At 36.2% G+C, this 72,089-nt stretch overlaps 1 long non-coding RNA gene across 3 annotated transcripts; it reads left to right on the top strand.

Annotated features, from left to right (window-relative positions):
• The first annotated feature begins 17,539 nt into the window (after positions 1 to 17,539).
• On the top strand, positions 17,540 to 29,591 carry LOC121316988. Of its 3 annotated transcripts, XR_005950470.1 has the most exons (7): positions 17,540 to 17,670; positions 20,492 to 20,613; positions 23,515 to 24,059; positions 25,889 to 26,067; positions 26,349 to 26,509; positions 27,049 to 27,181; positions 28,606 to 29,591. It is a non-coding gene; the product is annotated as an uncharacterized LOC121316988 (long non-coding RNA). The 3 variants fall into 3 exon arrangements; XR_005950471.1 differs by lacking the exon at positions 28,606 to 29,591 and having other exon boundaries at positions 17,541 to 17,670; positions 26,360 to 26,509; positions 27,049 to 27,396; XR_005950469.1 differs by lacking the exon at positions 28,606 to 29,591 and having other exon boundaries at positions 17,541 to 17,670; positions 27,049 to 27,395.
• Positions 29,592 to 72,089: the final 42,498 nt, after the last annotated feature.

Below are 72,089 nucleotides of genomic sequence, written 5' to 3'. Positions count from 1 at the left end.
AGGTAGACACAGGTGCACTAAGAGGGCGAAGTGTGCTTTTCTTGTGGCCATGTCAAGAGAGATTAAAACACATGTTCTAGTTTGAGGAATATAAGGTGTGTGACAGGAAATGGCTAAGCGGTGACATCAGGCCAGATGGAGGAAAAAAACAAAGTCAAGGTAACTGCAGTTCAGAAGGCGCAGCCTGCGCTGTTTATTAAACAACAAAAATAAATAAAATATTTAAACAAATAACACTTGCTCACAGAGCACAAATAAAAGAAATAAACAAAAAACAAATCTTGAACACAAATAGGTCAGGCTGAGCAATCGCCTTCACTGTTCCTATATGTTTTGTTTTTCGTTTTAAATTAATCCCTCGCTCCTTGTTCGCTCTCGTTCCTCCTCTGAACACACCATCTGGAGTGCAGAGAGCTGCAGGTTTATATGCAGGTAACCATCTCCCGACTAGCAACAAATTAATCACTTTGGGAGATGGCCACCTTCTGCATTAGGTTTTCAATCATTCCTGGCAGAGGAAGAGTTTTTCCCTCGCCTCTAAATAAAAACAAAACAATAACAAAACAAAACACGGCTACGCCATCAAAACAAAAACAAAACACACAGCGTTCGCCAACATTTATATATAAACAAACACAAACAAATAAATCACAATACAAACACAAAATAAACTGCACCGGGGCAGAGGGGGAAACCCTGTTCTAAATGTAAATAAACAAATACATGTACAGGGCTCCTCGCCCTTTTACAAGATGAAAGGAACACATCATTTTTCCTTTTAAGATGCATTTGTAATGTTTTTAATGCATTTACAACCTGCAATATAATGTTTTAATAAAAGTTGATATATTGTACTGTTGCAGCATTATATAGGCCAGGCGCTCTAAAAAGCTTGGTTCTGATGAGTTAATTTAGTTGCTGAAAACCTGAGCTGGGAACACACTTGGGGAGGAAACCAGTAAATTAGACTTCCGATTTCTAGTTATTGCTGTTCACTACAATGGCAAACTAGTGGCTGCTGGCATTTATAGCAGGGCATACAGTATGCTAATTAGCACTGTATAATTCATAGTATAATACTATGGCTAGTTTTTATTATTATGTTCTCAATTTTCTGTTCCCATGGAAACAGCAGGTTTTAGAATGTGAGGCGATGCTGGTGTCAGGCCATCAGCATGGGATGATCATTGTGGCATGGTGGCCAGCAGGGTAGCAACTGCAACAATGGGACCGTCACCAGATAGAGTCTGCCGGGGCATCTGTTGTAACAGCAAAGGTTAATTGTCATTGCATTTCAGCGCAAGGTATCCAGAAGGAAACACTAAAAAAGGTCAATGAGCTGTAACTTGGTCTGGTATAACATTATGAGCAGAAATGCCACCTGGGAGTGGAGGGTATTCTTGTCAGTACAACAAAGATAATTTTTATAAAGTGTTACTGCACTTGTGTAGCTGCTGGTGCAGGTAACTTATCCGCGCCTAACGGCCATTAAAAAAAAAAAAAAAAAAAAAGTTCTTGATATCATTTATTTGATTTTCAATATATTATATTTATTTAAGCAAATTGCTATTACACAAGTTGTTCTAAGGATAGGCCAGCTAAGCCGTTGCTTCGAATTTGTAGTTACTGCTCATGGACAGTTCACCTTCAGCTGAGTAAATCACATCATGGGGGCAGGGCATGAATTTCAGTGCAGGATCACGGGAATCGTGGGCATATCTGCAACTTTCAGTTCAGGAGATATTTTAAGACTTTTAAGATAGACTCCGAGCTACTGCATTTTTCACCCAATTTATAATGCCTAATTTAAAACGCTACAACAATCTCTAAGGAAGTGGGTGTCAGTGACGAAAGCACTATGAACCACATTCTGAGTAGTGCTTAATAAAACAATTAAATATATCAAAGTATTGCTGGATATTTTAAATGCCGTGATACTATTCTCTCGTACGTGATTCTCGGCCACCATCTTTAAGGATTATATAAACTCAGTACACTGCAGTAAGTAAACAGTTTTGAAAAAAACAGAAACAAAAAAAACAAAAACAATATTTAATCTATCTAGACCGTCGTTGTTATGCAAGCGGTGACTTTCGCTTTATAAAAAAGACATGGAGCGCTGGTTAAAAAGAAAAACACCTTGCACTGACGATTCTTCTGCTGCATGCACAAAAAGTTTCTGGGGCTGTTAAATGAAAACAGTGCAGAATGTACAAACAATAGCAGTGAAGGGAAAGGCAAAAAAATATACATTTCAGCCAAACTGTCTGAAGATTTACCGATAACTGGAGTTTAATAACGGGGAAATGAGCTGTTCAGTCTGCAGTTTCTATGCAACTGTAAAGTTTACTAGCTGTTGTTACAAAATGTCTGCGTTATAGAGATATTCTAGCGGCAGTATACAAAGCAGCTTAAAAAAAAGAAACTTCACGTCAGGCAATGGAGAGTGCTGTCTCAGTGGTGAACCAACCAGTCTGATTGAGATCAGTTGATTCAATGGAATGTTATCAAGCAAGAATCATCCCATAGGAAGGCCAGTAGGTACCTACTAGCCTACTAACCCATAAAACTAACCTCTACCCCTAAACTTAATGTCTACCACTAATGTAATCTCAAACCCTAAACCTAACTATGTTACTATTAATCATTTTTACTATTATTTCAACACCGCTTTTTAGCACCCTCTAGCGACTACTATATCTGACGTCCATTAAAGCTCTTCATCCAGACATACTCAATCTGTTGGTTGGCTAGTAGGTACCTACTGGCCCATTCCTATGGGATGAATTTTACTTGATAGTGTCCCATTGAATCGACTGATCTCAATCAGATCAGGTAGATGAACAGCTGTTAGGTCTCCTGAAAGCAGCTTATTTTTAAGCAACACCAGTGTTAATGATGATGCAGTAAAATGTATGTGTGTATATACATGTATGTTCATATATATATATATATATATATATATATATATATATATATACACACACTGTGTACAAAACATCAGGAACACCAGGTGAATCCAGGTGAAAGCTATGATGCCTTATTGATGTAACCTGTCAAATTCACTTCAATCAATGTAAATGAAGGGGAGACAGGTTAAAGAAGGATTTTTAAGCCTTGACACAATTGAGACATGGATTGTGTATGTGTGCCATTCATAGGGTAAATGGGCAAGACAAAAGATTTAAGTGCCTTTGAACGGGGTATGGTAGTAGGTGCCAGGCATGCCGGTTTCAGTGTGTCAAGAACTGCAACGCTGCTAGGTTTTTCACGCTCAACAGTTTCCTGTCTGTATCAAGGGTGGTCCACCACCCAAAGGACATCCAGCCAACGGCAGGCCAGTGGTCAAAAATGGCACCTTGATGAAAGAGGCCAAAGGAGGCTGACACAAATTGTGCAGAGCAACAGACAGGATACAGTTAGTCAACTGACAGTTCATACAACATTGGTGCCGAAAGAGCCATAAAAGAATGTACAACTCGTCGTACCTTGACATGAATGGGGTAAGGCAGCCAACGACCTATCAGAGTTCCACTTCTTTCAGCAAAACACAAGAAACTGTGGTTGCAGTTGGCTAAGGAATGAAAACACTGGACACTGGAGGATTGGAAAAACATTGCCTGGTCTGATGAATCCCAGTTCCTGCTGTTTCACGCTGATGGGAGGACTAGGGTATGGAGAAAACCACATGAGTACATGCATCCATCATGCCGTGGGTCAACATTGCAGGCTGGTGGTGGTGGTGTGATGGTGTGGGGCGTGTTTTCATGGCACATATTGGGCCCCTTGATAAAAGTGGAGCAACGTTTGAATACCACAGGATATCTGAACATCATTGCCAGTCAGTTGCATCCCTTCATGGCAGCAGTATATCCATCTGCTAATGGATTTTTTCAACAGGATAATTCCCCATGCCACAAGGTCCAGGAATGGTTCCACGAACTTGACAGTTAATTCAGCTTACTGCAGTGGCCTTCCCAGTCACCAGATCTGAATCCAATTGAGCATCTGTGGGATGAGATGGAACGAGCTATTCGGAGTAGAGATCCACTACCAGCCAACTTGACACAACTGTGGGAAGCATTGGAGTCAACATGGGCCAGCATCCCATGTGGAACACTTTCGACACCTTGTAGAGTCCAAGCCCCGACGAATTGAGGCTGTTCAGAGGGCAAAAGGGGGTGCAACTCAATATTAGGAAGGTGTTCCTAATGTTTTGTACACTCAATGTATATATTATTTTTTTGTATGCAAAAGTGCTGTTTTTTGCCATTCCCTCCAAAAGTTTGAAATCCCCCCCCCCCATTGGCTACAGCATAGGGGGGGAAATCCCTCCAGCACACAAAAATGAAATTCAGAGCCTGGGCGGAGTCAGGCTTTCCCCATTGTCACAGAGTGTGACAGTGACAAATCAGAAATTTGGAAACAGGATCTCTTGGATCCTAAATAGCAGGGGGCCAGTATATCTCAATGATACTTTCCAATTTTATGATGTTTAACTTATATTAATTCAAGCTGCAGCAATCAAGTTAATTTTGTTGGTAAAATATCGTACCTTTTTTATTTTATTTATTTTTTTACAGTTTTATACAGTAGATTTATCACAGGCTCCTTGCTAAAAATCGTGGTATTTTATTCCTCACAGATCTCAAATTTGTCTTTGACTTGAACTTACTTCAGAATACTGAGGGGAGTGTTCTGGGGGCCTATATATATATATATATATATATATATATAATATATATATATTATATATATATATATATATATATATATATATATTATATAATATATATTAATGTCATGTTATTTAAACCTGAACATTTCATGATTTGGCAGGGGGAAGCCACCTTGTAATGGTGGTCCAATTTTATAATCCAGTTTCTGAGCTGTGTATGTAAGCACTACTTGTAGTTGTATAACTTAACACTTATACACATATGTTGAGTAAGTTCAAAGGGAATTGTGCACATGAGACTAAGTTGTTTCTGGTTTTATACAGTTTATCAATTGTTTTAGTCCACTCAGAAAATCCCTTGCTTTTGTATTTGCTTTACAATAGGACCTATAATATCCAACAGACTTTTCATTCACGTGGTTCCTACTGTTTTAACTAGGCTGCAGTGCTAGCCTAGTTCTAGTGCATATGTGTAGTGGTGGTGTGTAAAACCAGGTATAGATAGAATGAAGCAAAATTTGTGACCAAATTATTACCAAAATTCCCAAGGAAACAAAAACATCTAAATTTCTTTCAAATTGTTCCTACTGCCAAAATCTCCTGCTTGTGTTTTATGAGACACGCAGCTGATCTCAGGAAGAGCAGAAGAAAAAAAAGAAGCATTCTGTTGCTTCTTTACATGTTGTGGTTTTTCACATTGAAATAGCTGCAGCAGCAAATGCATAGTTCACATTTACTGTGCATGAACTGTGTAAGCCACTTTTTTATTTTTTAAGCTGGTTTCATGTGGGAACGAAGAATCGGAAAACTTTCCATGTTGCAGAAATAAGATAGTTACATAAGTGATGCAACGAATCACTGAGTCTAAGGTCCTAATCAAGCTAGTGTAGGATCTCAGGACAAGGTCTGTTAGAGTGGGTTGTTCCCGTAATCTAAATGTTGTGATTGTTTATCTCAGTTTGATGGATTTGGACGTGAAACAAAGTCTTACCTCCCCTTGGTCTTTGTCTCACCAGGGTTTATATGGAAACCACAAACCTGACCTCATTTACGCACATCAAAATCACAGAAAAAAATTAATAAATAAATAAAAAAAATCGTGTGAGTCACAAGGCGGAAACAAGAAACAAACAATGTCTGTTGATAGAAAACAGTTGTGAGACGAAAAAGAAAGCTAAATAAGAGGCTGTAAACAAAAACAGTATTTGTATACACTGCGAAAAACTACAGTGTTAAAGGACTGACATCCATCCATTCACGAAACTTGACTGTTTTTTACAACACATTTGATTAATTAAGTAATAATAATAACATTATTATAATTATTATTATTGCGGTGTGCGCAGAAAACCATGTGGGGCCTGGTAACCCTCAGGCTCATTATTCCAGTTGAAATGGTTAATTCTGAGGTCTTCACAATATTAAAATGGAGCTTTCTATATTTTGTTTCTAAATTTCTTAATCTCGGGGGGGGGGGGGGGGGGGGGGATTGCTTTATCTCTAATGTAATGCTGCATCATGGGTATTTCCAATAGCCTAAATAATAACCCAATACTAAAAAATAAATCTTCTACTTACATGGAGCTGTTCTTCAATTTTGGTGCCTCCTACACAAAAGTGAACATGGTTCAAGCACTGTTTGTTTTGTATTTACCTGTTAAAGAAATGTACTGATAACTGTATTTTTTAATTGTGATTTGAGTGCAGTTTTGTGTATTTGTGCATGTTTCAGTATTTAAGTTACCGTTCAGCAACATCTCGTACAGTGGTTGCTTTCAGTTTTTTGAGAACATTGTAATTCCTGACCCTTGACTAACCTTGTCGTCAATCTTGAGTTTCTTCAAGTTGTGGATCAGGTATGCATCCAGTGTGTCTGCAGTTTCACCAAGAAGCTCATTAAATTCCACCAACTTCGTTTGAACCCCATTGTCTGATTGAAGTAGAGCACGACAACTTGCAGTTTTGCGTGACAGTCAATCGCGAGGAATCAATCATGGCAGAGCTCAGATCTGACTTGAGTTCTTTTGTCTTGGGCGCTAACAAGCTGGTTACCAAGAGAGCTTCGTTTCATACATTTTCTTGATTGACTTGGACTTGCAGTCGGTAGACTTGAAGCTCTGTCCATGACTCAGTGTGGTAGGCCCAAGTGTCTTTTTGGAAGGTTACTAGTAAGTTGGCTTCTGAAACTTTCACAGCATACTTTGTTCATTTCATTAGGAAGGAAAATTCCTCTTGCAGCTTATCATTAAACACACACTTTAGACATTACAATTTTCATTGCTTTTACCATGTGTATGTGTCTGCTGCTGTTCCAATCAGCTGGTGTTAAACCATTGAAATATACTTATGCTTGCAGAAGCATGTGGTAAACACAAGGCAGTCCAGAGCAGCGGAGACAGAGCACTGGGGCTGACTTTGTGAAATTGGGACTGTCTCAGCCAAACCAAGATACTTGGTAGCTTTAAGTAAAATGCATAAATTAATCCTGCACGCATTTGCCAACAGACTATTTTGGAAAAAAGATTAAACAATGTAGTTTGAAGTATAACCTTGATAAAATTCCAGGACCTTTACCAGAGATTAGAGACCTCATATGGACCAATCAAGTTAAAAGAAATCTCCAGTTAATTTTCTAATTATAACAGAGCCCTCAGTGGCCCAAAGGTAAAGACTCAGGGCAATTAACACCTGAAAAGGCTGTGTGCCTTGATCATTATTGCTATTACCGTACATGACAAAAGACATGAATATAAATTGTATTTAAATTGTATGAACTGTCTTTCATGAGCTCACAAACTAGTAGTGATGCGGCTTGTTGATCCACAAACAAATGAAAAAAAGTAATAATAATTAATATAAGGAAAAGAATATTCCTTGTCATTTAGGATTACTATGATGAGTAATTGAACTGAACAATGGTATTAAAGTGATTGTAGCAAACAATTCCATTAATATTGCCTGACTTTTTGATACTCTGTGAGGGTGTGTGTGTGTGTGTGTGTATATATACAGTGCCTTGCAAAAGTATTCAGACCCCTGAGCAATTCCCTCATATTACTGAATTGCAAATGGTACATTGAAATTTCGTTCTGTTTGATATTTTATTTTTAAACACTGAAACTCAGAATCAGTCATTGTAAGGTGACATTGGTTTTATGTTGGGAAATATTTTTAAGAAAAATAAAAAAACTGAAATATCTTGCTTGCATAAGTATTCAACCCCTGTGCTGTGGAAGATCCCAGTTTGCACTGTTGAAAGAAATTGCCCTAATGAGGACACAATTACCTTACCATTGGCCACCACCTGTGAACCATTAAAGTTGCTGTCACATTTTCTGGATAAAAACCCCACTGTTGAAGGATCATTGGTAAGACTGTGACTATGAAGGAAAATGAAGACCAAAGAGCATTCTGCAGAAGTTAGAGATAAAGTAATACAAATGCATAGATTAGGGAAAGGGTACAAAGTAATATCCAAGTGTTTGGATATCTCAGTGAGCACAGTTTGGTCAATAATCAGGAAGTGGAAGCTGCATCACTCCACCCAGGCACTGCCAAGAAAAGGCCGTCCATCAAAACTGAACGCTCAAACAAGGAGACTTGTGAGAGAAGCCACAGAGAGGCCAACAATCATTTTGAAGGAGCTACAGAGTTCAGTGGCTGGGAGTGGAGTAATAGTGCACCAGTCAACCATATCAAGAGCTCTGCATAACACTGGCCTGTATGGGAGGGTGGCAAGAAAGAAGCCGTTACTCAAAAAGTACCACCTGAAAGCACGTCTGGAGTTTGCCAGAAAGCATGAGAGTGACCCAGCTGCGATGTGGGAAAAGGTTTTGTGGTCAGATGAGACCAAGATAAAGCTTTCTGGCCAAAACTCAAAGCGCTATGTGTGGCGCAAACCTAACACTGCCCATGCCTCAAGACACACCATCTCTACAGTGAAATATGGTGGTGGCAGCATCATGCTGTGGGGATTCTTCTCATCAGCAGGGACTGGGTATCTTGTTACAATTGAAGGAAGAATGGATGGAGCAAAATACAGGAAAATACTGCAAGAGAATCTGCTTCAGTCCACTAAAAAACTGAAGCTTGGGAGGAAATTCACCTTTCAGCAGGACAATGATCCCAAGCACAAGGCCAAAGCAACATTGGATTGGCTCAAGAACAAAAAGGCGAATGTCCTACAGTGGTCCAGTCAAAGTCCTGATCTCAGTCCCATTGAGAATCTGTGGCACTATTTGAAAATTGCGGTCCACAAGCATCGTCCAACCAACCTGAACAACCTGGAGCAAATCTGCCAAGAAGAATGGGCCAAAATCACTCCGACACTGTGTGCAAAGCTGGTACATACTTACCCCAAAAGACTTAAAGCTGTTATTGCAGCGAAAGGTGGCTCTACCAAATATTAATGTGTGGGGGTTGAATACTTATGCAAGCAAGATATTTCAGTTTTTTATTTTTCTTAAAAATATTTCCCGACATAAAACCAATGTCACCTTACAATAATTGATTTTGAGTTTAAGTGTTTTAAAATAAAATATCGAACAGAACGAAATTTCAATGTACTATTTGTAATTCAGTAATATGAGAGAATTGGTCAGGGGTCTGAATACTTTTGCAAGGCACTATGTGTATATATATATATATATATATATATATATATATATATATATATATATATATATATATATATACCAATCATTTAGAATGCACCATTATGTTCCCTCATTACAGCAATAACCCGCCTTAAGCCAATCCCATGACCAAACAAATTACTACTTTTCTCTGGTGGACAATACCAGCCCTGCAGGTGTCTGCATGAGCTCACCAGACATTTCACTAGTAGGGTCCTCTGTGGCATGACAAAGAGAAACACTCCCTAACACTCCCATACACCAGAAACATTTGTAATTATTTTCAGTCCTGTTAAAAAAATGTTGCTTTTAGAAAGCACAACATGTAGTTCTGGTCACACTGTTGCTATTGAATGTAAACAGTTAATCATACCCGTTTGTTCAGGAAGCAGCTCCCCTTGCTTGTTTGTCACCTTCTTTCATATCAGATAGCATTTGCGTCATTTGGGTTGCATTGTGGTCTGTGTTAAAGAAGGACAACCGGCTGCATGTTACCCGCTTTGCAGCTGCTTTGCAAATTGAGATCAGAGTGTACAGTCCCATCGTTTTAAATTTACTAACACACTTGTGCTTTATCCTGTATCCATTATTTATTGTGTTAGGAATACTCAATGTCTATAATGAAGTATTTACATTCAGAATACCTTCGTGGGAATTCAAAGCATATTTCTTTTTCATATTTCAATGGCAAGCTTATAGAAGCGATGCCACATTAGTAGCTTCACCAAGCTTTAAGCTTTTCACTGCAATGGCCAAGTTTAACCTGTAAAACAAAAGTAAATTAATTTGTGAAAGCTTTGATAATAAGGAAATATTTAACCACAGGCAGGTGGGATAAACAAAAAACACTGGTTCTGCATGGTTAAGTTATAATTAATCAATTTGTAAGTAAAGATATAAACAACTTATTCCATTTTGTACTCTCTCTTTGTGGAACAAATTGCATTTTTTGTAATAGTATGTATTTGAGTTGTGTTCTCCAGGAAAAAGAAGAAAATTGAAAAACTCCTCCCTGAAATGGAAATGATAAAATAGGAGCCCTGATTTTCTAGTTTTAAGTACAACTGAATGCTTGTAAAGATATTTATTGTATACTAATTAGTATATACTGGACAATTCTTACATGACTATACGTCATTCAAGATTCTCTTACTGTATTTCCTTAAGACCTGGTATGGCCAAAAACCTTTTTCCATAAACAATCATTTTTTGGCCGTTTGCCATTTCTCCATTTCCCTATTACATTTCAAAGAGGAAGGAAGCCTTATTTATAAAGCACCCTAATGAATTCCCATGAATGAGATCAAAGAACTACAAACAATCTTGTTATATTGAAATGAAAACGACTTTCTGAAGCAAGTTGCTTTATTGCAAACATTTTTTTCAAGGAGGAAACCAAAGATATTATTGTGAAATACCGGTGACAGACCAGGGCAAATCCATCACCCTTGATTGAAGACAGATTTTTAAATAATAATATCCTTATGTTACATAGTTTATTAACTGTAATGCAAGGATTATTGTACGTGTGCATTTCAGCTAAGAAAGGGAAATTAATAAAAGAGATCCAGTTGTGGATGGTTATTTTAATCAAAACTCAGCAGCATAAATATAATATATAAAATGTAGTCAAAGCATATAGTGCAAACACAACAACATGCAGGAAGGGAATTATCTGAAATCCCAGTCCCCAGAGTGCCTGACAAAAACCTATAGGACTTTCATTTCAAATCAGTTGTTGTTTGCTTTCAATTTACAATTCTGCTGTATTTGCCATTTTATTGACCTGAAATACCGGTAGTTCAAGAGTTACAGTTTGTATTAAAGATGTCTTGCATTTGTCATTTAATAGTTAAAAAAAATAATGTATTAGGATGTTGTTTTTATTAAGTGAAAATGTTATATGCAATATTTAGTTTTAACAAGAATTAAAATGTTATCTGAATTGAAGCAAAAACGTTGGTGTTTCCTTGTGCATGTGTGTGTGGTACAGAAGCAGGTGGAGTCAACAAAGTTGAAAGGTCACAATATAACATAACTTCTTATTTCCAAGAAGCAAAACTCAAACATGAGAAACAAACCATACAGACCTGCAAGCAAGATGGCAGCCAGTTAGAGCAATAGAGGGAAAACATGAAAACCACTCAATATTACAGTGTTTATTTTATTCGGAGCATCAGTATGGTTCCTGGAGGGAGCATTGATTGGGATCATTAGTGTTCATTTTGTTCCCCCATCCCTCCTCTTCTGAAAGTTGCTAAATGTGTATGCTAGTTTAGTATACAGTTCCCATGCTTCTGTTTTATTGTGCAAAACCATGATTTACCTTGATTACCTGTCCTTTATCCAGATCTCGCTATGCTTTACTACATTTTCATGTTTTTTAACATTGTAAGCTAGTTTAATGGCAACTTTTACAAGGGACTTCCTGTGTGGTCGGTTAGTCTAAATGTAATGGTCTGCAACAAAACTGTATTACTTGCAGGAAGTGATTGTGTAGCAGGAAACCACTGTTTAAACTTTGAAAAATCAGCATACAGTCAGCATGCACATATCCGATCCTATAAAATTTTGACTTCAGTGGCGGTGTGATGCATATCATAAAAAAAAAAAAAAACGCGGGCTGTGACGGAGTTGTAAATCACATATGAAGGATGTGCATTAATTTGTTACATATATATAACAGGGGATTGCTTTTATTCTTAATACAAGGGCGGTAAAAAAGACGGACGTGTATCTGGGTAATGGATATCTGAGTGCCGACTGTATTCTAAAATGTTTTAAAAAACAAACAATGGTCTTCACGGCCAGTGTTGCTAATAGTATTAATAGGTAAGAAACTGGTTTTTATCACTCCTTTAAGTCACGGAAAAAAGGAAACACAGTCTTTAACACAGTGGTTTTAAAAAACTGAGCATCAACAGGCTATGATTTGCTCAAGATGCTGCCCTGACCACCACACTGATTCCACACTTTTTATTTGTAAACCAGAACATGGCAAAGTCAGTGGTTGCCAAAGGAATGTTGCTCTGATGGCTTATGATATTGTAAATATGCGGATATAAATATATAGAAGAAAACAATAACATACAATTGTGTCCAATATTCACACTCATAGTGGGGGTTTTGTAAAATGGCTTACACCTGTGGATTTTTTACCATATTTGAACACCCTGGAGTATGTTATTGCCCTTATAAAATGTTACTCCCATCCTACACCACTCCTACCTAATTCAATTGGTTGTCAAGTGAATCAGGCAGAGTGATTCTAAAAGTTCCAAGTTATGCTGGTATGGTGAGATATTTATGTGCTAGACACTGAGATTGCTCGGTTCATGCCATAAATATAAACATTTTTGAACTTCAAAATATAATTTTAAACAGTCAAAACTTTTGAGCTCTCCAGAGAGCCTGTCCATCAGTTTGAAAACTGCTGCTTTCAGAGCACTTTCTGATAGGAAAATATATTTTTATTTACTTATTGTCTTCTTAGGGAAATAGAACTTAGACCAGTCTAACGTCCTATGATTTCCGACTCCTAAATGCAAAAACGCAGCCAAATGTTTAGTCATCTACACTTACACCTCCTGTTCACTGTTTATTACCAACAGCTGTCCGGCTGAATGACTTAATTGCCTTTTCGTCTTGAATAAGCCCCAGTACGTACTTAGCTCCCATATTCTGCATGACTTATGCAGTACTTTAGGTAAAATGCAAATCCAAAAAATGCTCACAAATGTCAATCCGTATCCACATAAAAACAGCACAATAGAGCTACAAAATTTGAAAATAAGTTAAATTACTGTAACTTCTTTTTTCTACAGTTTTGTTCTTGCACAAATTATATATATTTTTTTTTTCTGGATGGTTAATATTCTATATCATTCATAACATGCTCTTCACTGTTTTTTGTTTATGATTGTTATGCATGTGTATAAAGCCATAACCAAATTCACAAGCTCTACTGTATAGTGCATGGCCCCCACAGCCAGACTGGCAGCACAGCATGTACAAACTGTACCAAATATATATATATAATAAAAATGACAGCAGGGACCCTGTTTGTTTTCTTTTCTTTTTTTAAGAACAGACCAGCAATATCTGGAACTCCAAACTCAGATTTTAGTGATAATTTCCCCAAAATATAAAGTTTAAGTCTTCTATCACATTCTTTAAAAAATGTATTCAACCTTCAATAACTCTTTAAATATAAACATCAGTCAGAGCTTAATTTAATTTTAAAACAGGAAGTTATTTGCTACAACAAGGGTCAAGATAATAAGAACCCTTTTATAACAGGATATCATTTTGTCAAAACTTTCAAAGACATGTTGGACAACACAGACAGCTTTCTGTCATGGTAACGCCTATTTATATAAACACTGCTTTTGCCGCAAAAGTGATATAATGCTTTAACCGTTTAAAATAAAGATTACAGACATTGACCCGTAGCAAGCAGAACCTCAGCCCACCAACTGATTCTTCACACCCAAGTGATTTTATTCTTACAGGGCTTCTCACTGTTCTCTTTATTATGGATGAATGCTCAATACCTAGTGGTTACACAGGATAAAGCTTCCTGTGAGTGCTACAGTCATTTGTGCTCCATTATGGCAAGTAGCCCTGTAGTCCAGTGGTTAAAGAACGGGGCTTGTTACCTTAGGAGGTTCTAGGTTCATATCCCGCCTCAGCCACAGACTTGCTGTGTGTGATCCTGAGCAAGGCACTTAACCTCCTTGTACTCCGTCCTTCGGATGAGATGTAAAACTGAGGTCCTATCGTAAGTGACTCTGGAGCAGCAGTTGTTAATGATTCATGGTTTATACCCTGGTTTCTGTAAGTTGCTTTGATTGAAAGTGTACTAAAATAGTAATAATAAAAATCTAAGAGAGGATCTAATATATGGATAATTGGTCGTGTTACCAAATATAAAGCCTCTGTTATATTGGTATAAGCACTACAATTGAGCCATGATCCATATAAAAAAATCATACAGTACTGTATATAAATGACATTATGGAAAAAGCAAAGAAAACTGCCTTTTAATGGCAAAAATCTTGGGAACACATACCCAAAATATATTTATATTTTAACATATAGGGTGGCGTGGTGGTTAGCGCTGCTGTCTCACAGCGCCAGGGTCCTGGGTTTTCTCTGGGTACTCCGGTTTCCTCCCACAGTCCAAGGACATGCTGTTCAGGTTGACTGGTCAGTCTAAATTGCCCTGTGAGTGTGTGTGGTGCCCTGTGATCGACTGGCATCCCATCCAGGGTGTAGTCCCGCCTTGTGCCTTGTGTCTGCCGGGTTAGGCTCCAGCTCACCATGACCCTGTAAAGGATTAACCAGTTAATGATGATGGATGGTTCCCAATTGACGGATTAAATGTAATGTAAACACTGTTTAGTTAGTTACCACTTTTATTTGAAACACCATCATGACTTAAAAATAAAAATCAAAAGTTAATGACCACATTGCATGCAACCTATGAGATACTAAGATGTGACACTAAGTGATATGTTAAATTCAGTGAGTGACCCAGGCAGGAAGGAAGGAGTCGGTCTGCTTCGGTGAACTGACTGTAGCCCCTGATTATAACTAAGCACTGTCCTACTAACGTTCTGGAAAGGGTGTGGATAATTTAGTCTGCTGCCTATTCATAATCCACTGCCAAAGTGTATTTAAAGATACAGTCTTACTTTTCTGACGTGGTTTAGTAATTATAATGAGAAGGTGAAGTGCTAGTTCACTGTGTTATAACTATACTTAAAATGAACTACAGTATAGTGATTTACAAGCTGCACATGATGGGAAGGAACCCGACTTCTACATGAAGCCACAGGAACCTTATCTTAACCATATAGAGAGTATATATGTATATGTATATGCTATGCATGGTATAATATTATACAGTACCAGTTTGTTTTCTATTATCTTTAATCTATGGACATTTTTAACACGCTTGTCTGACAATCCTTACGTATGTCATAAACTTGAAATACAAAGTGTTGAATGCAATCAGACAACATAATGCAAAACTTCAAAGTCAGATATTATGTCCAGCACTTGTCCACGAGACTAAACTCAAATACTGTTGTTTTTATATGAGAAAACACAAATAATGTTATATATTCAAAGCTTTTTATATATATATATATATATATATATATATATATATATATATATATATATATATATATATATATATATATATAAAATCATACTGAAAAGAATCCATTAGGTCATCTATCTACAACATTTTTGGAATGATGGAAAAGGTAGCAACTAGCACAGTGGTACTCAACTCTGGCCCTCAAGGTCTAGTCCAGTCCATGTTTTTATTCCAAGCGTGTTCTAATGTAGTTAATTGAAGCTGTTAAGAGGCAATTAACTAATTTAGGACCTGCTTAGAATAAAGACCAACAGGACTAACTCGACAGCCAGAGCTTAGTACCACTGAACTAGTGCATCAGCCTCATATCAACATATCTAAATAAAAGTACGGCGAGATTTTCATCTTCAACTATGGGCACATTATTACTGTATTGTTGTTTGATTAGTTTAACAGTGTCTCTTTACCACCATCAAGTGGTTACAAGTAAAATTGCATTTATTTTTTGTAAACACTTCTTAAACTCGGGTCGGCTGTGGCAGCAGTGTTTCTCAGTCATTAACTGATTAAACCTGTAATGAAACTGGCCCTACAGAAATTGTCCATGCCTGATTTAACTCATTCATACAATGATTTTTGAAATCAGAACTTATTTTATCAGAGAATTGCCTACAAACGTCTAATTCAAGTTGAAATTTGACACAATTTGTGATTACCAATGTTTATCAATTTATTTTTTCAACTCTTTTCTGTTAGAAATACTTAAAGATACTTCATTATTTTATTCAAATGCATTCCGTTTATTTATTTATCTCTAGATGTAGCACTATAGAATGTTTTATAATTATGGATGAAATACCCTTTTTTTATACTAATCTATTGTATAAAAACTTGGAGCAGGGCTCGGTACGTGAGCAAACCTTCAGGCTGCAAGACAGCCACAGGGCTTTTTAATCCAGAAAGCAGGCAATATGAGCAGCCATAGAACACAATGGCAATGCCCTTGGGCACAGCCAAAGAGCCAAAGCCATGTTTAAAAAAAACTGACTGAGCTGAAAAGAAAAACTAAAAAGAAGATTGCTCAGAACCGGTCAGCAGCAAGACACACAGGAGAGCCATCCGAACAGGTAGAACTGACCAGCCTGGGGTTTAAAAAAAAAAAAAAAAAAATCTGAACATCTCCCCAGAAGAACTCGGTTTGCAGAGCGTCACTGACACCACGAGACTTAAATATGATTCTCAACTAGGTACAAACGACTCCAACCACTTAATTGCTTTTATAAAATGTATTTCATAATTATGCAACAAACAATACAATTGGTTTTTATATAGCACCTTTCATAACAGTTATCACAAAGCACTACAATTAAGAATAAGCCTAACTGAAAAGGAATGTTGTTTTTTATTTTATTTTTATTTATCTTTTAACTACTTTTAAAAGATTAGAAGAAAACATATTAAGGTAAAACTGTAACCTGATTTAAGAATTAAGTGTTTCATTTTACCACTATATTACCAATATTTGTACCAATGTAATGAACTATAAAATAATTATAACATTCACTCAAGCTTAATATAACCTGTTATTTACAGTTAATTTCCACTGCTATATATGAAAACTTTAATGCAAGTAATGCCTCCATGACGCCGGCTCAATATCAGCCCAGACAAATAGGTTTAAACAGTGTGCCTATCAGTGGTTAAAGCCTGGTTTCTAAACAAACTAACTTTCGCTCACTTTAATGCACGCTACGATTATCACCATAAAGTAAATACGATGTGAATAAAGCTCATCTCATTATTCAGAGCAGGGTGCCTCGTTTAAATACATTATCATGTATCGCATCACAATAAAATCAGTCTGCGCCATATATGCCCGCTATTTCACACGACGACGAATACAATTGCAATAGTAAAATAAGAAATCATGAAGGTGCACAATAATGTTTAATGCCCTTTTAAATGAGGTCCTTTCAGTGTTACAAACCACAGCTCGTATGATTTACTTGGTCAAGAATTCCAGTGAACCACCGCAGAGCTTTACTTTGCAGATTTGAAACATGCGTCACTTGTTTGCCAGAGCTGAAAGCCAAATTCTGATTGGGGAATCACAGGCAGTATATAAATGACGTCTTTGGAGGCCTGGTCAGCCCCATGTTGTTTGAGAAACCTCCATTGATGTTACATTTTAATTTATTGTAGATTTAAAAGAATGCTTTCGAAAACATTAGGACATGACCTTCTACCAGGTATGTGCAGATAGAATACAAAAAATGTATTTTTGTTCCAGTTGAACTGCAACTTGCTAGAAACTTTTACTCTGGTGTTTTTCTGATAGCTTTTTTTTTTTTTCTCAAGCATGATAAAGGCTCTGGGAGGAGTATTTCGGGTACTTTTGGTGTTTTTAGCAAATGCTAGAATTTAGAAGTCATTGTCCATCTCACAAATAAACTTCAGAGAGGATACCGAATAGGTGTACGAATATAAAACAATGTAGTCTACGGTGTTGCCAGCAGCAAGACACATTAATCACTGCGTGACAACTATACAAAATAAAAATAAACCATTCCACGCGTTGTATGCCATTAGCAGAGTAAGTGACCAAATGAGAAATGCGTAACCATTTAAAAAATGCCATTGAGTTTGTTTAATGAAACATCCAAGTACTTATTAGCAAGTTAGCAACAATAGCCCACTAACCTATATATTTACATCTGTACTGTTCGCTCTGTTGTTTACTGCATCTTCGCTTGCGGTTGTGAGGAAGCTGCGTATTGGTTCGCTGTGCAGACTGTGCGCATTACTCATCACGCCACACGCTGGCATGTCGGCAATTTGCAATACCAGTGATTTCATTTTTAATTTTAAATATTGTGGAATTACTTACAGATTTTGTCCAGAAACAGTTATGCAGTACAGTTATCCAGAAATCCCAGAACAAGTTAAACATCCTGATTTGAACTCTTTTAGAACTGCTAGTGTAGTAAAGGACAGTAACTGACATATATGAGCAGTTAACCAGGCCCGTTCTTGGGTATGTGCCTGTTTATTTATTTTATTTATTTTTTAAATTCTACCAATAGTACTTTGTGTGGGGTTGTCACTCTGACCCTGTCTTTAGTGCTCAATGTGTGAGCATGGAGTTAGTCCTTATGGAAGGAATATATATTTTGTAAATATATTGACATACAATATATTGCCATTTTAGTTTTAAGGTTTTTAATATTCTTGAATGTGTTTGTGTTTTTTTGCAATTGTGTAACAACTAGCCACTTTAATAGTATTCACGTGTCAAACAAAACTAATATTAGAGTGATTTATTTATTGTACCATATAATGCACATATATTGGTTGATATTGTATAATGCATTTTATAGTCTTCAGTATATTGAAATATATTAATCAATATTACATTGTTTCTTAATAAATTAAAATATATTTTTGTTCCGTAAGACAAGGCACTGTAGCACAATCCTCCTCCTCTTACACATTTTATCTTTTAAACAACTTGCTATGTCACTCTTTTTTTTATTTGCGCATTCTGTTTTACCAATATATAGAAAACATCTGATGCTTGAGCTATTAATACATTCCTTCTAGAACAGTCCACAGAATCGTAGGACCTACACAAAAAACTAAAGGATGCAATTAAAATCTCTGTGCAGTTCTGATGGGAATCAGAAAAATTGATTATTGTTGACTACCATTGGACTTAACAATTGTACCTTCACAGGGCCAGGCTTAGGCTGTGCAGGGTCCTAGGAGTTGATGATTAAGCGCAAGGTCCAGAACATCAAATGAATGCTACAGTAGCAACTTTACCTCAGTTAGTATATAGGTGCATCATGTAATCATATGCACCTACATATACCAAAGTTAAGATATGGTAAATACTATTCATGATATTAAAATGTTAATGAATACTTGTTTCAGTTCGTTTGTTAGACTTTATCATTTTATATAATTCCCGAAGCACTCAGAATTCCAGTCTACTTCAAATATATTTTTATATATCTATATATTTTCTTTTCTAAAATGACCATGCCCTATTGGGCCTATTGAAAAATACTGTAATGCCCGACTATAAGTCTCGGCGTCAAGAATAACCAGGCACAAATAAATAAATAAATAAATAAATAAATAAATAAAAACGGAAAAATCCCTGACACTTGACACTGTGTAATGACACTTTTTTTTTTCTTTTTTTAAAACAAATGAACCCCTGGGCATTATGGAATATTTTTATTTATTTTAATTTTTTTTTTAACGTTCTAAATTATGTAAGAACATAAATTGCAGATGTTTTCATAGCTTTAACAGCAGCAAAGTCATTTGTCAAATCTGAGTATCTTTTTTGAGTAATCATTAAGTGCAAATATGTCTTGATCAGGACAGATGTAAAAAATATATAAATCACTCAGAGCTCTTTGTTCCCACCTCAAAGTAGTTCATTTGGTAAACTAAATATATTAAACAATTAAAACTGTGCTTTAAGATTGACAGGTATAATTCTGCTTCTGGACTTTGGATAACTATAAAACATGCTGTCACACAAGTCAGCTTTTAACCTGTATTCAACGGATGGAAGGATTAGATTATGGAGACAAACGCAGGAAACCCTTCACTTTGACTTTCTTGCTATCCCTATAAACAGTGGCCAACTAAAGATTTGTTGCTGTCTGGGACTGCGCATTGTGGTTGATCACAATGCCTCTTTAATCGTGACAGATGAGGTTTGTTTTTAAGAAGACTATATATTTCATCCATAACTGTAAAACACCCGTTAGTGGTATACCATATAATTATTTTAGAAACAGACTAGAAGACATTGAGAAAGACTTCCAGTCAAAACTTTTGTTAAATTGTATACGTTTTATATTCGTATTACAAGAAAACAAAGTTGTTTGTGAGGAACGTGAACTTGTACTCTTGCCTTGGCCCACAATGCAGTCAAATATGTTGTGTGCACTGAACTGATAGAAGAATTCAATGGCATTGCACAGGACACACATGATTCTTTGATCACAAGCTGCTATTCATTAGGATTAACCAAAAATATTTGTTTTCTAGGGCAGAGTGAAGAAAAAGCAAAGACCAAGGCTCGGTTTGAAGAAGATTAAGAGCTATGCAGTTCATCTACTGATGAAAATAAATCAAAAATGAAAAGCACCCAGCCTCAGGATAGTTTTGCGGTGAGTAAAGAGTTACTAAGTAATGGACAGAGGCTAGGATTATCAGGTACAACACTTCTGATGAATTTGAAGATGGTTTTGCTAAATAGATTTAAAAAAAAAAAAAAAAAGATTCCTTTGGAACATGTAATTTGCCCAGTAGGTGGCACACATGTACACAATTTTAAGGCTGAGGATCGTAATTGCAGTGCCTATAGAAAATCTACACCCCCTTGAGCTTTTTTCACATTTTGTTGTCAGTGCCTCAGAGTTTCATGCATTTAAATGAGGATTGTTTTTCCACTTATACAAAACTGAAAGATCATAATTGGATAAGTCTCCACCCCCCTGAGTTAATACTTGGTGGAAGCACCTTTGGCAGCAATTACAGCTGTGAGTCTGTTGGGATAGGTCACTACCAACTTTGCACACCTAGATTTGGCAATATTTGACCATTCTTCTTTAGAAAAAGCTCTGTCAAGTTCCTTGGGGAGCGTTGATGGACAGCGATCTTCAAGTCGTGCCACAAATTTTCTTTTGGATTTAGGTCAGGGCCCTGACTGGGCCACTCAGTGACATTTACCTTTTTGTTACTTAGCCACTCCAGTGTAGCTTTGGCTGTGTGCTTCGGGTTGTTGTCATGCTGAAAGGTGAACATCCGTTAAAAACAGTGGCAGTGAAAAGGTTAATTTATGTAATGGAACTTTTATTGAGAAAACCAACTTAGTACATTAAATGGTGACCTGATTGTAAATGCATGTTATTTTGGTGATGAGTAACTTATTTTTAGTTTAAAATATTAGTACAGCAGTAAGTATTGTACATTTACCAAAAATATAGCACTGCAAGATTGTAATTACAATAGGAATTAAACAAAGAGGGCAGCCGGTTTTCCTCAAGGAGTTCTCTGTACTTTGCTCCATTCATTTTTCCTTCTATCCTGACAAGTGCCCCAGTTCCTGCCAATGAGAAACATCCCCATAACATGAGGCTGCCACCACCATGCTTCACTGTAGGGATGGTGTTCTTTGTGTGATGCGCTGTGTTGGGTTTGCGCCAAACATATCGTTTTGCATTTAGGCCAAAAAGTTCCATTTTAGTTTTGTCAGACCACAAAACTTTTTGCCACATGGCTACAGAATCTCCTGAATGTTTTTTTGCATACTTCAAACAGGATTCAAGGTGGGCTTTCATGAGTAATGGCTTCCTTCTTGCCATCCTACCATACAGGCTGGATTTGTGGAGTGCTTGGGATATTGTTGTCACATGCACACTTTGACCAGTCTTGGCCATAAAAGCCTGTAGCTCTTGTAAAGTTGCCAATGGCCTCTTTGTAGCCTCTCTGATCAGTCTCCATCTTGCTCAGTCATCCAGTTTGGAGGGACAGCCTGATCTAAGCAGGGTCTTGGTGCCATACACCTTCTTAATAATTGTCTTGACCGTGCTCCAAGGGATATTCAAGGCCTTTGATATTTTTTTATGCCCATTCCCTGATCTGTGCCTTTCAATAACTTTGTCCCAGGGTTCTTTTGAAAGCGCCTTGGTGCTCATGGTTGAGTCTTTGCTTTGAATTGCACTACCCTGCAGAGGGAACCTACAGGAACTGCTGCATTTATCCTGAAATCATGTGAATCACTACAGTTTAACACAGGTGGAGACCACTTAACTTGGTGTGTGATTTTTGAAGGTGATTGGTTACACCAGAGCTAATTTAGGATTGCTATTACAAGGGGGGTGGACACTTATCCAACCAGTTTTTATTTTTAATTAATTTTCTACAAATTTCTAGAATATTTTTTTCAGTTGGAAGTTGCGGGGTACGATGTGTAGATAAATAAAAAAACAAAACAATTTTAATGCATTTTAATTCCAGGCTACAAAGCAACAAAAGGTGAAAAATTTGAAAGCGGGTGCTTTCTATAGGCACTGTAGGTTTAATACTTGCTTGGTTTTGTTAATTTAGTTTTTTTTTTTTTTTTTTTTCTTTCAGAAAACATTGAAATGCTGTTTCTTTCAGAAAACATTGAATTGCTGACTGTGTGATAAGTAAAACTATTTTAAAGTAGGCCTACATATTTAATACAGACATTTCATGATAAATTAGTTCCCTTGTTTCTTTCCGTAAGGTGTCATTTTGTGTTTAATTGAGATTATTTTAATGTATTTTAAATAATTCCAGCCTTGGATTTTTAGTAATATATTGTAATAATAATTACCATTTTTTTCTACACGTAGCTGCATAATGGTAATAATGTTCCGCCTGTATTATCCTTCTCAGGCTCTTTTATTTTAAATATTCAGTGATTAGGTGAGGTATGTTAACTGTTTTTTGTCTGGTTATTACATTTTAAAGTTCAATTTCAGAGTAACGTTTTGTATTCTGCAAACACTTACTTTTTAACTTTCACTGTTATTTGTTTCCAGTAAGTTCTGCATTGTGTGGGCTAAAGTAAATCGTTTCCACTTGTTTTATACATCTAATTTTCATTACGGTGTCCCCTTCCACCCATTACCTTATCTTCACATCTGTGCTTATCTTTTAAAGAAACCACATCCTTTTCGTCTGGAAACCTTTTTACGAAACGGATGTGCTTGGTCTACCCAGACAGGAAAGGGTTAATCACTGATGGTTGACTTTGTCTTTGTTTAATTCCTATTGTAATTACAATCTTGCAGTGCTATATTTTTGGTAAATGTACAATACTTACTGCTGTACTAATATTTTAAACTAAAAATAAGTTACTCATCACCAAAATAACATGCATTTACAATCAGGTCACCATTTAATGTACTAAGTTGGTTTTCTCAATAAAAGTTCCATTACATAAATTAACCTTTTCACTGCCACTGTTTTTAATCTCTGGACATTTCCATAGTAATTCCATGGTTACACACCATTCAAATGCATTACTCTTTTCACAGCTTGAAACCTTGAAAAACAGCCTTGACCTGAAAAAATGTGGATGACAAGACCATCATCAACAACACCTACAAACAAGAAGTGGGGAGCCCTCAGTTCACAAAGAACAAGTTAAGAGAGAAAACCTTAACGACAGCAACAACAATGCCCTGATTGAAGAGGACAGATAACCACCAAAGACCATGAAGAAGGATGTTATTAAGGACCAGGGCTAGTGTGGGAATCCTCAATACATCATCAGCACTTCTTTTGAGAGAGATGGCACAAACTGCTAAGGTTGCAAAATCTGGAGGCTGATGAAACCATTCAGAAGCCTGAAAGAAGAAAGGCAAAAAAAATGCTGCAAGAGTTATCAAAGGACGAAGAGGAGGACGAGCAACTCTTCCAGAAATATCCACATCAAATTGCTGAAGTGTAAGCCAAGGAAATAAAAAAAGAAAAAAAAAAACTAGAAAGAAGATTGCTGAAACAATGTCAGATTCTACTGTGAGGCGGGCAAGAAGAAAAAGCAAAAAAATGTGCTAATTGCAACTGAAGGTGAAACAAGGTATAACGAATCGTATTTTAAAGCACAAGGTTCATCATCTAGTGCACCCCATAATGGCAATCTTGTCTGCTGTAGTGTTACACTTCCTGTACAAGTTTTACAGTCTGTCTCACACAAATAGTCAACGATATTTGTAATGGGAATGAAATAGCACAGTACAAGATATGAGCGAATATTTTGAGTATAGTAAGGATGTGCTTTCCTTTCAGTGCAATGTCCTTATCTGAGCTGCAGCAGCCAGACAGGAGGTGACAGAAAGTAAGTAAAAACAGAGGATAATTGTCTCTGATACAGAAACTGGGGAGCAGGTACTTGAAGATGATGAAGAGGGGGAGGCATAGCAGAAAACAGAAGGAAAGAAAACAAAACAAAAAAGAGAAAAAAGTAATATGAACTACTGTTACAGAATGTGCACGTGCTGCAGTGGTTTTATTTTCTTTTAAACTTTTTTGTTTTTATGTCAATTTGTCTTCAGCAGAATGAGGGGTTAATGAAGAGCTGAATGACAATGCTAAAGTAATTATATCCATGGAAAGTTTGACCTGTGTTAGTAGAATTAACCATGCAGATTTATTTTCAAAGATGAAATGATTAAAAGGTATTTCACCAATGATCCTGGGAAAGTTGTGGTATTTCCTGTGCTTAACAGTAAATTCTAATTTTAAATGCTGTAAGAGGTGTAATATATCATGGAATAGACTGTTAATATTTAAAAAATCTTTGTCCATGTCTTCAGACTAGGTTTGTAGCAATAATATCACAATACAGCATTTTTGCCTCACTTGTCTTGTATGATTTGTCCTTTTATATCTGCTTTGTGCTCTTTTCATTAGAGGTGTATTTTTTGGGGCAGACATGACTGTCCACCGCACATAAACACCAGCATAGTAAGTGTAGCTAGTCTACCTGTGATCATGAGATTGCATCATATATTCTTAAGTAAATCATCAAATCCCATGTCAGTTTACACTGTAGTGTAATGCTTAGTCTGGGTACTTTTTACATTAACAGTGGTCGTCCAGTTTCTTCATTTTATGAGCAAGAGACACTGGATCACATTCTACCTGTCATGACACAACCTTATGATTTCAAGACAAACATTGTCTTCAATGAGAGATTTTGATATTTCATGCAGGAAATTGAGGAAAGTCTAAAAGTAATGCTGTTTTTTTGAGGTACAGACAGACATTCTTGCATGTTTTGTGGTACTGAGCATACAACAATGCATTGTTGCAGTATATCTCTTTAAAGTACTGTTTAATAACCACATGGAATAATGTTGCTGTATTTCTAATAGAGTTAAAGCTGAAGCTTCAAAACACAGTATACCCCCTGGTTTATAAACTGACCATGACTGTAATTGCATTGCCGACTTAAACTGGGACAGCTATTGACTTTTGTAGTTTTATATTGTGGTCTACAAGAGGGGATAATTTTCTGCCAGAGAGGTTGTAAAGAAACATAGACAGACAGACACACACACACACACAAAAAACCTACACTGATCTTTGTCTATTTCATAAATTCTGTTTTATGATTTAAGGTTCTGCATTTTATGAGTATGGGTGAAGCACGGGCCAATTTTGAAATACAGAGATGTAAAAGCAGTTTTCGAAGAAATAGCCTGGGCATTTTTAAAGATGTGTTAAATCAATTTACACGCTGTTTATATTTAGCTAGAACAGACCTTAGGTGGACAGAACTGTGCATGTTAAATGGTAGACAAAAGTGGGAATTTTGCAGCTGATTTCCCAACAGGTTTTGTTGATTTAGCATCTTTCATGAACACTTAAGGGTGCTGTATTTCACACCATGTTTTCCTTTTTCAGATTGTAGGTATTAAGAGTCCTAAATGTGGAAGGGAAATTCAGACTACAACTCTATTGCCCACCTCCCAGAGGAAGGATGCGGCTCAACACTGGAGGTGTTTTGAGTGGTGGAAAAGGTACCCAAGGAATCGATGCTCACCAACACTTTGTTAGTGAAATGCTTAAAATTGGAAGATCATGTAAGTTTTGGTTTAATATGTAGTTTGTGCTTAATGTATCAGTGATATCTAAGACGTCTGAATCAACATCTGAGGTCATAAATACAAACTAACACATGATGATCTTTGATTGCTCATAATAATTTACTGAAATCTCATTCATTGGTAAATTGTAATTGTTAAAATTGTATTCAGTCTTTCCTGGGGGAAATCACTCATGATCAGAAAAGACATACAGATCTGTATTGCCCAGTAAAACTAAGGGTTAGTGCACGAAGGTGTAATTATGTCAATGCGTCTAGTATTTTTTCAGGTTGATCCTTGTGATCACTCAATGATGGCTCTACATGAGGAGAGGAGTAATACCTTATACAGCGAACTTCAGAATGAGGTCACAAAGGGTTATAACCTCCAGGAGGAAAAGAGAATTGAGTTTCTGAAGTGGAGCAGGCTGCCTGGCCAGGTTGAGTTCCGAAATATTTTTCTCTTATCTTTTGTAGAAGACAGCTTAGCTGTCTGAGAACGGAAAAGTTTGCACATTGCAACTAGCTGTGTGGGAAAACCTGCTTGCAGTGATCAGAGGGAAATTATTTGCTTACATCTTGCAATATTTTATGGTCTAACGACTTCAGAGAGTTTGTAAATGCAAGCAAGCATTCGCTTTAGAGTGAAAACTGAAGTGTACCAAAATGTTGTAGAATCATTTTTCTGTATTTTGCTGTTTATCACTGCATATTTTTTTTATGTATAACTTCATTCAAATAACTTAAATCCCCATGCTGCTGTATTTAGCATTAAGAGCAACAATTTCTGTTGCAATAAAAGCAGATATTGAAAAAGCAAGAAATTAAATATTAATGACCTCTACAGAGTAAAAATAATTAATTCAAACAGCATTAAATTATCCCTTAAGACAAGAGTATTGTAAAACTTGCAAACAAATAAACCACACTTCATATTTTAAGCAAGATCATTGACATATTATTTGTATTTATTTTATAGAGATTTGACATATCCCAAACAAGCCTTTGCTATCCTTTCGAGGGGGCAGATGGGCTGTTTCTGTGTCGCTTCTCCAATGGTGGAAAAACATTGGCATGTGCTTGTGCTGACAAAGATGGTTATCCTATTGTAGGTACGTACTTTCTTGCACTTTATGGGGCTCTGTTGAAGTGAGTTATGTTTATCTTTATTGTTTTGTATACCATTTAAAAATCATCAGTAGATGCGTATTTGAGATGCAAGGTGAAAATCTGGCCCACTAAAGTGTTTGGCAAAATTGGTAGGCAACATAAAATTTGTTTTATGACAGCGTTTCTCAGCCGGGGGGTGTGGTGAACGTTTGAATAAGACGAAGAATAATAATAATAATAATAATAATAATAATAATAATAATAATAAACTAATATTAAAAACCCCGAAGGAAAAAAAAGATTTTCCTTTTGAAAACTTTTTAAATGTGATTCTACAAATTTATTATTATTTATTTATTTTTTTAATTTTTTTTAAACCGCGCTTAAAGCAGAGAACCAATCGGGCAAGTTTACATTTTTCTTACCCGCTGCTTTGCACACTGTTCAGTACACAAAATTGATCTTTTATGTTGCGTGTAAAAAGGCAGAGCGATTGTGTAGCTTCAACTTCATTATCCAAAAAAAAAAAAAAAAAAGTTGCTTGATATTTGGATTTACCTTTGTTGGAATTGCAGGAGAACCATGTACTCAGTGTTTCATCTGTGATGAAGTACTAGCTAATGACTGCATGAAGCCTTGCAAACTAACACAACATTTGGAGACTCGACATCATGGACTGAAGGATAAGCCGCTCGACTTTTTCAGAAGAAAACTTGATGCATTAACTCAGCAAAAGGGGGCTATAAGCAAACATTCCACAGTGTCTTCCAAGTGTCTGAAAGCTTTTTATGCCGTGCCGTACCACTTTGCAAGCTGCACACCATAGCTAAGACACTGGTTTTGCCAACTGTAAAGGACATGTAAAGTTCCATTATGTTTGGGGAAAGCTCTGCCTTGCAGGTTGGTGAAATTCTTTTGTCAAATGATACAGAGAATCACCGAATTTAAGAACTTGCCAGTGATGTGAAAAATCAACTGCTTAACTACATCAAGATGTGTACATTTTATGCCATGCAACTTGGCGAGGCAAATAATATCGCTGGAGCTGCGCAACTGCTCATTTTACGTCAGATTTGTACATGAAGGGTCACTTCTGGAGTAATTTCTTTTTTGCTGACCTTTTCCAGCTCGCACAATCGGTGAACAAATATTTGCAATGTTAGATCATTTCATTCGTGAAGAAGGTATGCATTGGGATTTGGAGTGACGGAGCTCAATCCAGTAATGGGGAAGCCGAGTGTTTTAGCCACCCGAGTTCAGAAAGTGGCCCCCCTGTGCTTAGTGGACACCCTGCATGATACAAAGAGAAGCCTCGGCCTTGAAAATGCCTGAACCATTGAAGTCTGTTATGCAGGAAGCAGTGCAGATAATACATTTTATAAAAGCCTGGCTACTTAATGCACGTATGTTTTCGGTTGTGTTCCAGGAAATGGGATCTGATCACCACCACCTACTATTTCACACCGAAGTATGATGGCTAGCAAGAGGGAGAGTATGACTTCCTTTTGGAGCTACGTGAGGTTAAAACATTATTAATTGATCCCCGGTCTAATCATGTAAACCACATTCATGATTGCTCTTGGCTGGCTCTGCTTGCTTACCTAGTTGATATTTTTGACCAGAGGAAGTGTGGATTACAGTGATCTTAAAGCCTTCATTGTTGAACATCACAGGACTGAAACAGCAGTTTAGCGACTACTTACAGGAAGATGGCTGTTCACTTGTCTGGGTTCATGATTCGTTCGTCACTTCAGTTGGTTCAACCTTCTTTCCGTGGAGATGGAAGAACAGTTTATTGAGCTGACATGCGACAACAGACAGAAGCACATTTCTGGCTCTCAGTTGCACAGGAATTCCCTCAACTCTCTGCTGCTGCAGTGAACGTGCTCCTGCCTTTTGCTTCCACATACCTCTGCGAAGCTGGATTTTCCAAACTAGCAGTCTTGAAAACAAAAATACTGAAATTGGTTGAAGAGGACTTAAGACTCTCCCTTTCGACCATTGAGCCTTGCACTGACCTGCTATGCATTACCAGGCAAGCTCAACTTTACCACTGACTGAAATCAGCAGCACTATACATTTTGATTTCTGAAATGTGTTTTGTATCTGGTGCTATTTTTGTCTTGATGGAGGCGGTGGCAAGTAAAAAAAAAAAAAAAAAAAAGAAAAAAAACGCTACGATGTGGCACGAGTTATAAAAGGTTGAGAACCCGTTTTATGGTAAATTGCTATTAATACCAGTAAATGTGGAATTTTGGTATGTTGTCTAACAATTTTGCTCAAATTTGATTTTTCAGCATTTTAGTGTGTTTCCCACTTGTTAATGTCTGTTTACTGCAACAAGTAATGATAACGAAAACTTAAGCATTGATGTACTATTAATTTTTACCATCAGATGGCAGTATACCATTGCTGTAATTTTAACTTTTAAAGTATATATATATATATATATATATATATATATATATATATATATATATATATATATATATATAATATATATATATAATATTTTTTTTTTTTTCTTTTCTTGCTGGGTTCACATTCTTTCAGGTAAAGTTCGTTGTCAAAGTTGGAACATTTAATGGGCATCTTCGTATTATGTATGACCCTTGCTGGTTCAGAGATGACAAGAACCTCCTTTCAGCATCCCCAGATGTGACAGTAAGGTACATATTTTCATTGCAGATTACACTTACAAGAACTGTGTTGTATTAAGATCGTTTTTTGTTTTGTATGATTTTGATTGTTGCGCCTGATCTTTATTTAGTGTTTTTTAATCAATTACACTGACTTTTCAGGTGAAGCAGTAAAGTACAAATATGAAGTATATATTTAACTGTAATAACCAGTCATCCATAGTTATCTCAGTTTTTATCTATGCCGTTAAACACTTTTTATTAATTAAGCTGCAATAATATTACTGGTTCAGTTCTACACTGTCCAGTATATATTAAGAGAAGTGGAAGAGCGCCATACACCTGACATTTTACAAGCTCTAAAACAATACCAATGTAATGTCATATATTATACTTATTGCATTGTATTATATATATGTTCCTTCAAATAACCAAAATAATAGTGATCCTTTGTCAAGTGTCAATATGGTCTACCTATGAATTAATCAAAAGTATCATGAAATTAACAATGAAAAATATATTGTACCATTTTTTTTTTTTTTTTTTTTTTTTTTTGAAAGCATTAAATAACTGTTTTTAGAATCCTCTAGAGGGCCTTAGTGTGTTACGTAGTCATTCAAGTTACTCTTTGTTATTCCTAAACAAAAACCCTTTGTGTTTTGATATTATGGGGAATCCCAGTGTACTGTATGACACATCTAAATATGGTTTTAAATGTTCCTGTGATACTGCCAAACAGTAAGTCTTTACCAGTAAAATATGTGTGTGTGTGTATGTGTGTATATATATTATATATATATATATATATATATATATATATATATATATATATATATATATATATATATATATATATAAATATATATCTTTATGACTCTTTCACATTCTAAACTTTAATATTATATAGTATCTATAACTTTTAACAGTATCTTTTAGTTTTCCTTTTAGAAAATATCATAGCAAGCTAATCACTTAAGTAAGTGCTTTGTATAAATCGTGTTCAGTAAGGAAAGTTTTTACCAGGTCGAACAGGCCTGTGTTGAGGGGACATTAAGAAAGATAATATATGTGACTTGTTCCAGGGAACAAGTGTTTTGGCCACTGGTAAACAGCTTAGCCTTCCAGTTATAGTTCAGAACTTGTGCAAAGTTTAGTTTAGCACTCCTTAATGGAGTTAGGCTTTTGTTTTGGTTTTTAGCTTTGTGTTTGTAAACTAATAAATGTGCAGTCACCATTTTTGTTTTGAACTCAGCTGTGGTCCAGTGTACTTCATTTTACACAAGAAGACAAGTGTGAAAGGCCCCGAAAGTGGCAAAACTTACCCCGGTTTACCACATGTGGTAGAGAGTGTGAGCAATCTTTGTGTAAAAGAAAAATAAATAAAGAGAGAAAATGAAAAGAGACTCAAGCCACAGCGGCTTACCTACATTCTCTAAGCTAGGTATGTTCTTGAACTTATTTAGCCTGCTCTGCAGTGAGCAAGCTGAGCTAAGTCAACATTGCCTCTGTGGGCTAACTAAAGTTTTGAAGGAGTGGGAGGACCAGCTATACTAGCATCATGAGCTCCTGCCAAAAACTGAGAGGAAGTTGCTGCTGTTGGAGCTAGTGTTGCTGCCACAGCCAGTCACTGCAGTCAGAGCAAAAGTTGCTACCAATGGAAATAAAGTTGCTGCAGGAAGAGAAGCACCAGCAGCCTGAAGCACGTCCACAGATCTCCCTGGTGCGAGTATTCTGGAGAACAGGCCCACCACTGGAGAGAGTGTCCTGCCATACTGGTGCAGACTCTTAGTCTAGCAGCTATATCTTGAAAGGGCCTTAAATTTTGAGTTAGTTCACACATAAAGTTAGAATATTTCTGATGGTGCCATGCTTTTCTATGACCCTTATAGGCAACCCCTAGGGTGGATGTGGACTTCAGAAGTGGTGCAGTCTTTTTTCTACTTTTTCTATTTTTTTTTATCAACCTCTTGGCACTGGATATTTTAAGTTTTTTAACCTCTCATTTCAGTTTTGGGCATATTTTGATAATATGTAACAAAACCTTAACATAACTTGTTTATTCAGGTACTATATTTTAATACTGGTGAAGTTTAATTTTGAAACATAGGTCTGTATATGGTCTAGATATGTGGCTGTGGTCCATGTGGTTTAGTTTGCTAATACTTTCCCCCCCTCTTTTAGAATAGAGTGTTGAAACCTTTCAAGGCCTTGTTGAAAATGTTCAACAAACTTTGCTGGCTTTCATTATGTCATATTACTGTTGTCCCGGTTGACTGGTAAATTGAGACATGGTCTGGTGCTTCCGTATGGAAGACTTCATAAATTGGTGACGTTTTAATGGGAAGTTTCAAAAGAGATGGCTCTGTAGGTGTTTCTGGAGAACAGGCTTTATAATCGCTACCAGTACAATTTAAACACTGCAAAGACTTATTATATTGAATCTGTACTGCCCTGGCTTCCCACAAGGCCCTGCATACTCTTTGACTTTTTGACTTTTTTATTTTTTTAATAAAATGAATTGCTTGCTTCCTGTGGAAATTTTATCATAGTTTCCAAAGACTGTAGTATTATTTAATTTATTTTATTTTTTTTGAATAACTGTGCATGGCCTCAAACAAGCCATATACTGAACCCACCTGAAGAACAATAAAAGCTTGATGAGGGTTCCAACAACATTTAATTCAGTGAACTGTGAAAAAGGTGTGTTTTGATTTATTTGGTTGTGTTTTTAAACGTCCAATGAAAAAAAAAAAAAGAAAGTTCTACAACGATGCATTTGTACTTTTATGACCCAGACAAAAGGTTGCTTTTTCACAACCCGTAGTTTTGTATAGTACCTGTTATTGTTATTGTAAACCTCTTCTATACGATACTGAAATAAAATATGTTTCAGAGCTACAAATGTTTTCAGGGGACAGCTGAGGTTTGATTTATTGTGTGGAACACCTTTGTGAATGAAAGCTTACGGCACCACCCAGCTCAGCAGTGGTGTATTGAATAGGTACTGGGAATAACACTATTTTTTTAAAAATAGGTATTTCTTTGCAATTTGAAACTTGCTTGTGTAGCAGTGCCTTTGTGGTTGGAAATGCATATTCCCCATTTGAGTATTGATCAGTTTCCAATAAGGCAAACTGCGGTAAGGTTGTAGTGTTATTAACTGTCAGTGGATATGCACTGCAGTTGTTTAGGAAATAAACAAGTTTCTGTTCACCATTGCCATAAGCAATTCTCAGTACATTGTTTCATCTCCAGATAATGTTTAGTTTTTGTATATCTTTTCATCTTAACAATACAAAAATTATTGGACAATACAACAATCTGACCCTTTTAGGTTCTTTCACAGGTAATGATTGTTTACAAATTAATCCTGTGCAGTTAGCTTGAAAACTAACTCTGGAATAAAAAACATAAAAGATTGTAGTTCCTTTTGAATTTACATCACACAGATTTTACTTTCACATTGCAGTGAAATAAACAAACCAAACCTACTGACTCTGTATGCTGTATTGTGCTGCTTTTATATTTCAGAACACTTCAATGCCTTGTAAGTAATTTAAACATCAGCTTATTTACATTTAAACTATCCAGCTGTATACTTTTATCCTCAAAGCGATATCAGGTGGGGTTAAAATGAGTTATATTGATACATTTTAGATACAGTAATAAAGTGCATGTTGATATATGTGTATATCACTGCTGTTGTGCATGTTTGGATAATGGCTTGGTTTGAGTTCTTGTCAATCTTTATTTTATATAGTGCCTTTCATAGTGGAACATCATCACAAAGCGCTTTACAAGATGCAGTAACAACAAGAAAATCCATACTACTTCAAATACAGAGAAATGCATAGTACATGATATACAGTGGAAAGTGCACAATACATGATAGTAGCATAATCCATGAATCTAAGCGTATTGTCACAAATGATAGCTTCCCAACCCCTTTCCATTTCCTCTTGCTCTACTCCTAGTGTGATTGAACCTAACCATTCTATATTATATGATTTCAACATTTTTTATAATAGCTATTATATATATATATATATATATATATATATATATATATATATATATATATATATATATATAACGGTTTCCATTAATTAAAAGAATTGTTATTTAATGTATATGGATAATTTGGTCCATTAAATGTACATTCCCCACCCTCTGCCTACAGTATAAAATTTGAGTATTGGTCACTAATAGAAATATAACTGCATGTAAGTTGCTTATACAGTTTTTATCCAAGACTTTGTGAATATTTCACATTAACGTCTCCCCCATTTCCCCATGAGGAGTGGAAATATAACGTAATTAAATATTGACTGTGGACTGGTGGGTTTTATTGGGGAGCTCCACAGAATTGATATGTCTATTTAAAAATACACTGTATTATTAATTAGGCTTGTTACATTTATATGAAATCCTAATTATATATAAATCATGACTTGAATAAATATGCAGAGGAAGTATCATAGCTGGTTGGAGAGAAACTTGGAACACAAACCTTCATGATGTCCAAAGTTAAGGATCCTGAAAAAAAATAATCAAAACACATTTTCCGCTGTTCCTGCAAGTGCAGGTTGTAGAAGTGAATTTGCTCATTCAAAAATTAAAACAGTTTTTTAAAGTCTGAGATTTTCACAAAGTTTTTTTTCTAGACCGAATGTACTGGTCATGATGTACATAGTAGCATATATGATTTAAATTCTTGTTAATGGTTGCTGCATACCTACCTTTGTCAAGCCATGATTTAACATAATCTGCAGGAATGGACAATACTAGTGGTGAGCTCGCTAATCTGTTTTTTGGTGTTTCGCTGTTTGGGTTGTAAAAAAAACTAGTGTTTTTTGTTTTTACTTATGTCGCATCCTAAACTATATTGTCACAGTATACTTTTTTGTCATTTAATTCATGAAACAGGATTTTTTTTTTTATGGTGTAGTTCTTTTGTGCAATTTTTTTTTTTTTGCAAACTGTATAATTCTCACCTGTCAGACGAAACGGTAGTGGATCTGGTGCAATCTGGAATAGATTAGCCACTGGCTAAGGTTTAGATTTCGTGTGAATTATTCAGCAAATGTCCTGTATCACATTTTGTTAATATTTATTTCTCTTTCCATAGGAGATACAGGAGGCTGACTTTAAAAGGAATTCATGTGAATCACTTGGAGGTGCATCCAAATGGTAGTCGTTTGTTAATCCACGCCAAGGACACTCTTCGAGTAATGGACCGGAGTATGTAAATGCACTTCTATTTTAAATGTTCTTTCTTTATAACCAACATTAGTATTACTGTGAAACAAGAACATTTCACGAGAAAGAAATGTTTACTAATTTCGCGTTTATTAAAAATCTGCAAAGTTAATGTACCGTGAATGTATGGAATTGTCATGGAAATTCTAATAAAAGGAAGAGAGACTGCAAGTTCCAAACACACAAGCCTTTATTTCTTAAGTTTGCAAACTAAGAACACTCTCAACACACAGGGTGCTAGATAATCATCAAGTAGTGTTCCAACATACAGAGTTGGATCAGTTTCTTATATACCTTAAAACTGTCAGTAAGGCAGAGGGTTAGCCAATGATGATTCAGATATTAGCATATAAGGGAAACAATTTATAACTATGCATAAGTGGCATATAGCTAAGCAAGCAAATAACAGAATGGCTGCTTTGGGTGTATGTGCAAAGAGACACGTCTGGCTCATCCTATTATCCATTGTCTCACAGCTGCAGCTGCAGTGTAGGCAAAACTTTATCTTAAGCAAAGCATACAAGGTTATGCGAGCAAGGTTATAGGACTGCAAGATGCCAGTACTTTTCCATGTTGAGCCAATCCTATTTTCTATAACATTTCTATTACATTCTTCATACATGTGCCATACATTAAAAGAAAAAAGCGCAACATTTATTGCAGCAAAAAAACCTTGAAGGCCAATAGCGAAATTAAGTTGTCGCAAAAAAAACAAAAAAATCCTGTTTTACAGTATTTTCGGGGCAGAACAGTAGGGTATGACATTGTGTGAATTATTACAAATGCCCATTGCACTGAAGTGTTGCATTTTTTACCTGCAATTAAATAATGGTACATGTGTACAGTGAAATTGACAAGTGAGGATGCTTGTTGCTATTTCAGGGTTAGTGGATGTTTCTATACAAGGGGTAGAATAAAAAATAATGAACAGTAAATATAGTTTGAATTAAAAAAAAAAAAAAACAGTGACAAGATTTTATAAAGCAAGACTTGTGAGGTTCTGCAGTATTGTTCAACTGATGGTTTTATTGTGTCTTCTAGGCTGACCTATGAAGAAATCCACAGGTGCTACTAACCACAGAGAGAAAATCCACAGTACTTTTACTCCATATGGAAGCTTCCTCTTTTCAGGTAGGGAAGATGGGATGGCCTATGTTTGGAATGCTAATACAGGTAAAACTCATTTATGTACTGGTTTAATGTTGCATATTTGCTGATCTCATAATACTACCTCCGCCTATAATTTACTTTATACAGACTTGTACAATTAGTGGAGCAGTGCCATGAACCAACAAATAAAGGTGCAAGGCAGTCTTTTACTTTGAGTTTCCTCAAAAACCAACAGTATCTTTTCAAAGACCTCTTTCACAGTAACTAGTTCACAGAAAAAAAAACAAAAAAACATTTCACTTTAATTTCCCATTTATTTAGCGTTAACTTGAAGTGGAATGGCATGGATGCATTGCAACAGGCTAGAATATCATATTTTGGCTGCTTTCTTTCTTAAGGCACAGTCGTATCTTTTGCTGTTCTTGCGTTAATTAAAATCATGTCTTTTCGAATGGCTGTTTTATACAGATTCTTAATCCACTCCATTTTGGCAATTTTAACTCAAGCCAAACACAACTTGAATTCAGTATTTTGTTATCCCAATGAACAATACTACTAAAACAATGAACAAACCTGTTCACTATTTAAAATGTAAATAACTTATGTATGTGCTCAGTGAGCTATTGGTGTAAATCTTAGACTGTTGTGGTTTCATCAGCAGAGTATGTTAAGTCAGGTAGAGCCTTTTTTTTTTTACTCCTTTTTTTCTTACTCCTTATTTTTTGAAAAATGTCTTAATTTTACAAAACTAGAACCCAACAACTAAGTAATGAAATCCAAGTTCTCTTAAGCTGTGGGTCTGCGAGGCCATCTGAGGGGGTCTGCGGGAAAACAAAATAAAAATAGCCCACTCGTAAATTTCACAACGCAAATCATCTTCGGCAGAATGTAGCGCCTGCTGCTGTATTGCACTTCGCTGTGTTACACTTTGCTATTTTGCAGCAACACCGTCTGACTGTACACGGGGAACGTCCGAAATAATGACAGACAATAACATCAGATGTTCAGAAACTGATAAGGAGATAGAATTTGTGTCCGAATTCGACTTTCCCAGTCAGCAGTGTGTAGATGATTGTGAATGTGTTGTGTTGTGTCAGGAAATGCAAATGAAAACCAAATATGAAGGATGGAAAAATGCTATTTTTTTTTTTTGTTTTAGGTCGGGTCATCGTCAGACTTCATTCTGAAAGGAAATGCATTGTTTCCGAATCTCATTTGCTAGTTTATTTGATACATGTCCTTTCTGTAAACATTCTGAATCAGCTGGAGGTATATCTAAGACTTTGGGGACGTAGATTGAAATAACACAGTGCTGCTGTAATTGTGGGTAGGTCCCTTCATTAGTTGGAAATGAGAATTACTCAGTCTTGGGTTTTCTTTTCCCCGCAACCTCTTACACAGCACAGACTTGTTTTTTTTTTTTTTTTTATTTTATTGAATGCAACATTAATCATAATACATCAAAATACAACATGCGAAGGAAACATCTACGATGTGAACTATGTCTACTACACAAAATGAAAGCAGGTACAAGTTCCTTCCTTATGGAAAGTTAGACGGACCATGTTTGTTACACAGACTAGTGTGTTTCCGTGTGGAGGTAATGTAGCTTACACAACGCTTCATTGGACATGCGCTTGTACATCTGACATTCCCCTTATATTAGGCATGAAGTTAAAAAAAAAAAAAAATTGCTTCTGTTCTTAACCCATTTATTACCAGTGCATAAAGACCACACTATTTGCATTATGTATCAGTATATCCATCTTACTGATTTGGTAACTAAAAAATGAAGCTTTGTGGATGTCTTCAACCGTATGCTATATATAATTTGCTAAGATTGTGGTAATTTTGGCCAAGGCAGGACTTGTATTTTGTGTCTTTTTGTTTAAAAACTAAGCTGTAGCTTTCAGTAGACAGTTAAGTTGTGTCTGGCTTCGAAAGGGTTAATCATACAGTACTTCTATATTTAGTCATGAGTAATACCACAGTTGGGACCTTTGCTATTCTGGTTCTCATGCACACATAGTTTTCTCTGTACTAAAATAGTTGACTTTGCGTTAAATAAAAAAATATTAATATTAAAAAAAAATTAAAAGATATAAATAGTCATATATAACAAAAAAATTATTATACTATATTCATTTTAAATATTATAAGAATTAAAATAAAAAAGGGTAATATAAAAAAACTATAAAAAATCAATAAAATATAATTTTAAAAAAAAAAATCAATAAATTAAAAAAATATGAATAACTAAATTAATAGATTAACATATAATATTAAAAAATCATATTGTGTATTTTAGTGCTTTACAAATTTAAAAACGAAGCGGGAAAATCATAGATTATAAATATAATATCTAAATATATAAATTTTATTAATAAAATTAAAAATATATATATAAATTGAATAATACGTATTTATTTAATTTTTATAACATTAATAAATATTTTAAGCACAAAATAATATTTCGTATATAAATTAATAAATAATTACTAAAAATAAAATACGATAATTAATATTATATATATTCTTAAATATAAACAATATAAAAATAAAAAGCTTTGTGGATGTCTTCAACCGTATGCTATATATAATTTGCTAAGATTGTGGTAATTTTGGCCAAGGCAGGACTTGTATTTTGTGTCTTTTTGTTTAAAAACTAAGCTGTAGCTTTCAGTAGACAGTTAAGTTGTGTCTGGCTTCGAAAGGGTTAATCATACAGTACTTCTATATTTAGTCATGAGTAATACCACAGTTGGGACCTTTGCTATTCTGGTTCTCATGCACACATAGTTTTCTCTGTACTAAAATAGTTGACTTTGCGTTAAATACATCTCGAATTCAATCAGTAATAATAAAACAAAAAAAAAAGTGACTCATCACTGTCAAATGATAGCATATGGGATGGTGTGAAACGAAAAATAACTTATTATTTTGTAAAACACTTACAGGAAATTGGTTAGATACAAGTGTCAGAACTTTATTATATAAATCCTTTATGGTAAGTTGTTTTGTTCATTAAAAAATCAACTGCACATTTAAGCTATGTTTAACCTTGAATAGTTAGGGTTTTAATTCTACATATGTATCTATATTAGAAATCACACTTCTTGCTGAATTTCTGAGGATGAATACATTTCTGAAATGAGTCATTAAATTAAATTTAAAAAAAAAAAAAAAAAAAAAAAAAACAGATGCTGGTTATATATTCAGTTCATCTGCCATTTCTTCTCTTCCCTGGGCTCATCTCAATCCTTCCCTACAAATTCAGTCAGACCTTTTTTGTTTGTCGTTTTTTCAATGGGTTGTTTTTTTTTTTAACAAAATAAAACACTGTGTTTCTAACTAACTATAAAAATGTAATTGAACCAATGAGTCTCATTTGAATAAAATAAACTATTGCAGAAGGTGAAGGTGTCATCAAGAAAAGAGATACATATTACATTGAATTTTATTATTAAAAAAAGACCATACATTTCTCATAATTTCTCTCCACAAACTTTTATAACACAATGTATTCTAAAATAAACCAAAAGCTCAAATTGTTATGTCACAGGAAGGTTGGTCTGGCCTTGGTGGATCTTGACCAACTGAAGCCCTTTTCTGCATTCTTAAATGGATGTCATTGTTCAATCACTTTTTTTATACTGGCACACCGCCCTAGTTATTTTGTCTGTCCCATTTAAAAGAACAATAGTGTACGTATCGGTGCACAGTGATATATAACAGTAGCAGCTTCTGCTGGTTAAAGCCATCAGCAGGTCTTTGGGGGTGTGGGGGGGAGAGGGAGAGAGAATTACAAACACTAGAAGGTGTGTTGAACTTCATAGCTTGATGAAACTTCTAAATCATAATGTGCTTAAGGCTTTTGTCATCTTTCACTAACACAGTGGAGATGTGTCAGTGAATTGGCAAAGAATCAAAATAGTACAGTGGTTTCGGATAAACTGGAGCACTTTTTAAAATTTTTAGATCAACGAAATAAGTTAGAAACATAATTTAGCTTTAAAAAATCTTATTTTAAATTAATAGTAAGGCCAGGTTTCATTTCAATGTCTTCTTCCCTTTGTCGTGACTCGTCTCTCCCTGCACGTCTTTAGGTAGCATTAACATTAAAGGGTAGATGTAAGTATAGGCGCAAATTTCAAATTGCATTGCGCCCTATGTAAGTTAAAGTGCAAATTGCTCATCATGCACAAATAATGATCCGCAATTATGATAATATTTGTCTCAGTGAGCGCATCGGCCTATTTAGTGGCTGCACTTGCAGCGCAGAGGTGGTCTTGCCCTTCTCCGAACGTGTTCCTGTGCCTCCTCAACATCCAATTGTCACTGCATGAGGAAGTGTACCACAGCATCTGTCCTGAAGCCTGTTGCTAGTCTCTGCAGGTGTGTGCTTTTATACATCTCTTCATTTCTTGCATCTGTAATGGTTTGCCCCTTGTAAGAAGAGGTGTAAAGTTTTTGGAGGGTCATCAATTGACTAAGTGCGAGGCAAAATCCCCCCACTTAGTATCCAGAACCCACCCAATTCCATGCTCTTTTCTTCATTTGAGTGCATTTCAATATCATTTTAATGGGTTAATGGTGGCAAAGTGTAAATTTGATATCGGGTGCAGAACGCCATTCTTTACATATGCCACATTTTGTATGGCTGCTAAACACGATTTCCGTCTTCATTATGGGGGTTTTGCTCCCATAAATTACTTTGCACATATTCTTACATCTACCACTAAATGTGACTTCTGGTTGCATGTGTTTGTTTTTTTTTTTTTTTTTTTTTTTTTGTATTTTTAAATTTATTTCGTATTCAGTATTACATGAAAAATACAAATCTGATTAAATGAAAAATGTGTACTGTCCATTTTATTGCATTTGAAACTGAGTAAAATACCAGCAGTGTTTGGGAAGGGCCAATACATTTTTCTGGTACTATTTTGATATTTTGCAGCTTGTTTAATTTCACAATCCTGCTGTAGCCAGCCAATCTACAGGGGTTGCTGGAGTGCAGTGAGCCAAGGAATCCCCAGCAGACCTGTCCCCCTCCCTGCCCGGGCAGCGCTTGGCCAATTGTGCGCCACCCCCTGGGAACTCCTGTACGTGGTTGGCAGTGGCATAGCTTGGATTCGAACAGGCGACCTCCAAGCTGTAGCCGTATTCTGCACTTCTGACGGAGTGCTTTTACCTGATGCGTCACTCAGGAGCTCGCAACAATTGTTAAATAATATGTTAAGAGCAAAAGTAAAACATCACACACAAATGCATCAGTTTATTTTCTGCCATTGGTTATAGTACAGTACTGTGTTCCACTACCAGCAGCTCTTGCATGCTTTTCAGGAATCCTGTGTATTTCAGTATAATAAAGTTTTAGTGGCGTCTCTTCCTGCTTTCATCTCGGCTGTGCTTTGGTAACATATACGTGGGCACAGAACCATGCGCACGACACACGCATGCACGCCCATGTTTGTTGCATGTTCATAGAAAAATTGATAGATAGCATGCTTAGATGCATTCTGCGTACCCCTTATCCTCAGTAATACAGTATTAGGGTTAGACATTAACCATGGCCCGGGGCCAGTAGACAATACAGTTTGGCCAGTAGTTATGAAGCACCACAGGCCCAACTTTCCCACCGTGCGACATATTTGTTGTACAGTCAGAATCTGAGAAGTGTACCGAAGTGCTGTGTTGGTACTCTTCCGCGGCAAATCTTTTACAAATCGGGTTTCCTACAACTAAGCAACAAATAAGCTAAAAGGAAAGCGCTGAAATCATTAAATCATAAAGAACACTTAGAGTGGAGGCTTCATTATGACAGAGAAAAAAAAAGTAACATTTTGCCTTGTTTGGCATCAGTTTCCCATACTTGCAGATAAAACAGCAGCTTTATTTGTTGTGAATTCAAGATTTTGTTTACATCGTATCAAGTCTCACAGTAAGATGTCCCGATGGATACGCAATCGAATTGTCTGTTGTCTGTCTTGATTTGGGATCTTGTGTGTTCAGATCAAAAATGCCATTTACAATCATTCCAGGACTCGTTGGTATTATGGCCGTGTACAGCCTTTAAGAGTTACACCAATACCCTCTTAGTAAAAATATAACCTAAGAAAACCTGAAGAATTTTCCCATGTTGGGTCCTAAGAGACTGAAATGGTTTTGAAATGACATCATATTTGCTATGGGGAGTTAAGGGGTTAATGTTAAAATGATTTGGAAACTTTGGTTTCTTATACAGATATATCGTATATATATATATATATATATATATATATATATATATATATATTATATATATACACATACACACACACACACACACACACACACACACACCACACACACACACACACACACACACACACACACACACACACACACACACACAGTGCCTTGCAAAAAGTGTTCAGACCCTGACCAATTCTCTCATATTACCGAATTACAAATGGTACATTGAAATTTCATTCTGTTTGATATTTTATTTTTAAACACTGAAACTCAGAATCAATTATTGTAAGGTGACATTGGTTTTATGTTGGGAAATATTTTTAAGAAAAATAAAAAACTGAAATATCTTGCTTGCATAAGTATTCAACCCCTGTGCTGTGGAAGCTCCCAGTTTACACCGATGAAAGAAATTGCCCTAACGAGGACACAATTACCTTACCATTGGCCTCCACCTGTGAACCATTAAAGTTGCAGTCACATTTTCTGGATAAAAACCCCACTGTTGAAGAATCATTGGTAAGGCTGTGAATATGAAGGAAAATGAAGACCAAAGAGCATTCTACAGAAGTTAGAGATAAAGTAATACAAATGCATAGATTAGGAAAAGGGTACAAAATAATATCCAAGTGTTTGGATATCTCAGTGAGCACAGCTGGATCAATAATCAGGAAGTGGAAGCTGCTTCACACTACCCAGGCACTGCCAAGAAAATGCCGTCCCTCAAATCTCAGCGCTCAAACAAGAAGGAGATTTCTGAGAGAAGCCACAGAGAGGTCAACAATCACTTTGAAGGAGCTACAGAGTTCAGTGGCTGGGAGTGGAGTAATCGTACACCAGTCAACCATATCAAGAGCTCTTCATAACACTGGCCTGTATGGGAGGGTGGCAAGAAAGAAGCCATTACTCAAAGTACCATCTGAAAGCACGTCTGGAGTTTGCCAGAAAGCATGAGAGTGACCCAGCTGCGATATGGGAAAAGGTTTTGTGGTCAGATGAGACCAAGATAAAGCTTTTTGGCCAAAACTCAAAGCGCTATGTGTGCCTCAAGACATACCATCCCTACAGTGAAGTATGGTGGTGGCAGCATCATGCTGTGGGGATGCTTCTCATCAGCAGGGACTGGTCATCTTGTTACAATTGAAGGAAGAATGGATGGAGCAAAATACAGGAAAATACTGCAAGATAATCTGCTTCAGTCCACTAAAAAACTGAAGCTTGGGAGGAAATTCACCTTTCAGCAGGACAATGATCTCAAGAACAAGGCCAAAGCAACATTGGAGTGGCTCAAGAACAAAAAGGCGGATGTCCTACAGTGGCCCAGTCAAAGTCCTGATCTCAATCCCATTGAGAATCCATGGCACTATTTGAAAATTGCGGTCCACAAGCATCATCCAACCAACCTGAACAACCTGGAGCAAATCTGCCAAGAAGAATGGGCCAAAATCACTCCGACACTGTATGCAAAGCTGGTACATACTTACCCCAAAAGACTTAAAGCTGTTCTTGCAGCAAAAGGTGGCTCAACCAAATATTAATGTTTGGGGGTTGAATACTTATGCAAGCAAGATATTTCAGTTTTTTATTTTTCTTAATGTTTCCCAACATAAAACCAATGTCACCTTACAATAATTGATTTTGAGTTTACGTGTTTTAAAATAAAACATCAAACAGAACGAAATTTCAGTGTACCATTTGTAATTCAGTAATATGAGAGAGTTGGTCGTTGGCCAGAATGCTTTTGCAAGGCACTGTGTGTGTGTGTGTGTGTGTGTGTATATATATATATATACACACACACACACACACACACACACACAGTGCCGAGAAAGTTTAACCCCAATGATAATTCTGGAAATTCCATAGTTTTACCACGATAGCCTTCTTGAATCAAAACCAATAGGGTTTCTATTAACCAATTCCATGTGTTTTGAAACAAAATGATGTATGAATTAGACAAACAATGAGTCATTAAGATTCAGGGTATGTGAAAAAGTAAGAGAATCCCTGGTTCTAGCAGCTCAATTAAGGGAATAATTAGAATCAGGTGTTTAAATAATTAGGTAGATCTTCAGGAGTGAGTTTGGGAGGCCCCACCCTATATAAAGATCAGAAACATTGTGAGTTTGGTCTTCACCATACAGGAGTGTGGAAACACATCATGCCATGATCAAAAGAAATCTCGGAGGACCTCAGAAAAAACAGTTGTGCTCATCAGTCTAGAAAGAGTTACAAAACCATTTCTAAGGATTTGGGGCTCCACTAATCCACTGTCAGTCTACAAATGGAGAATGATCAGAACCACAGTCACTCTACCCAGGAGCAGTCGTCCTACCAAAATCTCTCCAAGAACAAACCGGAAAATCAGCAGGGAAGTCACAAAGAACCCCAGAGTAACATCCAAGGATCTGCAGGCCACTCTCCTTGGCTAATGTGCGTGTTCACTATAAGAAAAAGACAACAAGAATGGTGTTCATGGAAAGATATCCAGTAGGAAACCACTGCTCTCTAAAAAGATTGTTGCCCGTCTGAAGTTTGCCAAAGAGCACATAGATGATCCACAAGACTTCTGGAACAATGTTCTCTAGACAGATGAGTCAAAGGTCAAACTTTTTGACCTCAATGACAAACGTTATGTTTGGCGAAAACCAAACACTGCATTAGAACAGAAGAACCTCATTCCAACCGTCAAGCATGGTGGTGGGAGTGTGATGGTTTTGGACTGCTTTGCTGCCTCAGGACCTGGACGGCTTGCCATCATTGACACAACCATGAATTATGCATTGTATCAGAAGATTCTAGAGGAGAATGTCAGGCCATCTGTCCTTGAGCTGAAACTGAGCTGAAAGTGTGTCATGCAGCAAGACAATGATCCTAAACATACAAGCAGATCTTCAAAAGAATGGCTGCAGAAGAAGAATTTCCACGTTTTAGAATGGCCTAGTGAAAGTTCGAAACTAAACCCCATCGAAATGTTGTGACAGGACCTGAAGAGACAGATCAGGGGATGGGTATAAAAAATATCAAAGGCCTTGAATATCCCTTGGAGCACTGTCAAGATGATTTATTAAGATGTGGAAGGTGTGTGACACCACCAAGACCCTGCCTAGATCAGGCCATCCCTCCAAACTGGATGACCGAGCAATCCCTACTGTGAAGCATGGTGGTGGCAGCATCATGTTATGGGGATGTTTCTCATTGGTAGGGACTGGAGCAGTTGTCAGGATAGAAGGGAAAATGAATGGAGCAAAGTATAGAAAAGTCCTTGAGGAAAACTTCTGCCCTCTGCAAGAAAGCTAAAACTGGGACGGATGTTCACCTTTCAGTATGACAACGACCCAAAGCACACAGCCGAAGCTACACTGGAGTGGGTAAGGAACAAAAAGGTAAATGTCCTTGAGCGGCCCAGTCAGAGCCCTGACCTAAATCCAATTGAACATTTGTGGCATGACTTGAAGATTGCTGTCCATCAGTGCTCCCCAAGGAACAGAACTTTTTCTAAAGAAGAATGGTCAAATATTGCCAAATCTAGGTGTGCAAAGTTGGTAAAGACCTATCCCAACAGACTCACAGCTGTAATTGCTGCCAAAGGTGCTTCCATCAAATATTAACGGGGGTGGAGACTTATACAATTATGGGCTTTCAGGTTTTTATATATAATTTTATTTATTTATTTATTTTTTTTTTCTCAATAAAAACTTTTTCCCCTTAACAGTGTGGGGTATGATGTGTAGATAAGTGGAAAAAAATCCTCATTTAAATGCATGAAACTCTGAGGCACTGACACAACAAAATGTGAAAAAAAGTTCAAGGGGGTGTAGACTTTCTTAAAGGCACTGAGATTATATATATATTACACACAAAAAATCAGGGGTGGCCATCCCTGATCCTGGAGAGTCACAATCTAGCAGGTTTTATGTGTAACCCTTAATTATCAATTTCTAAAGGCTTGAATTTTGACTAGTTAAGCAGTATTTTTTCAATTTAAGTAGTAATTTGTTCAATTAAGTAATTTAGAGATAATTTTGAACAAAAACCTGAACACCTCGCAGCTCTCATGGACCAGAGCGGACCACTCCTGATTTAATTAACACTTTAACTTGCTAAATAGTTCAACACCTTGCATTCTTTAGAAATTGATGATTAAGGGTTACCTATAAAACCTGCTGGATTGTGGCTCTCCAGGATCAGGGTTGGCCACCGCTGATATATGTATGTATGTATGTATGTATGTATGTATGTGTATGTGTGTGTGCGTGTGTGTGTGTGTGTGGAGAGAGTCAACAGAAATAGTAGTTCGAAATCATAAAAGCTTACGTTTAACCCACAATGGAAAGTTTCACTTTTAAACCCACACACAGTAAAAAAAAAAAAAAAAAAAAGAACAGAATCATGCAATGAAGTACAATCAGTTTTCGTATTACCTGTTTTTGTCCTACAGCAACTGATGTTTTGTTTAGGAATGTCTGATTGAAGGTTATCTCTGTTTTAAAATACATATAAAACACATTGCAGCTAAGGTTTTTTCTCTTGGTGTGTAATGTAAGACACACAGCTGTATTCTATGATTCTCAGTTAGGTTCCAGTACCAATATTGTGTAGTGAAATATATTTAGCTTAACACTCATATCATTTTGAAGATGCAGACTGCAGATACATTCTATAATCTGCTGTATTTACTATATTGTTTCAGTTGTACTGATTGAAGCTGAACCAATGAAAGAACTAACTGGGTCTCTGGTTACAACGGTTCCAAAGGGGCCTAGGATTTTAAGCAGCACTTCAGATGCTCCCATGTTGCAGGATTCAACAATGTCTTCCATGGATTGTTTTGCAAATGCTGCAGGGAGTTCATTGAATCTGCAGAGAGTAAAACAGAAACTAGATTCTATTCTGGTATGTATCATCATTTCACAGAATTTTTAAAACTCACATCTTCAAAGGGACATCTGTACATTAAGCCAGTGTTTTTGTATTTTTGACCCCTCATATACAGTGGTTACTAAGAATTTTAGGTTTTTGTGGGGTTCATAAAAAAAGACTCTACATTAATGCATTCTAGGCAGAAGCGCATTGTATATGTAAAAGACCACAGGCTATAATGGGAACCAAAGTCAGATCAAAGTATTCAAACACATGGGAGTTCCCAGCCTCTCCATAGAAGTGAAAAGAGAAGTTTTGTCATCTATCCAGACAGTCCAAGTTCCATATAGTAAATATCGCAGAAGGCTTAGACTGTCAATGGAGGGAAATGCAAAACTGTTTTCAGAAGCGTTAGTTTAAATAGCATATAAAATTACAAACTTAACATTCCTAACTACAATGTATTTTTATTTAGGCCATATTCTAGTTTTAGCCTTGATTTGGTTAGGCTGTGAAGTCATATGAAGAACTTTTTTTTATTTTTGCAGGGGTGTGTTTAACAAAAGTAGTTAACCTAGAACACAAAGAAACTTTCCTTTCAAAATAAGCAAATTAATGGTTATGTGTGAACCACTAACATCAGGTTATTTCCCTGCTTCAAATACAGTCTGTTATTCTGCATCAGAAAAGAGTTTTGAGTACTATCTTCATGATCGAGTTGAGATGTGAACACGCATTGAGACATGAAGGGAGTATCCAGAGCATGACTGTACTAAGCTGGGGACTTACTTTCCTCACTGAAGAAGTGAACCATGCTACTCACTTCTAACCTGCTGTGTAAGAAAATACTTGTATACTGTGGCCTACCCAAAAAAATGTTAAAACCTTTTGTTTTGTGGAGAATGGTCTTGTGTTTGCTTAATTTAGCCCACTCTGACCTTTTGCTTTATTAGGTTTCCATTAATAATTTATATATATATATATATGTGTGTGTGTGTGTGTGTGTGTGTTGATGTTATTAATCAAGCTGTTTCTGAAGAGCGGTGACAGTCTAAAATGCGTCTTTTAGAAAGATACAAAGCTGTTGACATAAAGACAACAGTATGTCATTGCCTTTACGTCATTTCAAAGTTGAGCCGTGATCAAATATAATTATGACCTAGAAATGACTGTACACACTTTCTTCTTTAATAAAGTAACACTTAAAACACTATTTGACTGTCCAGTTCTTTCTTGTGATCTCAACTGGAAGTACTTTTGTAATTAGTGCTTCAGCTAGTTATTTGCTATTAACATGAATGTTCTAATAAAGACAATGCCCCATTGTTTATTTATAAATTGTTTTTGTAAAGCAATAAAAACAAGTGTTTTTGGATTATGCAGTTTACACAGGTGCAGCCACAGTGTAGTTGTAACCAAGGGAAGCCTGTCAAATGAAGCCACTGGCATACAAATTAACAAACATTTTCATTAAACAAACGTACAATAGAAAGAATGCTTTGCAAGGCTACCAGGGTAACAACAGGAGTGGTTAGTAACACTTTAATACAAAAATTGCTGGAGTGCATAGATTAGCTATTTTGTCACCACAGCCCTGGACAATATGGGCTAAAGCAAGTTTAAATTGTTATACAACTTGGTAAAGAAGATACCCTAAATAGTTTTATTATTCAAATATAAATTTTACTGACCATACAGGATTTGTATATATCTAGTTTTTCTTGCTGCTTATCACTTATGCATTTTAAGTGCAGTGAAAACATCTCTACACCCATGGATGAGTCATTCTAGTTTTAAATGCACTTTGATTTAGTAAGACTTCTGTTGTTAGCAGGAGTGGTAAATGTTTTTTAGGGAGAGGTTGAGAAAAGGAAATAAGTATGGCCTCTAAGCTCCAGTCCTACACAATAAGTTTACATTTGATATATATAAAAGGTTTCTGTTGGTAACGCTTATAATAAAGCAGACCTCGCTAACAGTCCATTTTGCTTGCATTGCCAAAGGCATGAACACAAATGAGGTAGAGCAATACCACACAGTACTGAATGTTTTTTAGCCCTGCATATTGCTTTGCTGCTGCAACATTTTTTCACTGTGGTACACCTGGCCGTAAATCTGTTTATACTTGCAGACATAATATTTAAAGGTATGCCGTTCATGTTTGTCCACCAGTGGAGCTGTTTGGCACAGTGTGGTGCCCCTGGGTATCGGTCTGTTCAAGTGTGTCCAAGACTTAAATGTGTACAGTAAATCTGACATCAATTGGTAAAAGAAAATAGTGCTGGATTATACAGTATGCTGGTTTACAGATCTGTACCCAAAATAAAATCAAAGTATAAATGTCAATCTACATACAGTACAAGATTTGTTTAGGTACTGTCCTGTAACTCTGGCATTGTATTAATTTGAATGTTACTTTCTCCATTATGTAAACCATGATTTTACTGTACCTGTGCTAGATAATTTACATTGATTTTAGGCGAACAATACTTACAATGCATGCCAGATTAATTTGTAATAGGGATTTGGTCGAATTGTACAGAATGCCGGTTGGTAGAGGAGATGGATTAAACAGGTTTTAATGTACAATACAACATGGATCCTCTCCCTCTTGAAATATGCTTTCCTTTTTGTGTCGCTCACATAATCATGTAGCAGAAAGAGATATTAAACAACATATTCAGGCTGTGGCGTAGCTCAGTATGTAAATATTAATAAACAATATGTGTAATATACTTTTAAATGGTGCTACATGTTTAACACAAGTCTGTGCTGTCAGATATACAAGGTATAACATCCTGCTTTTTTTAATGTGTTACTGTGTTGGTTTAGTCATTCCAAATGTTGTATACAGGTCTCTGTCTGGCAGCTGTATTCTGAACAAGCTGAAGCCTTCCGAGTTTAATGGCAGCTATGGCAATAATCAAGGCGATAAGTTATAAATGCATGTCTGAATCCCTCACGTCCAATACAGATTTTAATTTGGCAATATTTCTCAAATGATAAAAAGCTATTCTGAGAACAGAATTAATATGGAAATAAAAAAAAAAAAAGCTTGGTGTAACACCCAGGTTTTTCGCTCTAATGGAAAGTAAAATGGAATTGCCATCAAAATTAATATTGATTGGGTTATATTTGTTAAAACCAATTAACAAAACCTCTGTTTCTTAAGAAGAGGTCTCCTCTGCGTCAGTTTCAAATCTAGGGGAACTGTACCTAAAGTTTAAAGAGGAATTCACTGTGTTAGTTAATACAGGACCAAGGACTGGAATACACTCCTTAATGAGAACGGTAGGCCAAGGGTATAAACTGAACGAAGTAGAACAGAGCTTCGAGACTGTTTTCTCAGTTTTGTCATTAGAAACCGCTTTGAAAATAACCAATAGTTGTCCAGATTTAAACTAGCCAACAGTGGCAGTAAAATGTAAGGGGGAGCCAAATCAGCAGATAATGACTGTGCTCAAATTGCCCTAATTTTATCACAAGTAGTGGTGTTTACATTTTGCATAGAACCTGTGATCAACCGAGTAGAGAAAATGCCAAAATGTACTGGAAACAGATTTCCCTTTATGAGCTAACAGATCTCCAGAACTGTTGAAAAGGACATCACTTTCTTGCTCATGGGTTTTCTCTGCGTACACATTTTCTGGGATCTGTTACATGTATTCCCTGACTGAACCCACATTAATTCGAATCCTTGTCATTGGGTTTCACGGCTGCTTAAGTCATGCAAAATGCTCTTCCAAGCCCAGTACAATGAAAATGTGCTTGAAGTATGCACGAGAGAGCCTGGTTTGTGTATGAATTTGAAAATATGTATAATAACATTTTACCAAGTAAGAAAAAAAAAAAGTTTTTTTTTTTTTTTTTTTTTTTTTTTTTTTTTACTGGAATGTAATTTAAAGGGGGTCATTTGAATGGAGAATAACCTGATGCGAGATAGCCCAAGGCAGAAAATGAACCATGATGGACTGATAAGTAGTGGGAAATGGTGATCTTATTTGACTTGCAAATGTTTTATGCAAATGCCTGCTTTGCCATAGGATGCTGGAGACTTGGCTTGAGTATGATTAGTGAGGGCACTGTTGAACCCACCTTTTTAATAATTGTTTTTGATCCCAGACTTTAGTAATTGTTTTGGTATGAAAATTTTGTATCTAAGAAATTGCTAAATATTTACATAATTTGCTTAGGGTTGGCAGGGGATAAGAAAAGTAATGCAAAGTAGCACTTGGCACACATTAGTTGAGTTCCCTTTTATTCAAGCTTCATTGTGCTCTATTGTTGCCTAACTCTGGAGCTGTAGTAAACCGGGAGAGCTGCGGTCTTTTTTTTTTTTTTTTTCTTTTCCTTTGAGTACATATGTTGTGAAACTGCAAGGCCCCATATTGCCTCTCTTGGTGCAATATTTTTCCACAACCTGTATTTTTGAAACCGAGATTGCTTCATTTTATTCATCACAGTGAATGAATCAAGGATATATTTTGAGGAAGTATTACTTATGCCCAGAGTAAACTGCAATAATAGTGACGTAGTCATGATAAGGACGAAAATTTTATATTTTTTAATTATAATTGATATACAATAAATATATATATATATATATATATATATAATATATATATGTGTGTGTGTGTGTGTGTGTGTGTGTGTGTGTATATATATATATATATATATATATATATATATATATATATATATATATATATATATATAATGGTTAGGTATATTTATATAATTGAATGTTAAATATATTACTATGAAAGTAATAATGGACCTGTATCTGAAAATTTAGTAAGACGACTGAATTTTAAAGCATTACTTGCATTCAATGAATTTCTACAATAGGAATGGAAATAGGCAGGGAGGGAAATCTTCCTTTTAAAACACATAGGTTTGATTGAGATGATAAACTATAATATCTTGTAGAATTTACTTTTGTGTAAAGATGCTATTCACTTTTGTCCTGCCCCCTAACACCAAATGTTTTTTGGCCTGCTACACAGAGTACTAGTTTGTACAGTTCTGACTTTCTGCAGTATCTGAGTAACAATAGTCTCTTTTGTATTTCAAAGTTTTTGCCTTCTGCTCCAGGACAACTGATTCGAAATAGCTTGTTTTTTTTAAAGGTGTCCATTGTTTTAGGAGAAGTTGTATATTTCACGCTCTTTAGACATGTTTACATCCACTGTTTCACTACCATGCCAGAATCATACTTTGATGGGGGGGTTGGGGTGAGGAAATCGTTTTTTTTTTTATTTCAGTGTTTTGTATTTAAAATCTGTGTGTTAAAAAAAAAAAAAAAAATTAAAAATTGGAGAAGTGATACAGTTCTTAGGCTGACGTGTTTTTGTAAAGAGAAAAAAAAAAAACAGCACTTTTTGTTTTACAAAAAGTGTAAACAATTGAATGTAGCTATAATCATTTGCCTGGTGCAAGTATACAGTTAAAAATATCACAAAAACAAAATATATTTATTTATTGTAGTTCAGCTTTTTCTTTATTTAACTCCAATAAAAATAAATAAACAAGAATACCTGAATTATCTGCTTAGCCCAGTAGAGGGTGGTCCCAGTTCCCTTTAGGACAGGGTTTAGATGTATGCCCTGTCAAAGCTATAATATCGTATTACAGCATCATGTGCTGCATGAACCCTGTGAGGAAGCAGAAGGCCCTGCATGCTTATGAATGTAGGGCATAGTGACTTCACCTACCATGGTAAACATTTGTTAGTAAAATTTAGGAAAAACAAGTCTTAACTAAGAATGGGCATTTCCGTATATTTTAATAAATGAATACATGTAATGTGCTAAACAATTACAGTACTATATACATCCAAGTTCCACTTGCTAAAAAAAATGCTTACATAATACCAAAATTGAAGTAATATGTAAAAAAAAATAATGTTGTACTATTTGACAATGCTTCAATAAGTAGATCTTTTTATTAACAGGAAGTGTACTACAAGTACAGTGTGCCCAATTTATGTATCATTTCCAAAGAGCACTTCAAGGCAACGCAATAATGTAAAATTATAATGAATCAATAAATTGTCTTTATTGGACATCTATAAAATATAATATACATTTTTTACATGAAGTAAGATATCACATTAAATACAGTATGTACCTCCTATTCCTTGTATACATTCTGCTACGTAAAGCCCTATAAATAAACAGGATAAAAAGTCAAGTTAAAACTACAAAACCTGTTTTGTTTTTTGTTTTTTTTTAACCTGTCAAGAGCTTAAGCCATTTAGAGCCATAGAAAGAAATCATTATTTATTTAATATTTATTTATAGAAATACTTTTGGTTGCAGCAGAAGGCTTAGTTTGGTTAATGGGTCTGTTCAGACCATTGATATTTGTTGAAATACAAGCTAGATTATTACCATGAGTCATTTTCTGAACGATTAACAATTTTCTAATCGATTTATTTGAATAAACGATTACACGTGCCCATCCCTAGTCTTAAGCCATCTTCAGCTAAAATTATTTCCACCTTTAAAAGTCCAGAAGTTGACTTGCATTTGCCAACTGTTCTGATAAGTAATAGATCTCAACATTGGTTCAGATCCCTTCTGACCTGAGTCCTCATGAAGATTGAATCATTATCTCGCCTTCTGGTATAACAACATTGTGTTACACTTACCGGCTCATCTAGCAATCTGAGGTAGGAATTAATTATTAGCGTTAGTTAACCATTGGTCATTTAGTAATGTCTAAACAGTTTAGGCCATTTAGATACAATTGTATTGATTGCATTGCTTCACAAATGTTTGTTACGTTGCGTGTATACAGTAATTTAAAATCAGTCTCCTCAAACAAATCCGCAGTAGCCCACGTACTGAAGAGGTAACACAAATCTCCAATCCTGGGATTATTAATTATCATCTTGGCCTTTTAACTAGTGGATATGCAAAGAGTAGATTATAATACGCATAAAAAGTAGTAACTATGAAAACACACAGATGTGTGGGTACAGCTGGCTTAATCTTGTTTTGCTGCTACATTGTGGAATTTAACTAGTCCATGTGAATAACACCTATGCAAACAATATCCTAGTAATTCAAACTGTAGCACCCTTATCTATGCATATATGAAAATTACTGAACATGCCTTTTGTGTCCTTGGTATTAAGGGGAGGGGGGGTATTCAAAAAATGTCTGCAGTTTTTCAGTGCATGATTCAGCTGCACTAGATTCTTAACCCTTTATTGACTGAGATTGTATTGTTTTCCACTATCAGGAAAGGGAAGTGGAAGTGTATGTTGACTTGTTCCCATGCAATATCGCTTATGACATTGAGGTACTGTCTATATGCTTTGGTACCTAAGTCACAAAGGCTTATACCAACTTTAACCAAGCAGCCGTTTACTTAATCTGACAAGACACAACAAATAATTAGAGAGGAATACAGTTATGTTTATGGTATAATACTACACTACACAGAACGATCATATGACCACTCTTTCCTTCAAATAAGTATCTTCTACCTGGTTTAATGCCATTATAATTGTATTCCACTGAGAAAGTATGCCTTTCCTTTGCATTTTCATTCATCAAATGATTTTATTTGTCATGATTTACTTGATCTGGTAAGGGTTTAATTTCACTGTCTTGAATGTAAAACTGAGCATTCACGATTCCGTCATACATGCATACGTACACTTATGTTGCGAAACACATATTTTGATGGGAATACATTAAAAGTTAAATACATTCCTGGTAATTAAGAAGCAAGGGCTTACTTCTGCTGATTTTATAAAAAAAAAACCATGCAGTTGCATTTCTATTAATGTGTTCGGAAACTTAACTGTATGCAGCTGTTGCTTTTTTCACAGTCTTGCATTAGTACGTAACCCAGGAAATTACACTTCGCTTTCTTATTTGCCTTCCCTATTGCAGGTCGGGTCAAATCTCTTGCTTCCTGCTCCATCATTGTTCTGTACACTCCAAACTAAGGCTCCCCAGCACACTGGGTGCTCAGCTGATTCCACAGCAGTCCTCGCACAACGGTAAGTACTTTTCCTCATTTGGTTACAGTCATGTTGCCATTAGTCAGATGAAGTCACAATATTGTGTCGTCGGATCATACTGAATTCACAAACCGGTAAGAGAATGATTTTTTTACTTCCAGGTTACAATATTTGTGCATTTGTGTAGACTTATATATTTGTATTAAATGCTGACATAGGGCCCTATTTTGGAGTTACATTTTTCAAGAGTAATTTGGACTAAAAAGTGTTTTTATCTTAACACTTGCTTCAAAATAGAGCCCATGTTAGAGATAAATAAATAAATTTTAAAATGTGGATTATTTGCATCGTAGATAAAATAACAGATGGCATAGAGAAAGGGGATATGAAAATGCAAGATATGTTAGTTCGTTAAAGGCATTTTTTAGCTGAGTATAGAGAACTAAGTATGAACATTCTCTTTTAAGCTGACATAGACACTATTTTTATTTTTGTATTATTACTTTGAAATTGAGTTGCTGCACCACATAATTTATACAGCTAATGGTGTGTGTGTGTGTGTGTGTGTGTGTATATATATATTCAGTATTAAAGGACAGACGACTTACATTTTACTGCGTTTTTTTTTTTTTTTAATCATTTAAAACTGTCGTTACATAAATAACTGTAATTGGGTAGTTTTATTACTAGTGTTGCCAATGTATAGGAACTCAGTGAGTTCCAGAGTCAAAACATGTGTTGCATTTTTAAATGGTTAAGCAGAAGGAAGCGAGAGCTTAGTATCACCATATGCAATGTGGCAAATGTATGTATGTATGTATGTATATCAGTTGTGAGTAGAGGTTTAAGAAAATTGTAAAATTGTTATGTAATACTTTTTAAATTAATTTTAAATTAACTTTCAAAGATCATATTGATGTAGATGTTGTTATGACAAATATGTATGGTTGAATAATACAAGGGAATTGCAGTCTTACTTGTTTTATCAATGTGCACTGGTGACCTTTATTGATCACAAAAGCATGTCTATTTGTATGTATGTCAGAAGTTTTACACATAACTAGAAAACTGCTATTCTAATTGTGATGAAACTTGCTATGGACAGTGCCAAGTCTGTCAGTATCTGCTGGTATATGGAAGCTCCCAGTCTGTCTGTTTAAATTATTATTTCCCACTGGAGTCATTTTTATAGCAACGGGGATATAGTGGAGACATATGTACATATGTCACACTTACATATTTACATAGTTATATCCCATGAGGAAAACTACTTTGGAAATTTGGTAGCACATATTGAGATTATCATAATCTGGGCATGTATGGAAATAAGAAAAACATTTACAATGCGAGTACATTTCAAGGAATCATGATTTTCTTTGGCCTACCATTTTCAAAAGGGGGGTGTGGGCTGAAGTATGGTAGAGATTCCAACTCATCATGCAATACATATGAATGTGTCCATTCTTTACATTCATATACTGTATATCATAGCAGATTTTGTCATGGCTACTGGGAAGTTTGACAGTAAAAAAAAAACTATTTCAGTACCAGCAGTAGGAAGTGAAACTGCTGAACCTTAAAGTACAAACCATTGCATTTTTAAAATGATGTTGGGAGTATGTGTTATAGCTACTTCTGAGATCAAGCTTAGATGGGACAGTTGTTAATATGCAATATCTCCCATCGGTAATGGTATTGGAGGCAGTACATAGATAAGTACTAATGCCATATTACTATTCTGATAAAATTGTTTGTTTGTAATGCAAATGTCAGATATTTGCTTTCTTGTATGTGAACAACAGTGCACGCACCTCTGTTTTACACTTCATTGTTGAACAAATTCAGTTAATTATAGGAAAGATCGTTCGGTAGATATTTATGCTATAGTCCCTACTTTAAAGTCTTAGGAAGGAATTTCAATTGTGTTGTATTTAAAAAAACAAACTATTTTTTTGCTCTTACTTTTGTTTCTTGTTAGTTTCATAATGTTGTGTTTCTTGTGGAGCTTTTTTGTTATGTTTTAGATAAACTTCTTTGCAGTCGAAATGCAGAATTGACACCCAGAGTTTGTGTATGTTTATAAATGTATTAAACAGAAAATATGTACCGGATTCTGCCGCAGGGCTGAAATTGCAGGCATTGTTAACATTAGGTAGATAGAGTACGTTTACAGTTAGGCATGCTTAAAATTCAAAGCTAGAGCACAGTACACAGTCACACTAAAGAATCAAACAGTGCAGTTAAAATATTTATTGACTGCTGAAATACAATTCAGAGTTGCTGCAGTATGTCTGTTTTGTCATTTCAAATATTTTCACAAAATGAACATTAAACTTTGAAGCTACAGTGTACAGTGCAAAAGCACATCATGAAAAGCCATATTTGCAGGTGAAAAACGCTAGAATAAAAGTCGCTACATTTAAAACAGGAAAGCGTAGTCAATCAGACTGGAATCTGTATCCTCTGATCCGAAAACACCCAACTCCACGTCTTATTCATCTGAACAGTCATCATTGATGATGCACCTTGCTTGGTTGCTAGCCAGTCTTGAATGGCATGCCAGTACCTCCTTATCAACCCATCAAAAACTGAAATTCTTTCCTTCCCCTCCCCCTCTTTCCCCCACCCTGCCGTACCATCTCATTCCCTCCCTTGTCCTTCATTCCATCCCTCTTTGCTCGTAACCTCTGCGTCACCTTCGACTCTACTCCTTTGCCTTTCTGACCTTATCTTGGCGATAAAACACCTGCCGTTTCCACCTATTCAGCATCTGCAAAATACTCCATTTCATTTCCTTTTCTGCTACTAAACTCCTGGTCCATACTCTAATTTTCAACCACCTTGACTACTGTAACTTCCTCCTTCCATACCTCCTCTCTCCTCCTCTAGCTACACTGGCTCCCTGTCTATTATCGTTGCCTGTTCAAATTCCTTACCCTTGTGTAAGGAATCTCTCCATGGTCTTGCCCCACCTTTTCTGCACTGCACTGATCACCTACTATGTTCCTCCACGTCCCTTACGCTCCCAATCCCTATTGTCCCTCTCTGCCTCACCCTCACCCTGTGCCCAGTCCCGTTTCCATTCCTTTTCTCTTCTTGCTCCCCTTCATTTGAACAGACTCCCATTTATCATATAACAGTCACCCACACTAATTAGTTTCTGCTCCTCCCTCAAAACACATCTCTTCTCCCTAGCTCATCCTACTGATACTTCTGGCCCCTGACCTGTTATGACCCTGCCTGCCTGACCCTGGCCCTCTGCTTTCATATTAGCAACTAATTTGTATCTCCCCGCCCTAGCCCAATAACTTAAATTCTTTCTTCACCCATTTTTCAACCTGGGTCTGCTCGCGCTCCAGGTTGAAAATTGCATTCAATTGATCTGCAGGTGCTCGCCTGTTTTGCCTTGCACTTCGAATTAATGCAAGGATATCACGATCCTGGAGTATGCGCTTAAGCCCACTGTTGCCCTCTGCTGATGATGTCTTTCCCTCAGAGTTCAATTATGACATCACCGTGGACACCGTGGCTAATGAAACATCAGCAAGTTCAGCTGTCTTGATCACTGAAGCGCCTGCCAAGCACACCCCAGCAATCACCCCTCTATCAAAGTCACTGAGGTCTCCTCTTGCAGTCATGCAAGCCATAAGTATAGGCAACCAGGCCTGTCCAGCATATTTCTACATGACCCCAAGCATACTGGGATGTTATTTGCTTAATTAACGCATGAGCCACACCTGTGTGGAACCCCTTGCTTTCAATATACTTGGTGTCCCTCATTTACCCAATTGTTTCCATTATTTTGTCCACTACCTGTACATCAGAGGATCCAACAAAAATGTGTTACTGGGCATTTCATGTAAGAGTTTAATTTGTCATATTACATTCTAATACTTTTAAATTTCCATAAAAATGACAAAGCACAGTTTTATAGATTCATTTTGGTAGCAAAAAATCAACATCGACATCATTTGGCATTGAATTCCAAAGTGTATCGCAGTGCATATCGCAATATTGTCTTCAGTATTGCAATACAGATTCTCAGTCCCAATACCCACCCCCATCAAATAGCATTGCTAGGTTTGCAGTAGGATTTTTATATTTTAATCTGGGCTTCTGTTTGTTGACTTGAATACTATAGCAACCAGTGGTTCATTCAGTAGGCCTACTTCCTGTCAGCAGTGTGCTTAGCTACATATTAATTCTGTAACATGCTGCTACATAACATGACGTCTCAAATATGTTACTGTGTCAAAGTACCAGTTCCTATTTCAGGTCCCCTAAGCCTAGAATAATTGTTATTGAAAGTTTTTATTTTTTTTCTTCATAAAAGAAAGCATCATTTAGAAAACAGTACAGCCACACTTCAGTTAAACACCATCAAAGTAATAGGACACGCTGTCTAAAGATCATCTCTATAATTGAACCACATGTCTATCATCTATCTGGTTTTACTTTGAATTTTGTAGATTCAGTAAAAAAACATTCTGCGCAAAGATCCATGTCATCATGTTAGATATACTGTGCCGTACTGTACTTTTTAAGTTTCTCTGGTTATCGGCTGATTGAACTGAGTGACGAACCATTAGTGCTTAAATACTTACAGGTAAGTTGAACCTTCAAAAAGCTTCAGTCTACTCAGATTTTTTTTTTTTTTTTTTGTTGTGTTTTTGTTAAGATAAAATACAGAAGACCAAAGTCGCTAGTCGTTAAGGATTCAATTGTTATACACTGTGTACCAAAGCACTATGCGTATGTGAATGTGTTTGCAAAGTCCTATATAAAGGCAGAAGAAGATGTGCTGTCACTTTTAAGTTAATGTTTTTTAACATGTTTAGCAATAAACAGGTTTATTTTGTTCATTTTTACAGTGAGTACTAAAGTGGACCACTGTGTCTAATGGAGTTCAAAAAGTTGGTGTTGGGTTAAAAAAGGTTTGGGAACCGCTGATAAAAGTAAAGTATAAACATGCCAGTTACCAAGCTAGTTGCCCTGACAGTTCCCAGTTGTATGGGATTCAAGACAGATTATAATGCAAGAAGTTTATTCAGAACAAGTGGGCTAGTACTAAGACGTATAGATCATGCCTGTCTCAGCATGCTGTTAGCTGTCTGCTCATTGTAAAAAAACAGATAAAAGTTGAAGGATGTTATATCTCTCACTCACCAGTTCTGTCTATACATTATCTGAAGTGCACATTCATGTTTTTCATGTGGACATAATGTATGTTTCTCAATAATGAACATGTTAAAACTTGTAATATGCACAGCAATTTTATAGTGTTACTTAAGGAATGAACATGTGAACAACCTGAAAGTCAAGATTCCTGAAAGAACCTTACTGTGAAACCTTAGGGATACTTTCCCACGAGAAAACCTTTGGCAGAGTTTTAATGATTACATATTTGGAACTATGGTTAGAAAAAAACCTGATTGCTGCAAGTCCTTTTCTTATTGGTATGTTTTGACAGAACAGCTAGTCTATGCTGGTACATTTATTTATAATGGTAATGATGATCTTCTTTCCCCCAAAAATGTTTACTTGGGCGATATGAAGCCTTTTAAAGCTGATTAGGTTTTTTGAGGGGGAAGTAATACATTTAACAAAAGACTTTTTACCCTCATTTTTAACCAAAAATATAACACATATAGGCACAACAAAGTGTTCCCTCGCTGTTTGGCGGCAGTGCATATTCGATTGCATATGGGCAGGGTCGTCTTGTCCTGCAAGAACTGCAGGTCTGACCATGAATCTTATGTATCCGTCAAACATTTGAAAACCAGTCAGCTTACTAAAGTACACATTTCGTTAAGTAAAAATGTAATGCCAACCATATCCCCAGTGTAATCAAGTGTACCTGGCCACAACTGTCTGTCACTAGTTGTTTGTAGCTCTGCATATGAAGGCCAGGGGGGACCTTACAGTGCATAATATTAACAACATATTTTTCAATAATTGCCACAATCCAAAATTTGTTTAGAAAATGTCAATATGTAGGCCTTACTCATCTCATTCTCAATACATGAAATCAGAAATTAGTTTTCTGTTTGCAACCAACTTAGCAACAGGGAAAAGTAAAAGCAACCTGACCCTGCTTTAGACAAAAAATACAGGGATGGTAAGGCACCTAAGTTTTTTCATTTAATGCCAGAGACAGTTTACTCCGTGATACTGCACGTGCTACAGTTCTTTGGATCTCTCCCCTACAAGTTGTGTCTGGCAAAAGTTTCCAAGAAACTGTAGAACCAGTTTTATCTCCTGTCTTCTCATAATGTCATGCAGTACAATGTGATTAAATACATAATGGCATGGACAAGACTCAACGTGTCCTACTTTCCCATGTGGTGTGGCAGTAAGGCTCATTAAGAAGTTTATTTTCACTTTCTTTCTTTGTGTTTACTGGCTTTGTCTTTTCTTTGACTCATCCAAGGTGGTGATAATTATCTTTAACCATTTCATAGTTAACTGTTGAAAAATTTCCACCTCCACTACAAACAAATCCATTAACATTTTTTTTTTTATCCAGAGATGCTAAAGTACAACAGGCACAGTGATGAAACCAGGTGCAATCTGCAGCTTCATAAACAATGATACCAAACATAGGGAAGTAGTTACTGTACAGGGTGTTTTATGTAATGTTCCATTATATCTGATAGTTCACAATTTTTTTAAGTATAATATTATTTATGTATTAAATATATGTGTATGTTTATATAGAAATAGAATGCTGTTCAACCATTCTACCTGGTGTGTTTTTAAAAACAGATTTAAAAAATATGATAATGTCAAAGTTGTACAGCATAACTGAGTAACCTGACAGACTAGTTTGCAGAGTGGATTAAAATAATAGCGTTTTGGCCGTAGCATCTCCTCTGATCACCATTATGTTATCCACTTATCTTATAGTTGGAACTACTATTACCTTATAAAATATCACTTAAATAACTTTTTTTAATGTTTTTGAAGTCAATTTAGATAATTTATTGCAAAGCTATCACTGTATAGTAGCTGTTTACAAGTAAAATAATAAGGTTGCTTGAAGGTAACTCTTGCTTTTAGAACACCAAGTGAGAGTGAGTAAAGTATGTAAAGGCTTTGACTGTGGTGTTTGAAAAGTTTGGGTTTTCAGTCAGAAAATCAATTTCCTGTGGTTTCAGTTAGGAGATAATGTTACTGATCAGGATTGATGACAAATATTAGACATGAAAGACATAGGCATTGAATAGCAATTTGCTTATCCTAGGTACATTTGCATTGCAAATTAAGTTGGCCTGCCAAAATGATGTGGAACTGCAGCTCTGGCTTGCCATATGGCTTTTGTACTTTCTTCATCAAGCAATTGAAGTTGAAGTTGTTTAAAGTTTACTGTTTTAGGACAAGTTAAGCCTTGTGAAGAATACATCTGGAGACAGTGTTACCACCTCTATCCACTATAGCTCTCCACATCCATTCGGGCCTATATAATGTCTGGGACAGCATGGAAAGACTTTGCTAGCATTGTAAATGTGCTGACAAAATCATTTTATGCTCTAGGACAGGAACTGTCCAAACTACCGCCCGTGGGCCAAGCACGGCCTGCAAGTCGCCTTGCCATTAAAAGCTTGACTGCCCTATACATAAAACCATATTATATGAAGTGATCGCAGGAGCCTAATAGGAGGTGCAGTAGGAATTAACAGACAAAAAAAAAAACGTGAAGTGGTTCCCCCTCAGACCAACTTCCTTTCAACCATCGGTGCTGTCAGCTGCCACTCTCTCTCAACTCCCCCCCCCAAGACTGTCATTGGTTTATCCCACTCTCACGCTCCATCTTATTACATACAATTATACAGCTTTTTCTTCTTCTAGTTTTTGTTAATCTCAAAATGTCGGATGTAAAAAAGAAGAGATAGTGAATGCCGTCGGTTCCAAGACTGGTGGCTGGGTTAATATTTATTTACAGACGTAGGCGGTACGTTGAGTCTTTCATCTGGGGAGGCTATTCCACGCTTTTCCCCTGCATTTGTTGAACCCAGCGACGTATAGTAAGATTCACAAATTAAAGCTGTAAACAGGATTCATTCTGCTGTGTCTTTTTGAGAACTTGTATAATAATTTATAGCACAAAACAGATCTTGAAACCACTCGGGGATGCTAAATATATATTTGACATTTTTTTTGTTTTGTTTTGTTTTGTTTTTCCTTCAACATAAGGCTGCCAACATAGCACTGGCTTGTACGTTAAAACATATTACGCATATTTAAGCAAATTAGAAAAACAGTAAGGATAACAGGCTGCACTGTTTTTTAAAACCTTTAAAACCGCTAATCTGTTCTGGAGTCCTACAGTACCTACACCAATTTCGAACGCCATTTCCATCACTTCACACCAGTTTAAACCAATTATTAACACTAACTATTTAGTTTCTAAACACACACCTACTATCGTACTTATAATTAAGGGGCATTCAGATCGGCGGGAAGAGTGAACTTTAAACCAGCCAAGCTTTGTCTCCTCGAATGACATTGAAATGCAACTAAATCCTGTATTTTGGACCTTGGTGATACTGCAGCAAAACCGTCATAGCGTTGTTCACCTGTGTATCCCAATACTGTCTTTGGTAAGCAAAACCATTCATTTTCATCAGAATATTAAAATAGGTTTTCATATTTAGAGTACCGTACAGTAAATTAGTTTTTCTGCTTTCCTTGCAGACACTTTTGTAGAAGTTAAAAAGACCCTGCTTTCACTGAAAATGAAGTGAAGGACTGGAAAAACCTAAGTAAAAAACTTCAGAAACGTTCATAATTAACTGAAAAAGTAAAAGAAAAGCAATAGGCAAGTTTACCTTAATAAACTGTAATAATAAATTAATAGACAAACTAACGTTAATAAAACTAAAGCAAAACTGCATGATCAAAAAAGCTTAAATCGCTGTGTACTGTGAAATTAGCTGGCGGATGTAAATGGCAGAGGCAAATATAATGTCTATTACTAAAGCTGCATCCACACTGGACACGAGTGAGTGAGTGATGCGAGCGAAGTCGCCAAATATCAATCCACACCAGACGCGACTTTGAAACGATCCAAAAGACTGGAAATAAATACACGACCCCGCCCATGCATTCATATTGGACATACTAGAGATGGGCTGTCCTATTACAAAACAGGTCATGTTTTGATAAAAGGTTACCACCCTGACCTCCAGCAACTCTTGTAAAATAAAGGTTGGACTTAAAATCTATAGATCTATAGAGTTATTGAACATCCCTATATATCCAACCGTTGTATTGTTTTCATTTATGAGTAGTAATTGTACAGTTGTACTCGTAGTATTGTTTTTATAGTATTATTTCTTCGTGGTACCAGTCGTAGTAGTACTGTAGTCTGATTTGAAGCCCAGTACATCTCCGTTCTGCAAATCTATTTTTCTACTTTATCGTAAACGCTATTGAAGACTGTATTGCATCAGATCATGGGCGAGTTTACTTATGAATAATTATACACAGAACAAGGTCGTATGCCATGGCAAGATGCAAGACTTTTATTTAGTTTGTCCTTTTAAAGCAGTCTGGTGAACAGATATGGCTTATAATCTTCAAAACTACGAGCTTGGTAATGTTGGATGTGTCACATAGAATACAAACATGTTGCTGGTTTTGTTTTACAAAATATAGAATAGTAGGACCTTTTGTTTGGTGAATCTCTTTATGCATATGTTCACTTTATGCGATTGTAAAGACATTCTTCTTGTCACAGGTTTGTGCCGCAGAACAATTTAGTGAACAAAATGTTATTTATCATAAAAGCAAGCAGAAACCAAAAAAAAAAAAAAAGGCCATAGCTTAAAATTAGTTCGACAGGTATGAATGTGTAACCTTTTTTGTGTCATTTTTAAAAGCTAGCAAAAGTGCACATTTTTCATTTAAATGCTGGATATGTAGACTGGATGTATGGTCCGGTTTATTTTTGCTTATTAATAAACCTATTTTATGCAACTTGCGTAATCGGAAAGAAAATATCTCTGTGCTGCTAAATGCACCACCTGCAAACCACAACTACTGAAACTACATAAAATGATGAACTTCTTTTCAGACATGATGTGTTTCAAGGGTGTCAACCTTGCTTCTGATTTGGTCAGTTTCATTCCAGTCGCACGACAAAAAAAAAAAGAAAATAGGAACTGGTTCGAGTCTAGCAACGCAAACTTTTCTCAGAGTGACGCGCTGCTGGTGTGGTTACTCTTATCGACTGGAGTGACTTCTAAATTATTTGCACGCATCCAGTGCGGATGCAGCTTTTTCAGGTTAACTTAACTTTTAATAAACTGTCAAAGTAAATTAATACAGCACCCTTACACACATAAGTTAACACCCTTATACCAAGATCATGCAACAGTCTCTGATACAGGGGCTCTACCAACAGACTGGAAAATTGCAAATGTAATATTGTTCCACAAAAAGCGAAAAACCGAACCAGGTAACTACAGACAAGTAAGCCTGACTTCTGTTATATGTAAACTTATGGAAACTATAATAAGATCCAAAATGGAAATTTACCTATATGGTAACAGTATCCTGGGAGAGAGTCAGCATGGTTTTAGGAAAGGGAGATCGTGTCTAACTAACCTGCTTAATTTTTTTGAGGATGCAAGATCAACTGTGGATAATTGCAAAGCATATGACATGGTTTATTTACATTTCCAGAAATTTTTTGGCAAAGTCCTGCATAAAAGATTAATTCTCAAACTGAACGCAGTATAGGGATCCAAGGAAATGCATGCACATGGATTAGGGAGTAGTTAACCTGTAGAAAACAGAAACTACTGATTTAGATTGTACCACAGGGATCAGTATTAGGTCCTCTGCTTTTCCTAATCTACATTAATGACTTAGACTCTGGTATAGTAAGCAAACTTGTTAAATTTACAGACGACACAAAATAGGAGGAGTGGCAAACACCGTTGCAACAGCAAAAGTGATTCAAAATGACAGCATTCAGAACTGGGCAGACACATGGCAAATTACATTTAATATAGAAAAGTATAAGATACTACACGCAGGCAATGAAAGTGTGCATTATAAATACCATATGGGAGATACTGAAATTGAAGAAGAAGAAGGAATCTATGAAAAAGTTATTCTGTTGACTCAGAAATGTCTTCATCTAGACAGTGTGGGGAAGCTATAAAAAAGGTCAACAAAATGCTCAGATATATAGTGAAATGTGTTGAATTTAAAGCAAGGGAAGTAATGTTAAAACTTTACAATGCATTAGTAAGACCTTATCTAGAATATTGTGTTCAGTTCTGATCACCTCACTACGAAAAGGATATTGCTGCTCTAGAATAAGTGCAAAGAAGAGCGACCAGAATTATTCCAGGTTTAATAATTGAGTCTAGTCAGTCTTGAACAAAGAATACTACGCAGCGATCTGATTCAAGCATTCCAAATTCTAAACGGTATTGACAATGTGGACCCCAAGGGACTTTTTCGACCTAAAAAAAGAAACAAGGACAAGGGGTCACAAGTGGAGATTAGATAAAGGGGTAATCAGAACAGAAAATAGAAGGCACTTTTTTACACTGGGAATTGTGAGGGTCTGGAACCAACTCCCCTGTAATGTTGTTGAAGCTGACACCCTGTGATCCTTCAAGAAGCTGCTTGATGAGATTCTGGGATCAATAAGCTACTAACAACCAAATGAACAAGACGAGCCAAATGGCCTCCTCTCATTTTGTAAACTTTCTTACGTTCTTATGTTACAAAATGCAGCAGCAATCTACACCACGTGCACATTATTTAAAAGAATGGTAAGGCAACTCGCCAGAACTGGAAACGCCAAATTGCTTGACGACTTATGTCTAGTTCAGGTTTTAATTTTTATTTTTTCCCAAGAGCTCAAACTAATTCCAACTTTGTGTAGAAAGAGAATCAGCAGGGCGTTTTGCCGTTTGTTTACATATAAATAAATTAATAACTCCTGATTAGTCTCGTCACAGATGCATAGGAGACCGCATATCAGAATGAAAAATAGAACACTCCCGCACACTGTATTTTGCCAAATCTCAGTTTTTTATTCTTAAAAGAAAATAGAAGCTAATGTTTTGGTCCATTTGCCATTTTGTAGCGATGCGGCACACTCGTGGAAATCGGAATACAAAATAATTCAGTGATATGATGGTGGTTCTGGAGGATTTAATAAACCAATCAGTGTCCCTCAACACACACTCGCGATGACAAGTTGCTTTTTTACAAAACAGTACTGTATCCATTGTGAACGTATTGCTATTGGTGACAAGAAGGTGTTCTTTTAAGCAAAGTTTCCGTTTTCCTTTTAGTTGGAGCATTTACAAAGGTGGTCCCGTAGGCGCATTGTTCTCTTTTGAGGTGTTCCTGTATGCGGAGACTACTGAATATGATAAATAAACGAGTTCTGGGAGGAGAACATACACAATTGAAAGATGTTTCTTTTTAGCTGTTACACAAATGAGTTTTGCTTTTGTTGAATAGCAAAAATAAGTACTTTTCAAGGGGAAGAAAATAAATGGGAGACTTTTATGCAACAATAACACCTGCTTCTTTTAAATGTCTTGTCTTCTTTTTAACTTTGGAAGTGGAGGAAAAAAGTAGATGGTACTGATGTGCAAGTTTTTGATGCTTTGCTTCATTTCTGATGGCAAAATTAATTGGTATGGAATGTCTACCTTGAAGTGGAAACACACAAGTGATACAAATGACAGGCGTGTTGTTGATTTAAACACTTCCAGCTCTGTGTTTTGGGGAGGTGAAATGTTTTCACGCAAGGGGTGGTCAATATAGTGTCATCGGGCACGCACTGATTTCTCAGCTTGGATGAAAGTTTAGGGTCTCCTGCTAGGCACTCCTTGGCTCAGTGCACTTCCACCTGCTAAACCAGTAAAATATTTTTGCAGTGGTGTTGGGTTCCTGTGCATTCATGTCTGGGAAATGCATCTGATCTATTTCTAAGTTCAGATAACAGGATTGTATCTTATCTGTTTGTGGAAAAGATATCATTAAACCTTTTTGACATTGCATTATTAATTGATTACCATACCACCTGCTTCAGATTCTGAAGGACCCATGTGTCCTTTAAAGCTGATAAGTACTGTCCTATTATCAGAATTGACTTGCTTGTGGTGGGGCTGTCCAGTGTGGGATGTGCACAGGCCACATCCGTTTGTGTCTTGCATAACAAGGTCCTGCAGCTGCATGCTTATTGTGAGATCAGCAGTCTTCTCTACACTTTCATGTATGTAAAAAATAGATTGCTGTGTGTTTTCTAAGACAATGGTGACTCATACACTATATTCAACTGCACAGAGGTACGTAATAAATAACAGATAACCTCATAAATGGTATTTGGAAATTTCCATAAATTCTACAGGGGTAAGCATGAAGGTCTGTGACATTTTAGACAATTGTTCTAACACATTTCAAGCCATTGTAGTTTTTATAAAAAAGAAAAATAAAAGGGTGTATAAACAGTGCTTGATTGAATGGTAAAGTGTTATTTTATCAAATTCACCACTTACATCCAACTCTGATAACTTAAAGGTTGGGCCTTGTGTGTGGGTGTGGGTGCGTGTGTGTGGGCGTGCACACCGTATTACTTTTTGGTACCACGGCGTTTATTTTAAATTGATAAAAATGACTGTGGCCCTTAAACGAGGGTGGCCTTTATTGATAATACTGTGCTTTACAAACGCTGCAATATTTTATTACATGATTTAAGGCATTTTAGAAGCGGCGTCGTGAGAGGCTCCAATCTGCAGCACTATATATACTCTTGTGTGTTTGTGGGGCTTGACTAAAGTACATTTACTGACAGTTAACGAGAGCTTATTAGGTGGGAGTTGGGAGGTCGGGAATACTGTACCAGCAGGAGTTTGTATTGGTTGCTATGGGGAGGGACAAGAAGAGGAGAGTGAACTTGAGTGTGATGCAGTTGTTTTTCTTAACAAAAAATATTACCTCTGATGTCAGTTTGATTTCTGTTAATATATCCTACTTGGTTGTTTTTTTTTTTCTCTCACTGTAATTTACCTGCTTGTTTGTAATTTCTCTGTAAGAGAAACCGAAACTAAATCTTTTCATAGATAGTGGGGTGTGAAGGACTGCTGTGCTGTAAGTAGTTCATCTTGGCTAGTCTGTCGGGACTGTACCATAAAATAAAAAGTGCTTACTTTCTTTATTGAGAGCGGCGTTTACTCAAGGGTGGCGTCTATTAAAAAGCTGATATCGGAGTGAGGTGTTAATTTGAAGGCAGCGTTAATTCAAAGTAATACTCTGTGTCTGTCTGTGTGTGTGTTAAATTCATTCAATTACTTTTTTTTTTAAGTTGGAACAAACAGAATGGTGGGATTGGTGTCAGATGTGCAATAGTATAAGACAGATAACTGGTGGCAAGGGGCTTGCTAAAAAAACAGCTTATTTGTCTTTTTTTCAACATTATTTTTACTTACTGAAAATATGCTCTTGTTATTAGGTGAATTCAAAGGAATCTCTTTACTTAACTATCACACAAACCTTTTCTTAATCGCATCTTAGCTGTGGGAAAAATTCAGTACAGCATTTACATGAAAACCTGTTTTTGTAACCTGACAAAACATTGCACTTTGATTGATGTTGTTTGATTTAAAAACAAACAAACAAAAAGCCTCCAGTAAATGACTGTGAAGTGTGAAGACATTTGACTTATGGTTAGAACATTTTATTAACGAAAGTTAAAGAAAAAAGGTTTATAAAATATGTTGTAATATAATTAACTTGTAACTAAAGTAATGAAACCCTCTAAGCCTTGATGTTTGTCAAGGATCATGATGTCAGAGAAAGCTAATTGAATTGTCTTGTAATATGCATTTGTTCCCCATTTATTTGAGTCAGTATTGATAAACAAATCCTGTGCCTTCCATTCATCCTCATCCAAATGCAGTGGAATCACAAAAGGAGAAACAGGAATCTGATCCTTGCATGTCAATCTCATAATGGGAACATTTAATAGTGGTTTTGAAATAAATGGATCACAAGCATTCTAACTGGTTCTTGAATGAACATGTTGCCATTGTGTTCCTGTAGAGAAGGGGCCTGACTTACCAAATATGTAATATAGCAGCTGCGATATTTACAAGGAGACAGCTTATAAAACTTTGACGTTGACTTTAATCTATTGTCACCACCCACTTCATCTACTTCTAGGTCATTCGAGAACAAGTCAAGTGGACCAAGGTCAATGTTCTTTATGGTTCTTTAGCCTGTTACTGCTTTGTCAATGCAAGGTGCTGTGTTCAGTGTGTAGGCCAAAGATGCCAAAAACAAACTCAATCGCAGATAAGAAATGCCTTTCAGTGATGGACTAGAAAGTGAAGATGCATGATAACCTTCTCGTTTGGGCTTCAAATGATATAATCTCAAAAACGAAGCACTGGTGTATGATTTGCTCCAAAGAACAGTTTAAATTAACAGATACACAGATAAGGAACCATGCAAAAAAGTTAGAATAAGCCACCCACCAAGCCAAAGAAGTACTAAGTGCTACTTTTCTAAATGACACAAGTGATCATCACGATATCAAATTTTGTCATTTCAAAGTAAAATATTTTCTGACTTTCTGAATGCATCCTGAAGTTACGTTTGTAGGCAGCGCTCCATATAAGGTTTTGGGTCATGGTGTAATTTACTCTCCAATTTAGATACTATGCAAGTAAAATGTAATTTGAGTGAGTAAAATGCAACATTACCTTGAAGTCATGAGTACTTTTAATAAATACTGTACATACTTTAGTGCAAACTTATGGGATATGCATTAACTACAACCTTACATTTTAACTGTAATGTTAGTTTGAACCACAAATATACTACCACAAATAATATAGCTGTGAAGCATTTTTTTTTAAGTCCACTGCAGATAGAATATACGTCACAAAACAGTTTTTTCTTTTTCTTTTCTCACTTTCCATGGATTGTCTAGCGCTAACCAAATAATGACAGCATCCAACGTTTGCAGCAGAATCCTTATGAGCAGCGAACTTTATCATTTTCCTTTCATGTCTTTTAAGTTTGCTAAAGATATAAAGATATTTATTTTATGTATTTTATCTTTCTTTTCACACTTGATATTTTCGTAAAAATGTTAAATGGATACATTTTAATTTTTGTTCTTGGTATAAGCTATAAACTAAATCAATAATTGCCAGCACACTTTTACACTTATCAAGTTACCTGACACTTACAAGTTTGTCAGATATTTGCATTTTTATTTAGAAATAAAAGCCACTCGCCTGGTGCTGCACACAGCTTCCAGCAAGGACAAGAACAGGTATTTGGTTGCAGGTGCACAGACAATAAACTAGTCTTTTTTTTGGCACTGGGTGTTGAAAGAGGCTAGATTAAAGGTTTTTAGTTGTCGCTTGTGTTTCAGGTGAACTAGAGTTCACATAACAAAAACTATTATGTCAGTAACATACATCCCCTGTTGTGCTGTGAATATAACATTTGAGTTATCTATGGCATAAAAAAGTTAATTTCCATCACATAATTGGAGCATTAAAGACAGTCGGACTGAAGCCTCCATATTCCCCAGATCCTGATACTCTCAGTAACTTACTGAAGAATGTCCTTAAAGGGTACTGAAACAAGTATTTGCCTATGTATGCTGATTGCACCACCTGGCTGAATCTTTAAGGCTCGGTCCGTAGCAAACGACCACAGAGGTAAATACCAGCATCATAAAAAGTTTGTTTTAATATATTTCGCTATTTTGATTTTTGCTCTGTCATGTGTAATTTGATAATTTATAAAGGCTTACTTATTGATATACGGTACCTTAAT

The sequence above is a fragment of the Polyodon spathula genome, chromosome 6, assembly GCF_017654505.1.
Source record: "Polyodon spathula isolate WHYD16114869_AA chromosome 6, ASM1765450v1, whole genome shotgun sequence".
In the NCBI taxonomy this organism is placed as follows: Eukaryota; Metazoa; Chordata; class Actinopteri; order Acipenseriformes; family Polyodontidae; genus Polyodon; species Polyodon spathula.
This window is presented reverse-complemented; position numbering and strand designations above follow the sequence as displayed.